General features: G+C 34.9%; 3 protein-coding genes across 3 annotated transcripts in view; 1 reads left to right on the top strand and 2 right to left on the bottom strand.

Annotated features, from left to right (window-relative positions):
* GEK1 (D-aminoacyl-tRNA deacylase) overlaps positions 1-1,642 on the bottom strand; it is a 10,350-nt gene extending 8,708 nt beyond the window's left edge. The window contains exons 1-4 of the mRNA XM_086442695.1: positions 1,425-1,642; positions 1,051-1,231; positions 807-949; positions 1-47 (exon numbers count right to left, since the gene is read on the bottom strand). The exon at positions 1-47 is cut by the window's left edge and continues 17 nt beyond it. Coding sequence (XP_086298821.1) covers positions 1-47; positions 807-949; positions 1,051-1,231; positions 1,425-1,526 — 473 coding nt within the window. The 5' untranslated portion in view covers positions 1,527-1,642. The remainder of the gene's footprint in view (positions 48-806; positions 950-1,050; positions 1,232-1,424) is intronic.
* A 735-nt stretch (positions 1,643-2,377) lies between these two features.
* LOC147401398 (large ribosomal subunit protein eL8y-like) lies at positions 2,378-6,981 on the bottom strand. Its single transcript, XM_086442696.1, has 7 exons — positions 6,856-6,981; positions 5,635-5,682; positions 4,960-5,161; positions 4,645-4,814; positions 3,098-3,226; positions 2,886-2,978; positions 2,378-2,783 (listed from the first exon to the last, which is right to left on the bottom strand). Exons 1-7 carry the CDS (start codon positions 6,856-6,858, stop codon positions 2,652-2,654), a joined length of 777 nt encoding a protein of 258 aa, XP_086298822.1. The 5' UTR covers positions 6,859-6,981; the 3' UTR covers positions 2,378-2,651.
* Positions 6,982-29,372: 22,391 nt separating this feature from the next.
* On the top strand, positions 29,373-51,468 carry LOC147401397 (isoaspartyl peptidase/L-asparaginase 1-like). The gene is made up of 4 exons (XM_086442693.1): positions 29,373-29,624; positions 48,942-49,175; positions 50,003-50,089; positions 50,775-51,468. Exons 1-4 carry the CDS (start codon positions 29,463-29,465, stop codon positions 51,258-51,260), a joined length of 969 nt encoding a protein of 322 aa, XP_086298819.1. The 5' UTR covers positions 29,373-29,462; the 3' UTR covers positions 51,261-51,468.
* Positions 51,469-51,882: the final 414 nt, after the last annotated feature.

The raw sequence follows: 51,882 nt of genomic DNA, 5'->3' as shown, positions 1-51,882 counted from the left end.
GTTGGAGCATTGATCTCAGGTCCATGATGGGTAGCCTCCAAAGTAATCTACATTCAAAGGGAACAACAAAAAATAATTCCTATATCTCTAACCATTTTAGAAAAATAAATAATAACATAAAAGAAAGAAATGTTGCATGTGACTAGAAAACACCTTCCAAGCAATCATGTTAAGGAAAGGCAAAACATATTGAATGATTATTATATAATTTTCAAATGATGATGAACTCTTAATGGATTCAATTACTCAAGACTTGACCTATTAGAAATATACTCGATAGGAAATTTAAAATTTGTTGGAAGTTATTCGATCATAATATAGTCATTCCATTATGATCCTATACCATTCAGAATTTGGCTATAACTAGCACAAATAATGTTGAAATTGCGTAATCTTGGAATTTTTTCTATTAGATTAATCTTGGTCTTGTCAAAAAACTAACAATATAATTGCATGATATTTTGTCCTTCTAAGCTTAAAATTTGTTAAAGCCTTGATTGACTTGGTCGTCAGAATGTTTCAGATGAGGCCACTAGAGAATAATTAGGGGGAAAAGCAATCTAGCAACTCCAACCAAGATACACAGAACTAAATTGATTATCAATCGAGCCAAAAAATCAGATCTAAATCCATATAATTTGGATTTCAATGGGTGGGATAACCAGGTAATTATTGACACCCCCACTTCCAATTCTTGTTAGTGTGACTGAGCGTAAATGCATGAATATACGTACCTATACATATATAACAAGTTTGAAGCATTTGTGAACATGGGAATAAAAATGTTAAAGGGAAAGTAAGTATACCTCAAATTCAGGAATTAAATTATGAGTCTGAGCAATTCTCTTCAAGAGTCTCAACCACGGCCCAATCCGAGGATTCGGAGGTGCTGCCCATCCAGGTTTTCCACCGGCTGGTGGGACCTCATCTTCGCGTAAATGTGGTATGCCTTCAAGAAACAAAATCAGGAATAAATTAACATAATGAATTATGAATCAAATAAATAAATAAATATAAACAGGAATTTGGATTTTAATCAAATTAATATACCGATGGGATGAATCGTGAGGGCCGGACGATTTGAAACAGCTGTGTGTTTGCTGAGGAAAATGACATCATTTATGATCTCGCCTGTCGCCTCCTCCCAACGCTTATCCAAGTGATCTTCCTCTACGATGCTGTTATCATGTTTTAACAGTCTTACTTCTCCATTAACGAAGCTCGGGATGCCCTACCAGATTAAAATTCAAGTTCAAGCAAATTAGGGGAGGAAATTATTGATTTGAATAGTACAATCTATATTTTATTCATGAAGGGAATGGGAAAAAAAGAAGAAGAAGGAAAATTATCAAAAATAAATAATAATCCAAACGTTGGAGGCAGGGAGGACATGTTAAGGGCGTATAATAGTGTAGAATGCTAACCTGCACTGGCGGACCAGGTTGCCAACCTGGCATGGCCAAGAGGGCAGAGGCAGGGCCGATGGAAGCTGGATCGATTGTCGTTGCAACCACCAGCGTCACCATCTCTATCTCTCTTGCTTTCTCTGTGTGTGTACGTTTGGGAGGAATGAAGGAAGAACTAAGAAGGTGAGATACGCACTCTCTGCTTTAATGAACCAAGTGGTGGCGGAAAGACGTCCTCGTTATTTGAACCTTAAAAAGAGCCAAACATTAGGCCGACAATAAATCGCGTGCGTATTTCATTCGTACGGATTGTTTGTAGAGTTCGTGGAGTCAAACCAAGACGAAAGAAGATTTATCGAATCTCTCAAAGAATCGTTGGGCGCGGCGCACACTGATTCCTTCGTTGGTCGTCTAACACACATCATTTTATTTTAGATTTCATTTTATTTTACTAATAAAAAATTATTTTGTATTTGGTTGATGTGGCAAGTGCAGTTTACCGTTGATGTCAACCTCAGTAAGATTTGAAACTGACTCATTATGAATTGCTAGCAAGTTCGTGTGTTCTACTACACAGCAAGGATCATGGAGAACATTGTCTTGAGCTTGCATTGATGACTTACATTACTATGGTTTTCTAATTATGATATTAATATTTGTTTTAATTAAATTCTTTTATTACCTAAATTAATGTACCAAACTAAATAAATATAGTATAACCATTATCAATGCCCATTTACATGTATCAAATTACCATTTACTCCAGCAACAACTTGCGTATTATTTGACGATGCGGTCACAAGGCAGAGGGCGGTATGATATCCCCTTATTGCAGAATATTTGCTCTGCCTCCTCGAGGGTGGTTCTACCACAAAAGAGCCGAAGGGGCCTTATTGCTTCATCAAGAGCTATATTATATTTATTTGAATGGAGTGGAACACAAGCACAAACAGTTGCACGCACAAATCGCATTTTATCAAAAATGTGTCATTTATACCAGAAAAACAAAGCTCTACCATACTAAGACTGGTTTTTCTAGTCTGCCTGTCTCTAGCGGACTATCAACCATGAGCAACAAATGACGGACAATGCAGTTTAAGATCAAACTTCAAAACCAAAAAACACAAAATTTTCCAAAGCAACAACCAAAATGGAAATAAGCCTTGAAAATAGTAACTAAAATTTCCTTCCTACGATGGGTTCTGTCTCTCTTCCTCTCCCCCCTCTACTACTATAAAAAAAGCTCTAAGACATCCTTTGTGCTGCTTCCTTTGCTAAGACCCTTTCCTTCGCCTTGGTCTTGGCCTGAGACTTGGAACCCATAATGCCACCTCCCCACTTCTTGCGGTGTTCATCGAACTTATCATTAAAGTTTGCCTGGAAAATAATAGGAAAAGTAAAAAAGTTTAGAGAAGTGCTTGTGATTACAAGTGAAATCCAATTTTAAGGTGTCAGAATCGGGTTATAGTTTTTTGTCACCTTAATTGCCTCCACGATTTTGCTGAATTCCAATTTATCTTCATTCTTCACTGATGTGAGGCACAAAGCTGTTGCTGTCTTCTTGTGGACTATCTGTTCAAATTGAATGGCAAATGGGTGTAATCATTAATACATCATGTACATGGAGAGAACAAAAAAAGATTTGATGAAATGGTTGTTCTATATATAGCACAAGTGTCAAGGAAACAAACCGCTCCAAGACGAGCCTTGCCCTTCACAATTGCATAAGGAATCTCCATTTTCCGGCACAAAGCAGGCAGCCAGACTACAAGCTCAATGGGGTCCACATCATGAGCAATAACCACCAACTGGGCCTTGTTCTGCGCAGATTAATAAGATAAATTTGTAACCCAACTATATTTCAGGAATGCCATTGATGAATAGTATGCAGCTATTGTTGAGGAAAGCAGTAAAAAGAAAATCATACAAAAGTAGACAAACTCCATATTTGACCAACAAAAGAGGTTTTAAAAAAATACAACAAAAAACAAACTACTGAAATTTCCATTTATCTAGTATGAAGTACCACATTCTCAAAATCTGTTGATCAAACACAGAGTCTTTCTCGCAATACCCATAAAAATATGAATACATTCCTTTGAAAGTGGCAGTAGAAATGCAGGGAGGAGGTGGACAGCATTTGGAGGTGAGAAATTTTGGGTGAGGACCTGTCCAAAAAAAAGAGGAGAGGGTTTGATAGGTGGGGGATGTATTTTTGGGAGAATATGTGGTGTGGGTACTCTGCATTGAGGACATCCATTCCAAATCAAAGTTCATTGTCAAAACGAAGAAAGAGTTGTTGAACATTTTGTAATGGTAAATGAGGACGGATCTTCCTGGGATTTGGGCCTCAGTAGGCATCTGAAATTTAGAGTTAGGTTCAGTTGCGAATCTTTTATCTTGCATTGCCCATCTTGTAGCATCCCCTGAGGTAGCATTCTTTGTGTGGACAACTTGATTGGAAAAAATGGTCAGAGTTGATCAGCTGATCTCCTGGAAGAAGATTGTGATATATTGATAACTTGCCCCTTCATTAGCCCCCTAACTCGAGTGGCATGGTTTGTATCTGTTGGGTCATGCGAAGGCATGTAGGATTTATTTGAAAGCTGGAGTGTTAGAGCCATCATCTGCTATTTTTTGGGTATTTGGAAAGGGAGGAATACATCATATTTTTTATATGGGAAAGAGGAAGATTCGGAGAAGTTGATTTTGAAGAACAAGGTTTGTCTTTTATGAGGGTCCTCAATTGCTAAGGAGTAAATATATATATATATATATATATATATTTTTTTAAATTAAGATTGCCTTTAAGTAAAATCACATTGTTTCTGTGTCCCCTTAGTTTCTTGGTCATCTTTTTGTAGAGCCATTTTGGGACTTCTTGATCCCTAGACTGAATTTTGTGGGGGTCTGTCCTTTTAATAAAATTGTACCCCTATTGCATGTAATTAAGACCAAAATCAACAAAATGGATTTACAACCATTAGAGCAAGTAGGCTTGAAAAGCATAGTTGATTAAGAAAACAGATCTAAAGCAAAAAAACACTAAGAACATACTCGCTGATATTCTTATCGCATATCAATCCTTGAAATCAACTACTCTTCACGAGGGATATCCCCTCCATACTCATCCAAACAAGCAAATCAACAACAAACATTTGAATATTGTAATTGTTGCAAGACAATTAAAAATCCCAAAATATGTATCTAATGGCATGAAGTATCAAAATGAGTATACCTGCTCGATGAGGTATGTAATGTGATTAAGACCATATTTGACAACAATAGGTTTCTTTGACTCCACAGTCTTCCCCTCTGCTTCAGCTTGCGCCCTTTTCAAAAGTCTCTCCTTCTTAGCAGCCTTGTCCTCGGGTCTATATTTTAGTAGCATCTTAAAAAGGTTTGTGGCTGCACCATAAAATGTTGGATGAATAGACAAATACTTCAAAAGGAAACATAACCATTATATAACCACGCCTGATACCTCAATATTAATTTCATTTCTGTTGGAATTTATATTTATATTGTTAAAAGACAGATACGACAGCTTTACCAAGGTTCTTGTCAAGTGTTTTTGTGAACTGGTTCAAAGCAGGTGGAACCTTCAACCGTTGCTTCAGAATCCTTCGCTGCCTTTGGATACGCACAACTTTTGGCCATTTAACAAATCTATGCAAATCCCTTTTTGGTGGTAATGCACCACCAATCCCAAACTGCTTTGGGCGCTTCTCAAACAAAGGATTCACAGTCTTTTCCTATAAGAAAATAAACATGTCCTCTGATTATAAAAAAATGTTGAGAAAAGAAATTATTCATATTGTTGAGCAAGGGAGTACAAACATGACATTTATAAACTCAATTAAACTTTCCCAAACTCCGGTTTGTCCCAAGTGAGGAACAAGTACATAATATAACTCTCTCCAGTCCTCAATGATTAACAAACTCATTTATGATTTTTATGAAGCAAACGAGGAAGAATATCTAAATACTCAAAATAGTTGTTTAATTGCTCAATTCAATTAGTCAACTAAAATCATTAGGATCCAAGACATCAAAGGTTTTTTAAATCTTCCCTACCATTAAAAACCAGAAAATGACCAGTTTTCCCAGTACAAAACTACCCCACAAGACGATATGTGCGAGAAGTAAAGAGATCAGTTGACATTGATCACAGAAATAAGATTTTGCATGGTTAATTGCTTCTGAAAGGTTACAATATACAACTTACAATCTTCTTCTTGGCTGGTACAGGGGCCTTTCCACCTCTTTTAGGAGCCTGAAAAAATAATAATAAAATAGAAAAGAGCGTGATTCAGAAATGGCTTGAAATGAATTTCTACCAAAATGGTCACGCAATTTATATAGCAATGATACCCATGGTTTTAAATCTCGTCTGAGACCGAGACAACTCGTCCAATGCGTCTCGGTATCATCCACCAACGAGACGGATAGACTAGTCAAACGCATCGGCCAAGATTTAAAACCATAATTAATTTTTCTCATTGAACAAGACGACTCAAACGTATCGGAAAATTCATCTGAGACGTCAAAACGAGTTTTAAAACCATGAGGATACCATGCTGTCCGGGCATTTGAATATTACATTAAGAGCATTTTAGATGACGCGTCAACATGCCCCAAAACTCAATTATTAACCATCCTAACATATTAATCTACAATAACCACAAAGTACATCATGTTCAAGAACTTGAATATGGTGTGAATATGACATCAAGTCTTGATTGGAAGAACAAAATGTTTTCAAATTACCTTTTTTTTAAGACGTAAATTATTCAAATAACCTAGATATCAACATACCCTCCTCTCCCGGCTAGTTAGATTCTAGATGGGATAACAAAGATGGATTTTTCCCCCAACCATGAGATCACAAGTTCAACCCTCGGTAACCTATAAAGAGAAAGTTTGATTCTCTCTCTAGATAATGATGAGGGGTCTTCGAAAATATCAATCAGACAAATTTATTTGGATTCTATTCTCAATCTGTCATCCAATCAAACATCATAAAGAAGCAAATGTACAGTTTGAGGCATATTTTTAGACTGAGAACAGTGCTTTTGTAGTAGAGGGATAGCTAGAGATCTACACGGTATGAAAATCAAATCTGCCGATTTCTTCGATTCAATGGAACTACAAAACTAAAAACTGAAACCATTTTCTCTATATATAAAAAAACGAGCTAAACCTCTATTAATTATGGATTCACTGTCTAGAGAGACAGAAAATGGGAGATCTGTGGAAAAAAAATATTGATTCGACCACCCAAATTCGTGCTATAATCTAACAGAACTTTTAACTTTCAATTTATTTTTATATTTAAAAAAAAAAAAGGTAGAAATGTAGGATTTGAGATTCAAACACCACAAATTACAGATTCTAACACGTGAGAAGCAGGAGATAAAGAGTAGAGCGAAGAACACGAGAAATTTACCATTTTTTAGTTGAAGATTGCAGATCAAACGGTAGCTTCTGCAGAGGCCGCGAGAAGAAAGGAGCGGCACTTAGGTTTTAAACCTTCAGTCTTTGAGACGCGAGAGCCCCGTAACCCTAGGTAGCAAGGGACTTATCCGTCATTTTACTTGATGGAAAACAACCAATGGTTGGTAATGGGCCTAGTTCGGACCTGGGTGAGATCCGTTAAAGCCAAGTCCAATTCATTTATTAGCCCGGCCCGGCATTAACTACGGGTGAGTTAACTACTATGATCTATGTTTTGATTGGGGTAAGTGCAGAGAAGAGAAACAAAAAAAAAAAAAAGGCAAGTGTCACTCCATTTCTGTTGCTTGGATTGTTAAGGGGGGAGAGGAGAGAATAGGAGGGACAAAATGGCAAGTTTTGTGTCTCTCCAAAAGTGGGGAGATTTGGATGGAAAAGAAGAGACGAGAGTTTAGGGTCTGTTTGGATTGACTTCTCCAAGTGCTTCTGGCTCATGTGGAGAGCCAAAAGCACTATATCAATTGTTTGGATACAAAAGCACTTGGAGAAATAATTTTACAAAAGAGTAAAAATAGTACTTCTAAGAGAAGTATCGAGATCAGTACGTCTCAAAATTGTTTTTGCATGCAGTACTTTTGTTTGTCAAATATAAGTTGTGATTCCAATTATACCTTCACGAAATTTTACATTTTACTCGATATATCCCTCGTCAACTCATCAAAACAGAAACCCTTCACCCATGGAAACCCTTGACAGAAACCTTCTCATATTTTGCATCTCCTCTAACTTTCACTGTAAAAAGTGAGAGTTGAGAACTCTTTATCTCAAATTTCGTGGATTGATAGACAGAGTCATTTCGCCTTCCACATTCCTTCATTGTCATCACCATCAGCATGAAACTCATTTCAACCTGCAAACTCCTCTCTCTCTCTCTCTCTCTCTCTCTCTCTCTCTCTCTCTCTCTCTCTCTATCTCAACTGGTTCGATATTCATAAAAAATCATAGCAATTAACTTGCATCAACTTCTCTTCTTGTCTGCCATTAATGGACACAGAATCCAGAATAGTTCACAAATACAAAATTTTGTCTGAAGTACTTATCAAAACCTGCATCAAAACACAAATTCCGTTAGAACTACTCTAGACAGTACTTCTGGGGAGTACTTATGTTCTAAGTACTTACGCCTCTTGTATCCACACGGGCCCTTACATTTCAATTTCACCCCTGGTCATTTTCAAAAATTCCAAAAAATTGGAATATTGGCACACCAACTTTTGCTACATACACCCCAAGTAAAATCCAAATATAACTTTAAAAAACCCAAAAGGCTTGGGAGGAAAGAATCGAACTCACATATCAGGAGACGTGAAGTATCTTTCTCATTTTTTTGGTTTTATTTTCAATAAACCCTTTTCAACCCACCACACACCTTTTTTTTTTTTTTTTTTCTTTCAAAAACTCTCACATACTCTATTTTTTCTACAACAATGGGAAGGTCATCTTCTTCGTCTTCAAGGTTATCATCTTTGTCTTTAAGGTCATTAAGAAGGTAATGCTTCTAAATAGATCTATGTTTTTGTGTCTAGAAACCTGTTTTTATGACACAATTGAAAGAAGAAAGCAATTGATAAAAAAACGAAATAATTTGAATTTTTTATAGGGTTTATTAAAAATATTATTGTGTAATTTCACTTATGTGAAAACTTTAAAGCAAGTGGTGGTGAGAAATAGAGGTGAGAAATAGTGAGTTTCCTTATCCCACGTCTTTAAAGAGGCCAATAAGACTGTCGACATGCTTGTTTCCTATCAGAATAGCTTAGGTTGTACTGAATTAGATTGTGAGTTGCTCTCTATCGACCTTGTCTTTATTATTTTTCAAGATGCCTGTGGTGTCTCGGTTCTTAGGTTGTAGCTGGTTTGGGTCTGCCTTAACCTTGTTGACCTTTCAAAAAAAAAAAAAAAATAGAGGAGTTTTGTTAAATATTGCCAAGTTGTGTACCATTTTGACCTAATAACCCATGAACTTTTGGTACCTTCGTAGAATGATATTGTAGGCATCCTATTTTTGCATCTACCTAATTTGACAATTCATTACCCTGTTGTTGTTGATTCCTAATGATGAACGTAGAATAATGTGAATAAGTTGAAAGTTTGTGAAATGTCATCTTTTAATTCTTTCACAATCCCCGTGATTTCAGCTCTCTCGTAATTGGCACGCTTGACATAAAAATTATGCACGCTTAGGATCACTACACTTTACACTTGATTTACAAGTACGTACGCTTAAGTTCGTCACACATTTCGGTAACTTGCAATACTAAAAAAATATGACCTCGGGACTTAGAAAGAATCATATTAAGACTAAAATAAGCCACTCACCAAAATTGGAAAAATAAAGAAAATACCTATCATGGGTACCACACTTCTGAAATGGCTCAAAAGTACATTCATTACTTTCGGAATATGATTTCGAGTCTAATGAAAATAAAATCGGTGGAAATAGAGAACTTTACAAATAATTGTAAAAATGAAAAAAAATATCACTTGACGTTCGACTTTTACTTAGAAATCTCGATTATTAGGAAAACGTGATTGAAAATAAACTTTTGACTATATTCATGTACATCAAAAAAATCTAAGAATCCCGTGCTTAGCAAAACATAAAATTTTCACGTGAAAATAACCAAAATAATCATGAAGATCAATTCATAAATAGAAACGTTGTGTCTTTAGAAAAATACCCATAAAATTTGGAACATATTTAGAAACATCCACGCTTAGGAAAATAAATAAATTCACATGAAATGACAAGATTTTTCACATAAAATGATAATTTTTGTCACGTGGAATGATACTCATGACCACATAAAATGATGATTTTCATCACATAGATCGACTCCTATCGATCATGATGAGACAATAAAATTTTAATTTTAATTTTAATCAATAAATTAGATATCAGACCCTTATCGTGATAAAAATGTAAAATGTTACTTATTACACCCCAATTTAAAAATGAAAGGCAAAATCAATATAAGGTAAGGTGATAATAGTATTGAAATTTAAAGCCGACAAATCAATTTTAAAAAATTGACACATCAAGCTAATCAATTTGTCGACCAACTAAATAATCAAATTCGTGAACCATATTAGGAATTTTAGATCAATCAACAGATTAAATTTAAATTTTCAATTAAAATCGTTGTTCAACAAATGGGATTTAAATTTTGTGTCAGGTTGATGTGTATTTTTTTTGAAAATGTACAAGGGTCTAATGTTGAATGACACGAATACTTTGTAAATGGATTTTAACATGGAATGAGAACACTGAATTTAAGGGATTTCTTTGTGTGTTGTAATGACATATATTCCTTCAGATTTTTTTTCAAGGGTCTAATGCTTCCATCACTCATAAAAAGATTTTAATAAGGATGCTCATTGTCGTCTTTATTCACATTTAAGTAATCGAGTTAGAAAAAAACTGAGTTTGAATACTTCCTAGGAAGCTTATGCAGGTTTGTAAAGTTTAGAAATGAAACTTAATATGGATTCTAGAAAATAGAAAGCCTCGAAGTCCCAAAAATGGTTGGCTCAAGCATCAACTCTTTGCTAGAGTGCAATGGTTATTTGTAGACTATGAAGGGTATAATAGTCATTTGACTAAAAATAATTCCTTGGTATGATATTTGGTTGGAAGATGATTATTTATCATTTTTTTTCATAAATGACTTTAGGGGTTTATATTTTTTATCATTGCATCAATAGAACTTTTTTCTTTAAACTATGAAGGGTATAATAGTCATTTGACTAAAGATAGTTTCTCTTCTCTTACCTTATGATTGGTAACCAAAGAGAAACTTATATTCTTCTTTTTCTTTCTCTTATCAATGCATACAGGATGGAAAGAAATTGAATTTCTCTTCTCTCAATCAAACATAGAGTAAGGGTGTCTATCGGCTAGTTTCAAAGCCTAAGTAAATATTTGATTGTAGTTCTTATGGATTTTTACTCCAAATATAGAATCTTTGATACCAAATCAACCCTATAATTACCGGTTAGCCATAAGACAAATAATCATTTTTTAATAATATATATATATATATATATATTTTACTATTATTAATTAAAATTATAAGGAGAGAAGGCCGAGTAGAAGTGGGTTGACATCAAAATTTGAGTTCCCCCACTTTTATATTTAAATTTAATATAATCAAAGCTAAAAAGGTAAAAAACCCAACAAAATTGAAATACCATATAGTTACATTACTTTGTTTTCAAAATTACAAATGTATATTTTGTACTATGTAGACTTTAAAAACCCTTTAATTAATAGTTTTAAATTACAAATAAGCCCTTTTAATATAGGTGAATTTGCACATGCCATCTTCTAGGTATTCATAATGTTATTTAATTTCTCCTTATATGAACGTGGGATCCCCAATATGGCTACCCATCATCGAAATGAAAAACAATTGAGACAATGATCGCAAACTCAAGATCAATTAATTAGTTTCGGGACATCGAATAATCAGTAGTTTGGCACCCATTGATGCCCACTCTGATCCAAATATTTTTCTATCGTATCCCGTTTGATCCCAATGATTGAGTTGAGTCCTATTTAAGATTGAGTATGTTCGAGTCAACCGGGTCACCTCGCACCTTTTATTATTTTCTACCTTAGTCGTTTTTTCTTTAGATTGTATTTATTTTGTTCTTTGGATATACGTTTTGTTTGTAGTTAAAATCTGGCTAGAAACTGATTAAATCATAAAAATGACGAATCACTTTCATGCCAATAATATGGAGGAAAATTATTCCAAAATTTCCTATTGGGATGATGATTAAAACAATAAAATTGGGGATCAACTACTTGCAGATCACAAGTAGCCCGTTGCACCCCAACGTTAATAAAAATACATATTTTTGTACCTTTAAAAAATCTTGCAAATTGCACACCACTCCAATCTCTCTGTCTCTTATCTCACTCTCATCTCGGCCTTTCCTTCTTTTAGGAGGAAGAATTCTATTTTCAAGAATGTAGGGCTATTTTTAAATGTTTTTTTTTTTTTTTTGAAGTGCAATCATCCTAATGGGGTGCAAAGGGGATTTTTTAAGTGAAACACTGCAATCAGTTCTAAGTGATCTGCAAGTAATCACTCCCTAAAATTGGTGGTCTACTAGTTGTTGATGTTAGCAACCAGACTGACTAGTTGCACAATACCTAGTACCAGTTGCACCCCATTTTAAAAAATCCGCACTCCATTGTTATGATTGTACTTCAAAAAATGGAAAGTTGCATTGTTTTTTTCTTCTTGAAAATCATAAAGGAACCACGACTCCAAAGCTTCATAAGCTCTAGATTTGGTTTTCAAAGCCTTATGATCTATGAGTAGGATTAAAATCTGCATGAACTTCACCTAATGATAGTTTGGTGTAAAATTCTGTAGGAACTATCTTCAGTATCGATGTAAAATTCTTTCGTCGGATGTAACAAGTGGGGATGGGATCAGATTTTTTTTATTTTTCAAGGCAAAACTCCTTTTAGGTTTGGGTGTAATTAGTTCTAGTTGATGTGCAACTAGTTGGTCCTAAATAAAAACCCCATTTTACCCCTCAGATAATGATTAATATCCATCAAGCTGAGGATTCCTTGCATGCAGGGTTGTCAACGGGCTGGGTTTAGACCAAGCTGTTCTCTTATGGGCCGGGTTTGAATAGTGTTTCTAGGCCCATTTGATTGTCAAGCCAAGTCGGGCTAGGTCTTATCCATGTCCAGGGTCATATTTGGCAAACTAGGTCCATCGGGCAGCCTGACTCAGCTTAACACTTGTCTCACATGTTTATTAAAAAAATATTAATGTATGATATGTGTACAAGAATTGAATTTTTGTGGGTGGGTCCAACCTGGGCTGTAAATAGGCCCACATACTCGTGGGCTTTCCTAGTATTAACATAGATATTTTTAATTGGGAATGCTGACCATTAAACGAGTCAAATTTGGGTTAGGATTTAGGCCCAATTAGCTTAACCCATTGACAACTCTACGTATCCAAAGACATAATTGAAAATTTTGACATAGTAATACTCTCACAAATCCCTTAATATACAAGAATTCTATTTTTTTTTTCTATATATAATAAATCTAAAAGATAATTAATCTCTATATATGGTAAAAAAAAAAAAAAATGCATCTAAGTAAATGTTTGAGTTCACAATTTTTACTATCGAACTCATCACTATTTACTGTTGAGTTCACCACTTTTTATTTACTGTCAAACTCAACCCTTTTTTAATTGTTGTCAAGTTCGTCGTTTTTTTAAATAAAAAGTGGTGAACTCGACACTTGTAAAATCCACTCATTTTCAATTTTTGAGTTCTTCTGACTAAAATACGTGGGAAGATCAACTAAGTGGATCTTTGGTAATGCTTAGAACAACGTTTTTAGTGCTTTTGCGATTTCAAGAGCTCGTTTGGACCTCCCAGACTCGTTTGATAACAAATTGAGGCCTGCTTTTGAGGTCGTCAACAACGATTATGCAAAGCACCTAATGAGGTGCGTTACAAATCAGAAAATGGCGAATTACTTGAACACGAAAGGTCAATAATGCCGTTCAACTTTATTTACATTTCCATAAAAAATCCCTCTTTAGCATTTCGATTCTCAATGGCATTTGGGGTCTTTTTTGTTTGTTTGTGTTTGACTGGTTACATAGGCTGTGGAACCCAGCAAATGGTGATAGGGGGCATTGGACATTTGGACTTACTGATGTTATTTTATTTTGGTGTTTAGATGTGATAATATAATTAAGATCTGTATGGAAAATTTTGTCTTTAATTTATTTTTCTTAAAAGGAAATTTATTTTCTGTTTTAGAATTTCTAAAATAAGATAAATTTTCATTAAAAAAAAACTTTTTGGAGCATGCAGGTTGTCTCAACTAATTATTATTTAATATTTTTTATTTAATTTATTTGCTTGATATGATAAAAATAAAAGTTAGTTTTATAATTTATAAGATTCAATTTATCATAATCTAATTTTTTTTTCCCGTTGACCGAGTGTTTGGGCTAGCTTGTGCGCACCAGTACACCGCGACTAATCTCGGAGAGTACTACCACAACAACCCACCGCCATGGTCCCCCAGTTAAATCATGAGAAAAATCCAAGAGGGGAATTGAACCCGTGACGTGCATCTAACCCACATTTCACGTGCTCGCCCTTACCACTTAGGCAACCCATGGGTGGGTCATAATCTAATATTTTTATTAAACACAAAATGACAATTTTGTAAACAACATAATAATTTTTAATCACAGTTTATCAAACACAATTTTGACCACAAGGTTTTTTCACAGTAATTCCTAATAACTAATAGCTAATAGCTACAACTGTTAGCAACCGTAGAAGCTGACAGTGTTCCAAAGAGGATCTAAAAATTTGAGATAATGATTAGTTTAAATGATTCAACTCAAAAGATCCATTATTGATAGATTTTTATAAAAAAAATTAAGAAAAAAAGTAAAAAAATCTTAAGTTTTTACATATACATTCAAAATATTTAACAAATAGGTTGAAATGACTTCTTATTTCTTAAATCATTTATGACAGAACAGAGTCTCTGAAGTAATTCTCCCATAAAAAATTTAGGTCTCCTATGCCTCATGAATCACTGACATGTTGGAACTCTTATCACTTTGTGTAATACAAAAAATTAAAAATGTATAATGATTTTGCAACTCAACTTGACAAAGTGACTCAAAAACTTAACTGACATGTATCCTATTTTAATTATTAGAATACAATAAAATCTAGTAGTTATTTATATTAGACAATAATTATCAAATTTTAATAAACATCACAATATATTTACAAGACTATATCAAACAAGTTTTTTAGTATTTTAATTTTTTATAACTATTTTTGATAGTTACGTCTTATAAAAGATTCTAATAACAAAAATTAACGACGTTACTAATAGGGATCTAAAGTTTTTGTATCACTATTTGTTAAAATAAATATTAATATATGTTGATTAATATTTATTTAAAATTGATTCAAATAAAATTAATTTAGTTTATTTTAAAATGATATTTTAAAAGTTACTTTATGGTTGGTGTACTTCTTTGTTAAAGAAAAGTAAGTATTTTTAAAAAGAACATTTCTATTGGTTGAAAACTTTTCACATGGATTGAAATTAGTAAAAGTTCTTTTTGACTCATTTTTTCAAATATTTTGTAAATTCCACATTGCTTTTTAAATGTCTTGGAGGGATTTTTAAACCTATAAATAAGAACCTATTCTCAACTCTTTCTTCATTCCAAAGACTCTCTCCTTAAGAGCTCCTAATGGCTTCAAGCTATATGGAAATTTAATAATTCTTTTTTATTTTTTATTTTATATATATAAAATAAGAAGGAAAGAGAGAGAGAGAGAAAAATTAAATATTTAATAGGGCCGTCCAATTTTGGATAGTCACCAAGGCCGATCCGAAAGGTGTCGAAGGGGCCTAAGCCTAAGGGTGTTTAACGGATTCCTTGATCCGAATAGGTGCCTAATAGTTCCAATGGGTTTCATACCTATTGAGATTCAAAAATCATTTACGAATGGGTGTGATTTTTATAATTGTTATCTATTTATGGAGATCAATTCTATTAAAATAAAATAATTCAAAATTTTCTACAAAAAAGAGGCATTCGTGTATCCGAGATTCTGTGTGACAGATTTTCTCAAAATAGTGCAAATTTTGAGGAAATATACAGTTGTGTTAGAATTGGGCTCTGTTGTATCCTGAAGACAAGTTCGCCAGCAACCCATCTGCATCTTCGTGTTCAATCGGAGTAGGGGCGTCTGTTGTCTATAAGACAACATAGATTATTACGTGCCTCAGAGCAATTTTTTCAAGTTCTATTTTTCTAACAATTTATAGACAACACATTATTGCTATAATGGCACAAAACATTAAGTTTATAAATCAAGACCTTGTAAAACTTGATCGTTTTGATGAGTCGAATTTCAAACGATGGCAACAGAAGGTGTTCTTTGTGCTTCGTCAATTTAAGGTCGCTTATGTGCTTACAACAGCATGTCCAACTATTTCAACGAATGCAACTTCTAAATAAATCGACGCTCAACAAAAATGGCAAGATGATGATCTGGATTGTCGAGATCATTTACTTAATGTAATGACTGATAGATTGTTCAACTCGTTTTGTAAGTACACAATTGCTAAAGAATTATGGGACTCACTAGAGAAGAAGTATTTAACCGAAGATACGGGTACAAAATTTTTTTTTGTTTCTAAATCTTTGATTTTAAAATGACAGAAAATAAACATATTCTTGAACAAGTTCAAGAGTTGCAATTTATTGTTACTGAGATAGAGGAAGAAAATATTAAATTCCCGAAAGTTTTCAAGTGGGTGCAATAATCTCCAAATTACCACCCAGTTGGAAAGACTATAGAAAAACTCTGTCTCATAATAACAATTTGCAAACTCTAGATGAGATTTTCAAAAGTTTAAAAATAGAAGAACAAAATAAGATCAAAGATAAAAAAGATGATCGCTCTAAATCAATTAAGGCTCATATAGTTGAGTCTGTAATTCAAGAAAAGAAAAAATATAACAAGCCTTTTATCAATAGAAAATCATTCAAAAAATTTATCAGAAAAATGGTCATGGTCAGTTCAAAAAGAATGAAGGCGACTGTTATGTGTGTGGGAAAAAATGACATTTTGCAAGAGATTGTAGAAAACGTCAAGGTAAAAAATCAAAAATGGAATCTAACATGGTAGGAGATGTAGTGGTTGTCGTTGTGTCTGAAGTAAATATGGTTGAAACAAAAGGACATTGGTGGATCGACTCAGGTGCAACATGACATGCGTCATTTGATAGATCTGCTTTCAAATCATACAAAGTTCAAGATGAAGGACAACTTTACATGGGAAATTCTTCTATCATCAAGATTGCGGGGTCCGGTACTGTGGAACTCAAACTCATTTCTGGAAAGATTCTCTTGTTGAAGGTGTAGACACCCCATTTTTGCATCCGCCTGATTAATCAACTCGTCAACCCGATCGCAATGATTCCCAATGATGGATGTGTATTCTATTGCTTTATTTTGTTACCAGATGTGTTTCAGAAATCCGGATGAGGTATCTCGAACTGACAAAACCTTAGAAACCATGCTACGCTAGGAAAATACGACCCCAGAAACATAGAAATCATCATCTTGTAGACCAAAAAGAAGCTTCACGATAAAAATCACTAAAAATTGATCAAATTACCAAAATACCCCTAAACTCAAGACAACCCTAGAGCCTACGTTACGCTTAAGAAAACCCATTCGAACATATAAAATGACAAATCGGAACCAAATAAATCATTTCACCAATTTTAACAGAATTTGACAAAATTACGAAAATGCCCCTCATAAAGTTCACAATCATTTCACATAAAAATTTTCATAAATGACACAAACCAACATTCTCATTGAATTCCTTACGAAAAGCCGATTCTAAAACATCCTAGAACATTAAAAACCGACTTGAAACGTGAAAAGTCCTCTCCGAGGGCAAAACGGTAATTTCACAATTTTCATAATTAAAAAATTCGAAATTAATAAATAAAATATTAAATAATTAAAGTGAAACATTGATGAAATTAATTTAAAAATTTGAACCTAAAAAATCAATCAATCGGACTTTCAGGCAAAATTGTTGAGGGTTCGTGAGATATTTCTTTAAGGACCCCTCCATTTGGGTGTCCAAAGAATTAAAGAAATAATGGAAGGGGGTTCTCCAAAATTTAAAGTCAATCAAGCAAGACTGTAGTCAAAGTATTAAAGTCAATCAAGTGAGACTAAAGTCAAAATTAAAGTCAATTAAGCAAGACTGAAGTCAAAATATTAAAAGTCAATCAATTAAGACTAAAGTCAAAACATAAAAGTCAATCAAATAAGACCAAAAGTCATAATAGAATTCTAATTAAATAATAACTCTATCTAATAGAGTTCTAACTTAAAAACAATTCTACCTAAAATAATTCTAATTAAAATACAATTCTACCTAAAACAATTTTAACTAAAACACAACTCTAATTAAAAGATCTCTAATTAAACACTAACTCTATCCAAATCAACCTTAAAAAATTCTATAAATAGAGGTGCTCACACTTTATTTTCGTATCAAATCATAACCCTAAGAGAAGTAGGTCTAGAGGCTCCCCTAGCCCCCCATAAACCCTAGTTTTGGAGCCCCAACTCCTTACCTAACATCCCTCCTTCAATTTTAGTATAGAAAACACCAAAAATCCCTCCAAAAACACCCCCAACTCCGCAACAAACTTGAAGAGTTCAGATCCAAAAATAAGGAGATACCTTGATCTAGGAGATCCGAAGTCAAATCCGGAGACAGAACGAAGCAAGGGAGTACAGTACAAGGAGTTCTTTTTGTCAGATCTGAGGGAACAAAATCCTTGCTATCGGAAAGGTATGTAATTTTTTTATTTTTATCTAGGTTTTTAGCAATGTGATATATTTGGGAAGTTAGTAGAGACCGGCTTTGGCCGGGCGAGGTTGGTGCCTAACACCTTCCAACCCCGTAACATGATCCCCGAATTTAGATTTTTTGTGGTAGATTAGTTCTTTTTATCCATGTTAGAGTCAGTTTGGTTCCTAGACCACAATAACTAGGTGGCGACTCCCAAACCTCAAAAGTCAAAAGCGGATCCGCGCACCCCGCGGATCGAGGGGGCTTTCAGAAGGATGTTTTACATGCTCCAAAAAATAGGAAGAATTTAATTTCTGTTTGTATGTTAGACAAAAATGGGTTCAAGTTAGTTATTCATTCTGGAAAACTGATCTTGACCAAAGATGATATTTTCATTGGTAAAGGGTATGTTGTAAACAATATGATTAAGTTGAATGCAATCAATGAAAGTTCTTTTGCTTATATTGTTGAATCTTTTGATTTGTGGCATGTTAGATTAGGACATTTAAATTCTCAAGCTATAAAGAATATGATAAATTTAAACTTAGTACCTAAATTTAATAAAGAAAATGATGATAAATGTCATATATGTATTTAGTCTAAAATAGTAAAGAAATCACGTCGTAGTGTAGAGAGAACTTCTACTATCTTAGAATTAATGCATTCAGATTTATGTGAATTAAATGGGATATTAACTAGAGGTGGTAAAGATATTTTATCACTTTTATTGATGACTTTAGTAGATACTGTTATATATATTTGTTAAGAAATAAAAATGATGCTTTTGAAGCTTTTAAATTATATAAAGCAGAAGTAGAAAATCAATTAGAAAAGAAAATTAAAATTTTAAGAAGTGATAGAGGAGGGGAATATTTTGATAATAATTTTACTGTTTATTGTGAAAATTTTGGAATTATACATGAAACTTCTGCCCTTAGAACATCTCAACAAAACGGTGTAGCGGAACGTAAAAATAGAACATTAATATAAATGATAAATTATATGCTAATAAATTCTAATTTACCTATGAATTTATGGGGTGAAGTTTTGTATTCTGCATCTCATATTTTAAATAGAGTACCGTATTATAAAGTTAACAAAACACCATATGAACTGTGAAAAAATAGAAAACCGAATTGAAAATATTTGCGAGTTTGGGGTTGTTTAGCTTATGTTAGAAAACCAGATAATAAGATTAAAAAATTAGGCTTTAGAACATATAAGTGTACTTTCATAGGATATGCTCAAAATAGTAAAGCTTATCGATTTTTAAACTTAGATGATAATGTTATTATCGAATCTGTAGAACCACGATTTTTTGAAAATCTTCAACATAAAGATAATGTTTCTGATTTAAAAAAATGAAATCCATTCTGAACATGTAGACACCCCATTTTTGCATCCGCCTGATTAATCAAGTCGTCAACCCGATTGCAAAGGTTCCCAATGATGGATGTCTATTCCAATGCTTTATTTTGTTACCAGATATGTTTCAGAAATCCAGATGAGGTATCTCGAACTGACAAAACTTAGAAACCACGCTACACTAGGAAAATACGACCCTAGAAACATAGAAATCATCATCTTGCAAACCAAAAAGAAGCTTCATGATAAAAATCACTAAAAATAACTAAATTACCAAAATACCCCTAACATCAAAACAACCCTAGAGCCTGCATTACGCTTAGGAAAATCCACTCAAGCACATAAAACAACAAATCGAAACTAAGTAAACTACTTCACCAATTTTTACAAAATTTGACAAAATTACGAAAATACCCCTCATAAAGTTCACGACCATTTCATACAAAAAACTTCATAAATGACAAAAACCAACATTCCCATTGAATTCCTGACGAAAAACTGATTCCAAAACATCCTGGAACATTGAAAAACGACTTAAAACGTAAAAAATCCTCTCCGAGGGCAAAATGGTAATTTTACAATTTTAATAATTAAAATTTTCGAAATTAATAAATAAATCATTAAGTAATGTAAAGTGAAACATTAATAAAATTAATTATAAAATTTAAACCAAAAAATTGATCAATCAGACTTTCAAGAAAAATTGTTGATGGTTCGCAAGATATTTCTTTAAGGACCCCTCCATTGGGGGTCCAAAGAATCAAAGATATAAAATAGAGGGGGGTTCTCCAAAAATTTAAAGTCAATCAAGCAAGACTAAAGTCAAGATATTAAAGTCAATCAAATAAGACTAAAGTCAAAATTAAAGTCAATCTCATAAGACTAAAGTCAAAACCCTAAATCAAAACCCTAATCTAAACTAATCGAGTCAATCTCATAAGACTAAGGTCAAAAGCCTAAATCAAAACCCTAATCTAAACTAATCGAGTCAATCTCATAAGACTAAGGTCAAAATCCTAAATCAAAACCCTAATCTAAACTAATCAAGTCAATCTCATAAGACTAAAGTTAAAACCCTAAAGACTAAGTCAAAACCCTAAAAGAAACCCTAATCAAACCCTAATGCTTCTAAAAACTTTATAAATAGGAGCCTCCACACCCTATTTTCGTATCAAAGAAAAAATCCTAGGAAAAGTAGGTGAAGAAGCCTCCACAACCTCTCCAAAACCCTAATTTTGGAGCCTCAACTCCTTACCTAACACCCATGCTTCGATTTTAGCCTAAAAAATACCAAAAAACCTCTCAAAAACATCTCAAAAATTCACAACAAATTCGAAGCACTCAGATCCAAGAAGGAGATACCTTACCACGGAGATCAGAAATCAGATCCAGAGATAGAACGAAGTAAGGAATACGGTATAAGGAGCCGTTTTCACCAGATCTAAGGGAATAACACTTTTGTAGATTGAAGGTAAGATTTTCATTATTTTTTAATCTAGGTTTGTCATTAGCGATGTAGATTTATTTGGGATAAGTAGAGACCGGCAATGGCCGGACGGGGTTGGTGCCTAACACCTTCCAACCCCGTAACATGATCCCCGGACTCAGATTTTCTGTAGTAGATTAGTTCATTATCCGCTTTAGAGTTTGTTTGGTTCCTAGACCATAATAACTAGGTGGCGACTCCCAAACCTCAAGGGTCAAAAGCGGATCCGCGCACCCCGCGGATCGATGGCGCTTTCAAACAAGTATTAGGAAAAAGATAGGAAAATAAATAAATAGAACTTAGGAAAAGTAAGAGACCAAGAAATGATCCACATTATAATTTTGGTCCAGATTTTTACACCTATGTTTTAGAAGCAGATCCTAAGACTTACAAAGAAGCCATAACATCTTTAGATAGTGTGTTTTGGAAAGAAGCTATGGATGATGAAATAGAATCTATTAAATCTAATAGAACTTGGGATTTAATATCTTTACCTTCAGATTGTAAGGCTATAGGACATAAGTGAGTTTTTAAAAAGAAACTAAAACCAGATGGTAGTATATAAAAATTTAAAGTAAAATTAGTAGCCAAAGGTTTTAGGCAAAAAGAAGGAATAAACTATTTTGATACATTTTCTCCTGTTGTTCGATTAACCTCTATTAGAGTTCTTTTAGCATTAGCATCTATTCATAACTTATATATACATCAAATGGATGTAAAAACTGCATTTTTAAATGGTAATTTAGATGAAAAAATTTACCTAGAACAACTAGAAGGTTATGTAGAATTAAATAAACGTAATTTGATTTGTAAATTGAATAAATCTTTATATGGTCTTAAACAATCACCAAAACAGTGGTATGATAAATTTGATAAGAAAATAAAAGAATTTGATTTTAAATCAAATGAGTATGATAGATGTATTTATAGTAAGGTTATAAATCAAAGTTATGTGATTGTGTCATTGTATGTAGATGATATGTTAATTTTTGGTACATATATTGATATAATTGTAGAAACTAAAATTATCTTAAATCATCTTTTGATATAAAAGACATTGGAGAGGTAGACTTTATTCTTGGAATAAAAATCATAAAAGAAGATAAAACCATTAGTTTATCTCAAGCATATTATGTTGAAAAAATATTGAAAACATATAATATGTTTGACTGTTCACCTTCTCCTACTCCGTGTGATCCAAGTAAGAAATTATTTAAGAATACGAAATATTCTAAAATAGTTGGTAGCCTTATGTATTTAATGCAATGTACAAGACCCGATATAGCTTTTATAGTGGGGGTATTGAGTAGATTTATAAGTAATCCAGGACCTAAACATTGGAAAGCAATTAGAAGGGTTATGAAATATTTAAAAGGTACTCAAAATTATTGTTTACAATATAATAGTAAACCTGAACTAGTAGAAGGGTTCTCAGATGCTACATGAAACTTTGATTCTCATGATTCAAAATCTACGAGTGGTTGGATTTATACTTTAGCAGGAGGGACGATATCGTGGGGGTCAAAGAAACAAACTTGTATTTTTGCATCAAGTATAGAATCAGAATACATAGCATTATCATCTGCAGTAAAAGAAGCAGAATGGCTTCGAAATTTTATTAAATTTATTCCATTAACTCCTACTCAAGATTATGCAATTACTATTTATTGTGATAATAAAGCTGTGTTAGCCATTTCAGGAAACAAAAAATATAAGGGTAAATCAAGGCATATAGGCCTTAGATATAACATTGTTCGACAGATGTTGACAGATGGGGTAATCGTGCTCGAGTACGTACCAACTTCAGAAATGCTAGCGGATCCGTTAACAAAAGCACTACCTAGAGAGGTAGTTTTGAGAACATCGAAGGGGATGGGCCTAAGACCTATATAAAAAAAGACAGAGTAGTGGAACCTCAACTTAGTAGATTTGGAGATCCCATTTTCTAAGTTCAAAGAGATAAGAAGTTACTTTACTGTCTTTGTAAGTGCACACAATATTTATATTGACTATCCCTATGATGTTATTCAGTGCACATATCTTGTAATGTGAAAAGGTTGAGTTAAACTCTTAATGAATTTGTAGGCTATTTTAAGTTTGAGTGTTAAAGAAGTTACAAGAGCACTCATGACAAATTCACCTATATGAGTATAAAAGTTTAACTACTTTAAACAGATAATTGGTTATCTCTCTGAAATACTCATAAAAATTAGGATTTAAGCGCTTGACTGTAAAACGCTATTCTTTGTCACTAATGAGTTAGATTATAATAAGTGTATATATAATTCTGGTTTATTACATAGAATTTAAGTTCAAAGCTATAAGTTACTTAAATATCTTATAAACTTTGAATTATATATATAAGCCAAATGTTCAACCCGTTAGATACCTATGGTTATACTTATTATGATCATTCTTATACACATTCAGTTTGCCTCTATTAATTAATTATTTTTGAATCAAGTGGGGGATTGTTAAAATAAATGTTAATATATGTTGATTATTATTTATTTAAAATTGATTCAAATAAAATTAATTTAGTTTATTTTAAAATGATATTTTGAAAGTTACTTTATGGTTGGTGTACTTCTTTATTAAATAAAAGTAAGTGTAACACCCCGGATTTTCAACTCATATCTCGAGGAAATTAAATGGTGAGATTTGGAGAAAAATATCGAATGAGAGACTTAGAGTAAAATACTCGAATATTGCTATGGTTAATTTTGAGGAAAATCGACTTCGCCATTAGATTCAAAAGGATCGAAATATATACATTAGCCTGTAAGCAAGTCCGAATTCGAATTCGGATAGAGAAGTTATAGAATCCTCGAATTTCGTGTTAAGTGGGATCCAAAACAGTGGAATTTCGTTAGAGCGAGAATCGAAAAGATTTGATGACACCATTAGATCCGAATCGAAAAATTATTCGAAATGGTATATTCGTTTGTCGTTTTTCGAGTCCGAATAGTTAAGTTACGATCGAAACTAGAAATAAGGGAGAAATTACAAGTATGCCCCTCAGCTTTATTATAAAAAGGGATCTGATTCCTTTTATTTCATTTTCCTCTTCTTCTCTAAGAAAACCCCAAACGACAGCCACTTCTCCACCCTAGGGTTTCGACCCATTTCCGTCAAGTTTGTGAGCGAACGAAGCCGAGTTGAACCTCGACGAAGAAGGCAAAGTTGTCGGCCACGACGAGGGCTACAACTTCACCACCTTTGATTGTTCATTCTTGTTCGTTTTCTCCATCCTCCATCAAAAACCAGCCGGGTAGCTCGAGTAAACCTCCACACCTTCCGTCCAAGAGCTTCATTGAGTTAGGAGCTAGGTCTATACTTCATTATAGAGGAGAAGGAGAGCGTCATTGTCGGATACCTTACAAACCCTCGTTCGTTTCGCATCCAAGTCAGCCCAACCTCGACTCTTGAGCCATCCAACCTTGAGTTGTAGTGCTAGCTTGTACCCTTGGCGTCCACAACCAAGTAAGGGACTTTCAATTCTTATTGGTAGCTTTAGATTTCCGAAATGTGCATTTAGGGTTTTGAAACAAAACTTATTGTTTGCATTTAAATCGTAGAAATTGGTGTTTGATTTCAAATTCATGGTAGAAGTAGGTGTTTCGTTTATGCTTTATCGAATTTTGATAACAAAATCGTGGGTGGGTCGAATGGAAGAAGAAATCGAAAAAGGGATCGAAAAACCCAAAAATCGCGAGTGAGGTTCAGGCTGTAGGTGGGAAGGGTCGGTGCCACCGGCACCTACCGAAGGCATTCTGTCGGTCCCACCGACAGAATGTTGCTTCTGCCACCGATGAAATCAAGAAGCCGTCGAAAGCTTTGTTCTGTCGGCAGGACCGTCGGTCCCACCGACACCTGCCGATGTGTATTCTGTCGGTTCCACCGACAGTATATTGATTCTGCCACCGACAGCCACCGACTGACACAGTTTTGACCAGGACAGTGTTCTGACTCTTGGCTTGACCTCCTCACACCTTATACACTATTTCCCACCCTTCATTTCATTAAAAACATTAAAGTAAATGTCCTCTTTAATTTTTACTTTCCATTTACTTTAAGTTCTTTAATGAAATTAAGGTTTTACCCCCCATTTCGGAATAATGGGAATGGTTTTAAGATCCAAATCTTAAAGGGTCAAAATCCGAATTTTGGTTTAAAGAACAAAACGTAATTTTCGACAAGTTTTCAAAATGTAATAACTTTCGCGTAACTTTGAATTATATTACAAAAACTATATGGTGTCGAATCTCATGATCGAGACTTTCATTTCGAAAAACCCATTTTTAATTTCGAGAACTTTGAAAAATTGAGTTTCTGACACTTAGCCAAAATTTTCACCAGCTTTCTCTATTTTTAACAGCTTTGATTCCGAGCATCGCTGAGACTTTGTTTTTAAATAAACTTTGATGATTTTCAAGGGAAAGGCCAAAAGAATGACTTGGAAAGATTGGAAATGGATGGTTGATTTGAAAAGATGAAAAGAGAGAATATCGAGAGAATGGGAAAAGGGAATGAACGGTAAAATGTCAGAATCACGCCCGAGGGGTGATGTCTACATTTTACATTGTATGTTGTGTGTAGGTTGGTGAAAGGATATCCAGGTTATTAATGAAAGGGTTGCATGTTTATTTCCGATTATGTTAGCGCGTGCGCTGAGTACTGTTATTTATTTTAGGCGGGGTGGTCACGGTTGCATGGTAGGAATTGGATATCCGTTCTCAACCCTGTTCTGTTAATTTCTCTTTTGTTTTAAATGAAAAATCATATATGTACGTAGCTATTTTGTGAGCTGTTAAAGGGTATGTGAATGCCTGAAGGGATAGTGTGTCACATCATCCGGAGGGGTACACTATCCTGGGATGTACGGTAGGGACCACCAAACTCATACGTGGTATGGGACGCGTATGAGAGTGGAGTCACAACTGGAATCCGGGTCCATTCCTTTCTTATCTTTACCAGTGAACGTGTATTGTAAAGGTGGTCGTATACGAGTGGAGTGTCATTTGGGAATCACATGCACGCCTGATAGGCATAGACGAAGATGATTAGTCAGTGATCACTAACAATCTAGTAGTAGTCGAACGTTCTGACACATCGAAAGGAGACCCATTGCTTACGGTCACGTCAAACAGCCAGCTTGAGCCGGATAAATGATCCCACAAGCGTGGTAGACACGACCAGCCACAAAATCAGGAACTACGATGTTATTGGGGAATATCATGTCCTGACTGGGAGCGATCCAGTCGTGAATCCAACTCTTTAATTCCAATACTCCACCATTTGTATTATGTATCTGTTGTTATATTTCGAATTATAAATGAGAAGCATGTCTATTATTTCAATGTTGACAATCTTATTTGCATAAAATGAAAAATGTATGATGAGTATGGATGATTGATGCTATGTGTAATTTTTAAACTGTTTAGTTGCTCATCCCTGGCTATATGTACCAGTTGATCGTATTTTATCTTGTAAAACCTTGCATGTATTAAAATGTTCAGTATGCTTTATTCGATCATACTTAGGAATGATTATTAGTAGGAATTGACTGTGGACTTACTGAGTAGCCATTGTTACTCACCCTTTCGTTCATATTTTTTTTAGTTTCAGCACTTGCAGCTGTCGAGGCAGGCGTAGAGGCAGAAATTGAGGAGTATCTGGTCGATCAGATCGACGATCAGATTTTATTGCCTGGTGAGCACTAGGGCCACATCCCTTAGTGTTGTCAGTTTCATCCAAGATATATGTAGTTTTTGGATTTGAGAGTTTAGGCCTCTGTTAGAGTGAGAGTGTTTTGGTAAGCCTGTATATTGATAAATCTTCCGCACTCTGATCTACTTACATGTTAGATATAATTAGTCTTCCGCTGTTATTTTCCTGTATCTACATTTTTATATACAGGTTTTGTTATAAATTGGTTTATCAAGTTTGAGTTCCGTGAAATGCTAACATAAACAGAGGAGACCATGCCGAAATTTCGAGGTGCCACCTAGTACCTTGGGATTTGGCCTTGGGATTTGTGTTAGCGTTTGGCGGGGCGCCACAGTAAGTATTTTGAAAAATAATATTTCTATTGGTTAAAAACTTTTCACATGGATTGAAATTTGTAAAAGTTTTTTTTGACTCATTTTTTCAAATATTTTGTAAATCCCACATTGCTTTTTAAATGTTTTGGAGGGATTTTTAAACCTATAAATAAGAACCTATTTTCAACTTTTTCTTCATTCCAAAGACTCTCTCCTTGAGAGTTTCTAATGGCTTCAAGTTATATGAAAATTTAATAATTCTTTTTTATTATATATATATATATATATATAAAATAAGAAATTAAGAAAGAGAGAAAGAGAGAAAAAAATTAAATATTTAATAGGACCGTCCAATTTTGGATAGTCACCATGGCCGGTCTGAAACGTGTCGAAGGGGCCTAAGGGCGCTTAACGGATTCCTTGATCCGAATAGGTGCCTAATAGTTCCAATGGGTTTCATACCTATTGAGATTCAAAAACTATTTACGAATGTGTGTGATTTTTATAATTGTTATCTATTTATGGAGATCAATTCTGTTAAAATAAAATAATTCAAAATTTTCTACAAAAGAGGCATTTGTGTATCCGAGATTCTGTGTGACAGATTTTCTCAAAATAGTACAAATTTTGAGGAAATATACAGTTGTGTTAGAATTGGGCTCTGTTGTATCTTGAAGATAAGTTCGCCAGCAACCCATCTGCATCTTCGTGTTCAATCGGAGTGGGGGCGTCTGTTGTCTATAAGACAACGTAGATTACTACGTGCCTCAGAGCAATTTTTTCAAGTTCTATTTTTCTAACACTATTTATTTACTTTATCTTTTACGTGGTGGTTATGTCGTGACTTCTCTTTCTATTATTTTAATGATACTTTCTTATCGAGGACATCATTGTCACTGAAAGAAAAATTACTATAATTTTTTTAATTGACCACAGCTATACCCAATGCAGATTTAAATAATATTATAAACTATAATATTGTCAGCAAGCATTAAATAGTAAGCAAATAAAAGTTAAAACAAAGACCACCTTCGAGTATTTGGTGTTGCTGCTATGACACCTTTTTTGGGCTGCTGCTAAGACTGACATTGGCAATACTTCGCGTACCACGACTAATCTCCGGGGGATTATCACAGTTACCCACTGTCATGGTCCCCCAATTAAATCATGAGAAAAATTTAAGAGAAAAATCGAATCCGTGACGTTTGCCTAACCACATTTCACATATTCGTCCTTACCATTTAAGCAACCCATGAGTGGATTTTCCAAGGCGCTATTGAAGGTCGTTGCTAGGGCACCATTGGGGGATTGTCTTGAATTCCAACGCCAATGGTACTGTCAAATCCTGCCACGAACTCACATTGTTGTGCTTTGAATTTCTAAGACGCTGATGTGAGCATCCACAATAATATTTAATCAGAGTTTATCAAATATAATTTTGATCACAATGTTTTTTCAAAGTAATTTTTACTAGTTAATAGTAAATAATTACAACTATTAATAAACGCAAAAATTGACAATATTATCAAAGAGGATCTAAGTTTTTTTGAGATAACGACTTGTTTAAATGATTCAACCCAAAAGATCCATTATTAATTGATTTTCACAAGAAAATTAAGAAAAAAAAACTTAATTTTTGAACATACATATTCAAAATATTTTAAAAATATCTTGAAAATGACTTCTTCTTTCTTAAATCATTTATGATAGAAGAGAGTCTATAAAATAATTCTCCCATAAAAAATATTCAAGTCTCCCATGCCTCATGAGTCATTCACATGTTGGAACTCTTATCATTTCATGTAATACGCACAATAAAAGTGTGCAATGATTTTGCATCTCAACTTGACAGGTGACTCAAAAACTCAATTGACATCCCATAAATTGACTTAATAAATCAGCACTCATAAAAAGAATCAGGGCACGTACGACTCATGAGTCACTCACATGTTGGAACTCAGCGTCACTTCACGAGTTCAGGTAATCCGCTCAAAAATTTTGAAGAGAGAAATCCTGGCCATTGGAGTACACGTGGTATTTCAACTTTTGAGGGTGAAATAAATTCAAAACGCCACGTGCCTTGAAGCGGCCTGTCTACTTCAAAGTTGAGTTCATTAGAGTCGGACTTTTCCGAAATCCCAAGGATACAAGACAAGTCAGACTCCTTAAAAAGTGATGGTTGAGGTGGACACTCTGAGCTGTTGAGACGAGAAGAGAGAGATGGGATGGGCGATCGCTCTACACGGCGGAGCTGGCGACATCCCACTCTCGCTACCCCCAGAGCGAAGACAGCCACGCGAGGCAGCACTCCGCCACTGCATCCAAATCGGCGTCGCAGCTCTCAAAGCTAAACGATCACCCTTAGATGTTGTCGAACTTGTGGTAACAAAACCTATCTACTCTCATCTCTCGTTTTTCTTGTAATTTGATTTGCTTCTACTTTGTTTTCCAAATTAGTCTTCTTTTTAGTTACTTAATTGTCTATTTAATCAACGTTATTGTTTTTTGGACTGTTTTGACATGGGTTTGGTCTCCTACTGAATCATATTTGTCTGATTCGATCGTGGAGAATATTTGTTTTTTTTTTTTTCCGAATCTTTTTGTTGACATTTCAGTGCTTCTATGGATTGATTTTTGTTGTTCCACACCTTAAGGTTTGCTCTATTTGGTCTAGAATAACATGTTTGGTTATTTTTTATAGACTAAATTGGGTTTCTTTCTTTTAATTTTTTGATGGGTATAACGGTTAAAATGTTTGTTTTTTCGTAGACTAAATTAAGGTTCTTTCTTTTTTAAAGACTAAAATGGTACTTTCTTTATTTTATTTTTGATGGGTATGTGGGTTAAAATATTTGGTCTTTTGTAGACTAAATTAGGGTTTTTTCTTTCTTTCTTATTTTTTTTTTTTGATGGGGATAAGGGTTAAAATGTTAGGTTTTCTGTAGACTAAATTGTCACGAAATGTTACGTGGCACCGAGTGCCCAGGAAGAAAACACTAGGTTCCACTATGCGAGGGTGCCATAACTCTACACTCTTGAAAACTATGCTCTGAGCATTCAAAACGCTAGCTGCTGAATAGAGAGAAATAATTGATAAGGTTTGGAGGCTGTGAGAAAGGGATTGCATGAGGTGCCATCTTCAGAGCCATTTAATGGTGTCATACCCAAGAATGGTGCTATAGCAAGTCTTGCGTGAAGTAGGCATTGTTGTATTGTCAATTCCATATGAAAATCTCTTCTTCTAACTGATGCATCGACATGATCTGTATGGAAGACTGATTATTCCTCATATATGTTTGCAAACCTGGTAGTAGCTCCACAAACATTGGTCAGATGTATTCTATATGCTTCTGCTTCCTTCCTCTCATGTCAAAGAGTAGGAAGTTGGTTTTGGATAAGAGGACTCGAAAAAACTAGGATTATTCTCAACAAGAGGTTATTGAAAAAAATTATGTTTGGTATACATGTTAGATAAATTTCAACAATCCTCAAGTTGGAGCATTAATCATTATGCTTTTTTATTTTAGATGACGGGGGTGTATGGTCCCACCGGCTAGCAGGGGCGAGGCAACTGGCCTCTTAGAGCACCATATCTCGGCCAAATCCCCTGGGTACATGCAATACCCCATAAACCACACATACCAGGTAAGTCGAGATAAATCATTGTGGGTGGCCGCGAACAGGGGGGCTTGAGCTCAAGACCTCTTCCTTTTGGAGGGAGGCCGTGACCACTACGCCCAACAATGTTGGTTTGATCATGACGTTTAATTACTAAAAATGCTCTATTCCCAAAGGTAACGATTTGATTGGCTCTTTGAATATTAGGAGTAACATCTGACTAGAGATGATTTGTTTTCAAATAGGATGACAATCGATCTCGATGTGCTATATTCTTTCACGACAAATAGGACTTGCACATTGAATGGCTGCTTCATTGTCACAATAAAGAGACATGGGTTTTGACTAATCTTTGTCTAAATCTTTCATTAGGTATATAAGCCATGTTAACTCACATGTGATACTGGTCATTGCTTGATATTTGGCTTTTGCTGATGAGAATGAATTGTATGTTTCTTGTTCTTCTGTGGTATCAATTGCTTCCTAGAAACATGCAATAACATGTAATTGAATGCATGATTTCGATGCATTCCGTCCAATTGGCATCACAATAACCAATTGTCTTTATGTTACTAGCAGATGAAAGAAGTATAACTTCATTGGGTAAGCCTTCAAGTATTGTAGTATGCGATGTATGACATCGAGATGTGTTTTTTACCAGGATTTTGAATGAGTTGGCTAACCGTCTGGTTGCAAAGGCTTATATTTGGTCTGGTAATTGTAAAATAATTCAATCTCCCGACAAGTGTATGGAACTAGGCAGGATCATCAAGTAACTCACCTCCCATGCCAGTCAACTACAAATTTTGTTCCATGGGAATTCAAGATGTCTTCCACAGATGGTGCTGCTATCCTTAAGAATATTCCAGGCATATTTTCTTTGGCATTAAAAAAGCCTTTAGTAAAATGGGTTATTTCGTTTTCGAGAAATTATTTAAGTTTACCGAAATCTTTATTGTGAAAATATAGTTGGATAAAGCGTTTGAAATTTGCTATGGAGGAATCATCATTACCAGTCACCACAATGCCATCAACATATATGAGAATAATGTTAAAACTTGTTTGAGCGTGCTTGGTAAACATGGTATGATCGTAGTAGGATTTTGGGAACTAACTAAAGTAGTCCCATTTGAGAACTTATCATATCAAGTACGTGTGGCCCTTGAGTTCATTATGGATTGCTTGAGACAAAATGCCAAATTCCCTCTTGTAGTGGTAAATCCTATGTAGTGGTAGCATTTACGCTTCTCATGTACATCTATGTGTGAAATAACATCTTTAACATTGAGTTGATGAATGAGCCACTTTTTGATGGCATCAATTGACTACACGAAATGAATAGTGATCATCTTTATAACAAGGGGAAATATTTTAGCATAATTGATGTTGTATAGTTAATTTTATATCTTTGCAATGAGTCAAGCTTTTTTAACGATTAATAATCCCATTACTATGGTGCTGATCTTTTACAATCAACAACAACAAATAGTTGTTTGTAACCCACAAGTGTTGGGTGTAGTGGCTAGGGCCTCCCTCCAGAAAGGGAGAGGTCTTGAGTTTAAGCCTCCTTGTTGGCCATTGACATGGATTTATCCTGACTTAACCTGTATGTGTGGTTTGTGGGGTATTGCATGTACTTGGGGGGATTTGGGCGAGATATGGTGCTCTAAGAGGGCAGTTGCCTCGCCTGTGCTAGTCATTCTAACGGGTCTGGACTCTTCCGTCATTAAAAAAATACAAATAGTTGTTTGTCCTTTGGGGTAAAGATACAATATTCTACATGTCATTTGTGTCCATTGTAATCTCACCATGCAAAGCCTCAATCCAATTGGGATTTGACATCATGCGATGTCCTTGCAAAATCCTTAAGCAAGAAAGGAAGCATGTGAATGTGAATCAAAATGATAGGTAACACATGCTTTTTTTAGAAGCAATGAGTGGGTGATCTGATGTAGAAGGAAAATGATTTACCTACGTAGAGAGGGGATGGTGGATGGTGTCACTATGTGCAAAATGCCCTTGTTGTAAGGATATGTTGAAAGGCAGACATGCAATGGGGTAGATTGCCAACAATGGTAGTGGATTGATCGACAAGATTGTTAGGAACAAGACAAATACTATTAGTATGTGGGTAATAGGAGTGAGCTATGAAAAATGAAATCCCTATTAATAATCATACATTTCAATGAAGGATCATAGGATGGTCAACAAAAATGCATTTGGTGGCATGATGTGACAATTTATCTCGTTGATGGATAAAAATATGAAAAAACATAGTGATTCAAAGACACACAAATGGTCAATATATAGGAACATGGAAGAGTTCATGAGGGATCTTGTTGCGTGATCATGGGGTAAGCATTCAATTTATCAAGTAATTTGTCATCATAATAGCCACCTAGTAAGTTTTGGGTATAAGCATTTGGAACAATTTGAGTAAGTGGCCATACTATCTTCATACAAACCACTTTGTTGTGGTGTAGAGACAACTAGTTTGATGTAGAATTCCTGCTAGTTGAAGAAAATACTGGTTCAACCAAGTCTACAAAATAGGCACTATGAGAAGAATGAATCGAGTGAGGCCTCAACTGGTTATGAGATCAAAAGGGCTCCACCTATGACTTTTTTTTTTTGATAAGTGAAAGTTGCAAAAAGATTTATAGATAAAGAGGACAAGATGACCTCTATAATATAGCGATGACAAACAATAGGATCATTTACATACTTGATCCCACCTATACATAAAGTCCTCGAAGAAGAAACCTCTAAACTCTTTGAACTGTTTGCACCAATCAAAAGCCAAACCTTATATGATAATGATTACATGCTGTGAAGATTGATCATTTCTTTGGAAGATGCGCTCATTCCTTTCTTTCCATAAACCCCAACAGATGGGGTAGGGGATGAGTTTACGTAGAATTCTTTCTGTACCCAAAAGGACAATGGACTTCAAATTTTGCAAAACCAAGAGGATTGAGCGGGAATAACCACTAATAAATATTGAACAATGAGAGAAATTAAGATTAGACTAAATGAGCAATATTCACATGAATGAGAAGATTATCCATGGATTCCCTACTCGATTTTCACAATCAACAATCAATACTTACAACACCCCTCACCTTAAGATGATCACTAGTGAGGAGCTATGTTACTTGGTTCGTCAGTTTGATCGGTTCGAATTCAGGTTTGGAGTTCGTGGTTTGCCAATCTAAAATGAACCCGGTTCGTCGGGGTAGGTAGAGAAAATTCGTTTTCGGGTTCGCATTGGTTTCCTAGTTTGGTTTGCTTGTGCATATATATAATTCAAGTATACAAATTATAATTACAATTATAATATTAGAAAATTCTAAGTGAAATAGAAATAAATTAGTAAAATAATCTAAATTTTAAATGTGAAAATGAAAAAAAATAAAATCAATTAAAAAAATATTTGGTTTTCCCAATTTCATTATTTGGTTCGCTAAATATCAAAATTCAATGGGTTTGTGGTTCGCTTGATTTTACACACCTATTACGTACCATTCCGTGAACTGGTTCGCTTTGTACCGGTTCGAGGTTCGGACTAGTAGACACGAATTGGGTAATATAGGTGAGGAGTTTATGATTGAAAAACTCAAATGTTGTGGATCAAAATGGGTCCGCTTACTACTTTATGTAAACAAAAAATATTTCTATGTTGGTTAACTAAGGAACAAGTGCAACAATAGGTATTTTGCGATGCATAATCTTTTGTACAACAAATCTACCACAATGAAATGAACTTGAGGGCATGGTTGATAATTACTTTATGTCTTGGAATATTTTGGCCTAAATTAGAATGAAACATTGACCTTAAAAAATAAATGTTTCGGATTGTCTTAAAATATTTATCCTAACAAAAACATTTCCTCAAGACATGATTTTAAATCTTGCCTAGGTTGTGTCTTGGTAGTACCACTATCCAAATAGTTGGGACTATCTATTTCTTTTCCTTCAAGCTTAAGCCTCAATAGGTCCTAAAAAGAAATTCAATGATCAAAAAAGGAAGTGGCATGATAGTTGTGTGATTTGGCAAGTTGGCTTCTTGTAAAAAATTCACTTGAAGATTTAGAACACAAAACATCAGAAAGATGTAAAATTAATTATGTCACAAGAGCCAATATGAATAATATGAGATGTTATACGATTTGGCTGATTTACATAAGACTTAGCTGTGTATTAGATTTGGCTGGTTGACAATCTGGTTTGTATTGCTACCAATAATCCATGAAAGTTGGAACTTAGAATTGTAAGAGTATAAAAGCACGTGTAATTATTGTGTCCAACTTGTTTAGATGGAAGGAATACTAGTGCATGGACATATGTGGTGAATCTCTAATGTGCGAATTGATTTTGATCTTTCTGTAAGGGGTTTCCAAATCCTTGAAGTCGTGGTGGTCGTCAAAGTAGTTTAGTGTTGCTCAACCACATGACAATCAAAATATATATTTTAGACGTGGACAAATGAACAACTATTAGAATGTATCCCCCAAACGTGCCTTAAAAGGTACAATCGTTATCGCACGATTTCAAAGTATTGCTTAAATAATATGATAATAATAACCTACCATATCCAACACCTATAAAAGTGGATGAAACGAACGTCAAGATATGCAATCTTTTCTGACTTCAACATATGCTTTGTTAAATTGTTAATTGACTTGGGTGTCAAAGTAGAATTGTAACATCTTACTAGAGCTCATTGAATGATTATAAAAGAGAATTTGAGAGTTTTTATTAAATACATCACATATCTTGAGGTTTTGGAGAAAGATTTCACATTTGGAAACTCGACATCTAATCTATATATATAATTAGGGCCCACATGAAAAATAAGTCAATGGTTGATTTGCATGAGGATGATCTTCATACTCAATCAAAATCAATCCATGCAAATATTTATAACATTATAAAATAATGGTTTACAAGTTGAACAAATAAGGACAATCTTGTTTTCATTATTAACTTATGCCACAATTGATCGGGGTAGATAGAGATCATCCTCTCCATGTGCGTCCTATGAGTATGATCTCCATGGCTGAACTACATGCATCATTGGAAAGAATAGTATCAAGTATCAACATTATTGTTGTAGTTAGTAGCACTATCGACAATGATGAGTGGACACCAATTCAAGGCAGCATAATACTCTTCAGTATGATCGATCTTGCCACCAGGATCACTTTGAAATATATTTTTTTATTTCCTTGTCATCTACCATGGCCTCACATGTGAGATCTTAACCAGTGGGATTAGTGGCTATTAGCATTGTATATGAAGGAACTAAACATGAATGCATTGAATGATGGTGATAAACAATGAAAATGAACATAACAGAGGGTTGGAGCTTTGGTTGAGCCATTTGACAAAGATCTCCATTTTGGATGGTGGAAAAAACTCTTTACAGTGACAATAGTGACTCCTATCCCAAATATGTGAGCGTAATGCGTCATAAGTGTGATCAAGCCACCTATTAAAAAAAAAAAAGTGGGATCAAGCGCAATAAGAAATTTATACACCTTCCATGTTTCAACATCCAATTATGCATTTTGATGGCCACAAGTATAGAGTGGTGAAGTAATTCGTACCTATATCTAAAATAAGTTGACATCTAAAGTCACTTTCTCATGAGTTCCACAAGAAAATATGCGAAGGGTTGGTTTTTTATGATGATGATTTTCATGTAAGGAACCAATCTTCTACCCCATCAAATGTTCAAATGTGGCGTAAGTGATGAAAATAGATGGTCCATATTTTTTAATTTGTAGACCATTTTTGATAGGCCTAGAAATATTGTAATGGGCTAATTTTGTGTGAGGGTAGGGAGTACACTCACCCAAATCAGCCCTTGACTCATTTTCACGTGGGCTTTATGTCTGTGTTCCTATTTTAATGACACTTTCTAGGTGTTTGTGGATCTTGACTTCCGCTTTCTTTATATATATTTAGACATTGTAAGGGCAAATATTTCACTAATACCGTGAGATGTTTATCACATTGGATGATAATCCTATATTTGCTTTCTTGATTACTTAGTGAGCTTCGATGAGATGTTTGCAATTCTACTATGATGTCCAAGACAGTTAATAGTTCAACAATTCTTATGTTTAATTCAGAGAAGATTGCATACCTTTGCCTTCGTTTTCTGCCGCTTTTAATGTTGTTGGATATGGTAAGTCATTATCATGTTTTTGATGCTTTGGTCTGGAATAGTGCAATGACTGTTGCACCTTTGTGGCTACTTTTGTGAGATGTATTTTGGTAGTTGTCTCGTTTTGGTCATTTATGATGGACATATTCTTATTGTTAAGTGATTTAGTAGTTGCAGAAGCTTTTGTGTCTGTCACGATTGTAGGGATTTTGGGGCACCTTTTCTGACATAATTGACATTAAGCCACTCATTAGAGATTCAACATGTTTACCCATGCTAGCCTATAGGGTTGTATCTTTCGTATGGACAAGTTGGATATGTAGACAATTATCTTTATTTTTAGGAGTTTCATGTAGTGGCATTCAATCCTAGTTGTTAGGCATCTTGGTTATAACACGCTTACTCTATGGATTATAAGTGATTTTAAACCCTTACACCTCTCCCTTTTGATTCCTTGGATCATTGGGATGTCTGTTAGGTCAAGGTCCTTAGACCTTGTCGTGCATGTCATATCCATATTCCCAAGCAATTGACTTTTAGGTTTCGTGAGTGATCGTTTCTTTGATTGTTACTAGGTTATCTCCAATTAGGAGTGAGAATTCCATTGCGCCCTTCCTATAAATAGGTTGAGAGGATTCATTACTGTTGGGCGACTTAGCTCCCATTGCTCTACAACTTTATCCTCCCTCTGGACTTTCAGGTGATTCTTGATTTTTTTTTTCTCGGTAGTCCTCAGTAAAGTATTCCCATGTGACAACCAATGTAAAATTTCTTTTAGAGGAATGTTTTAGTTAGTGAATAAGAAAATCAAAATATTTACCAAAATTGAATGAAACATTCAATTTTTTTTTTAAACGTTCACAAAAATATGATTTTTTTGATAAACATTGTAAGAGAACAAATTTTAGGTTGTTAAATTAATCTTACAACTATTTTTTATCAAATAAATCACATTTTTTCAAGTTGATATGCATCTATAAATCCGTCATTTTTCTTTTTGCATTTTCTATTTTATCTTCCAAAATTCTTGTTCTTAAGGTTTGAAGGTTGAAGAAGAAAAAAATCTCATGGTTAAAGTTGAAGGTAAAAAGAATTACCCTAAAGATTGGATATGACGAGTTTTAGGGAGAAAAGTCAATAGTTTTTGGCTAGAGGTTGAAGACGGGACATTTAGGTCATTTTGATTAGTCTCTAAAGAGTAGAGTGGGGATATCTCAATCAGTCAACAGAAGTGGATGAGAACTAGATACTGATTTCTCTAGAAGTAGTTTCTAACTAGTCTTTAATTTCTGAATTTTGATTTGGTTTTGTCATGTTTCCACTTTTCTTCAAAATGTTTTATTCGAAACATTTCAAGACAAATCGGAACATACCAACACATTACAAGATTAACCGGTATAGATCAAAACATTAATCGAAAATTTGACTCCAAGCATGTTTCTTATTGGAATCTTTGAATAATAAAACATATTGATTAATACATTTTGAAACAATACAATACTTCAAACTAATGCTATCAATGGGTCGGGCTTTGTCCCAGCTCGACATGGACTGGATTTGGGTAGTGTAAGGCTAGGCCCAATTCATTTTTATGGTCAGGTTTGGGCTTGGTATCTAGGCTCATTTGGTGGACTAGCCCACCCAATTACATATATATTATGTATGTTTGTAATATAATTATATATAGAATGACCAATTAAGCAATGGTCTAGTGGCATGATCCCTTGCTTTGCCTACAATAGGTCCCAAAGTTCAAATCTTTGAATCAACCCCCCCCCGGCCCCCGCGTTCAAATTTTCTGGTCCTATTTGCATGTGCGGGCTGCTTGGACTTTAGCAATTTGTTATTTGGCCTGTCAAGGATGGGTCGACCATTAGATGGGTTGGGTTTGGGCTAGTATTTTGAGGCTTGATTAGGATCAAGTTGTTTTAACCCTGCCCAACCCATTGACAACACTACATTAGTAAACCTTGGCTACAACAAGTCAACAACATCCATCTTATTAGGGAAGACATTACACTTTTTTCTTTCTAGCACATTCATGCCTGCCATTTTCTTTAGTAGTGCCCTAGTGCAAGAGCCATTATTATTTCTTGGCGATCCAACCAAATCTTCCTTACCTTATGCACGAGTTTTCGATTATGATATGATGTATAATACCAAAACCATTGTTATTTCCAGGTCATGAGTAGTCGAAGAAGGGGGGGATTTATTCCCAATGTTGGATAACTTTAACTTTGTACATAGGTAATCCTTTTTATTTCATCTCGACTCCCATCTTTAATGGAATATTCCCTTCTCCTCCTTGGGGGAGCATGTCTTGATGTTGAATCTTCTTTTGATGTACCCCTTTCTACTTTTTTGTTTTGTACAGATTGCCTGCCTTAACCAAGTCTCATTATTTTAATGAAGCATCTTGTTGCACAATTTTCCTTGTGCTTACTTTTACATTTTTCTTTTAAGCCCCTTTGTGCTGGGTGATTGCATGTGTTCTTGATAACCATGAGGCTTATATTATTTTGTTACGTGAAAGGTGCTGTTTTGTTATACTCTTCTTTATTTACAAGGTTTGTCTTATATATTCTGAATTAGCTCATTGAGGCTATATCATTTGCATCATTGGATGGTTGATGTCTTGTTTGTACTCAATCCCTTCTTGAAATCGAGAGGAGGGATGCATGTTCATACGAAATCCCTTTCCAAAATTGTGTGCAGGAACATGCAAGTTCATGTTGACTTGTTTCTCTGATTATGTGGATGGATGGAATGTTGGGATTTTATTGATAGTATTCAAGTTAATGAGTTCTAAGGATGTTATAGTACAATATAGTATTCAAGTTAATCAGTTCATAGGATGTTATAGTACAATTCTGTTAATGTCTTTTAGGTGGTAATGTTGGGTTCGATGACTCAATTACTAGGTACAATCTCTCCCAATTGATGTTAACTTTCTGTTGTTTAATTCACTGGTGTTCTGGAAAGCTTTTCGAAGGACAATATCTTTCTTTGTAGCTCAGATGTCACTTTTTGATCAAATGAGCATTTCATATGTTCTTGGTAGATTACCAGTCTTACCATGATCTATTCACTTCTTTCTTTTGAGATGTCAAGATGCTACATATCAATAATATGTTCAATTATTTCTCTACTTCCCAAGTTTGATTCGTAGGGGGGTTCTTTTTAGCCGTGATAATGTCTTCCATTCTGTGTAGCAAAGTAAGGGGAATTCTCTTGTTGTGCCACTCGTGTTGTTGTGGTAGGCCTATGGTACTCCGGAAAGGACTTTTGGCCATTCTCTTTAGACATCCAATCATTGCTTTGGTTTATCCAACATAACTCGACTGGTTACCTCCGCTTTCTAGTTCCCTTGGTGGTTAGCATGGGGATGAGAAGAGATGCCTTATTTCATGTTGTTGGTAGAACTTAAACACCTCTCCTCCTGCGAATTTTATGTCATCATCGTTTATGATTGTGCGAGGGCCTTTGAGCCAACAAACGATGTACTTCTTGATGAGTTTCTTTTTTTTTTTTTTCTTATTTGATTTGCGTTAATGGGATGATTACATTTGGTGTAATAGTTTGTTGCCACCATTATATAAGTAAAGTTGCCAGGTGTTTTGTGAATTCTCCCATTGCAAACAACCAAGGGTTGGATACAAGTTGTGAATGAATCTCATATGCCTCCGACCTTCATCTAAGTTTTAAGCCAACTTCATTCCACTTGCATGTCTGTCCAATAGTACCTTTGAGCGATGGCTTTAAAAGTGAGAGTAGGCCTTGGACACCTCAAATGTGGCCCTCTACAAGATCTTTAGTGCAACTCTGTCAAGTTGGGTATGTCGATATGTTTTCAGTTTTGTCATATTGGCCTCGTTGGGATGAAAATTTAGGCCAATTATTACTTCATAAAATTAAATTGAGTAAGAACCATGGCATTACAAGTTTTAAAACACCAATAACATCATTCTTATTCCTAAACAGATGCAACCAAGTATATTTAGTATGATCATCAACATATATGATTTAAAAATAGGCACCAAAAAGAGAATGAATTAATTGGGGCCTCAAATGGTATATAAATGAGAGCGAAAGGGGTCCAACTAATGCTTAAAGAAATCTATGTTGTTTATGTAAGGAACAAGTGTCACAAATGGTATTTTGAGATGCATAATCCTCTGTGCAATAAATCTACTAAAATGGAATGAGCCTGAGGGACATGGTTAAAAGCTTCTTTATGTTTTGGAATGTTTCGCCCAAGATTGAATGGAACATTGACCTCTAAAACATTGCATGTTTCGGATTGTCTCGGAATGTTTTGGTTGGGATCGTCTCAATTTTTTCTCCCAACTGAAACATTGCCTTGTGATAGGATTTTAAACTTTGTATGGGGATGTGTTTTAACAATACCACTATCCAACCATGTCAACAAATCCTAAAAAATGTAATGATCAAAAAAGAAAGTGGCAGAATAGTTAAGTGATTTGGCAAGTCGACTTGTGGATAAAAGATTTCTTTAAAAATTTAGAGCACAAAGCATTAGATAAATGTAAAGAAGACAAATCATCAGACCAAGTAGAGATGTTATATCATTTGTCAGGTCTACAAATTATTCTTGAATTCATAGACCAAACTAGGAGATCTGGTGAGTTGGCAATATGGTGGGCAGTACTACTGAAAACAATCGATGAAGTTTGGGACTCGTTTTTACAAGAATTGTAATGATATAAAATGCATGTAATCCCAATGTACACGTGTCATAACCATGATTTCGACAAATAAGACTTGATTGCAAGAAACTCCTAACGAGAGGGATAATAGTTTTTGTTTCCAACTCATTTAGATGAGGGGAATATCATCCTTCCAGGGTGCATTGACGTGTGTTGAATCTCTAACGAGCAACTCAATTACGATTTTTCTAAAGATGGTTATCAAATTCCTCAAATCGTAGAAGTCACCAAAGTAGTTTAGGGTCGCTCAACTATCTAACAGTCAAAACATGTCTCCTAGACGTGATTAAAACAAGAAAACTACCAGAATGTGTCTTCCCGACCTGGTCTCAAAGGTGCAACTGTCGTGATTCCAAAATGTTAGAAAGGATATGATAGTAACTTATCATGTCAAAGGCCTATAAAAACAAGAAATGAAGTTAAAGGTGCGTAATCTTTTCTGATTTAAGCATATACTTTATTAAATTGTTTACTACTTGAGTGTCAAAGTAGAATTGCAACATCGAAGTTCACTGATTAGAGAAAGGCATTTGAGAATTATTATTGAATGCACCCCATATCTTAAGGTATTGGTGAAAGATTTCACATATGGAAACTTGATATCTAATGCATGCATATAGTTGAAGAGCCCACGTGAAAGAAGCCACTGGCTGATTTGTGGGAGGATGATCTCCATACTCACCCAAAATTCAACCCATTCTTATATTTTTAGCCTTATAAAATAATTGTTTATAAGTTGAATGAAATATGAGTCATTTATTTTCATCATTACCTCATGCCACATTTGATGGGATTAGAAGTTCAATGATGATGATCTCCATGGGGAGAATACTATCCTTATGTGTAGATCGATCATCCTCACAAAAATCAGCCCTTGACTCATCTCCATGTGGGTACCATGAGGATGGGTGTCTATGGTGAAACTACGTGCATCATTGGAAGGAATAATATCAAAACTTTTGGTGGAGTTAGTTGTGCTACTGGCAATAATGAGTGGATGCCCATGCAAGGCGGCACTTCAACGATCCTTAGTATGATCAATCTTTCCACAATGATTACTTGAAATAATTTTCTATTCCTTGGTTTCCATCATGGCCCTACACGCGGTCTCGATTAGTTGGATTAGGGGTTAGTGCCACTTTGCACGAAGGCACTAAAGGCCAAATTATCAGATGACAATAGTATAGAATGGGGATGAACAATAATGGAGGGTTGGAGCTCAGATTGAACCATGTGATGTTCATTTTGGATGGTAGCAGAACTCTTTGTTTTGAGGGAAGTGAATCCTGTCCTAGAATTTGTGACAATAATGCATCATAAGTGTGATCAAGCCCAACAAGAAATTTATTTACCTTCCTGTTTTAATTTTATCTAGTTTTGCATTTTGATGGCCACAAGTACAATGTGGTGACAGTCATTCGGAGCAACTTGTACCAATATTCAAAGGAAGTTGACATCTAAAGTCATTCCCTCGTGAGGCCCACCTGAAAATGAGTTAGCGGTTATTTTTCTCACATTTTTTTTTTATAGGGATATGATTTTGACACTACTTTGGATGTTAACTTTCTAGATGTTCATACATGTTGATGCACTATCTTTTTAAATTTGGAGGGGGGGGGGGGGATTTTCTCCATCACCTTGGTATGTGTTGCATGTTATATGAGAATCCTCTAATTTTCTTTTTCGATCACTCAGTGATCTTTGATAAGTATTGCTTGTAATTCTATTCCGATGCCCATGTCAGTTTAGAGTTCTAAAATGTATATTCTTAGATCAGAGAAGATTGCGTATCTTTCTTTTTGTTTTTTATTATTTTTAAGGTTTTGGATATGGTAGGTCATTATCATGTCTTTTATGCCTTGTTTTGGAGTCATGAAACGTCGGTTTCACTTTTGTGACCTTGTTTGTGGGATACATTTTCGTAGTTACCTCTTTTTTGTCATTTCTTGTGGACATGTTCTACTGTCAGGTGGTTGAGTAGTTCTAGATGCTTTAGAGGCTGCCATGATTTCATGGATTTGGGGCACCTTTTATGAAATATTGAGATTGAGCCGCTACGTAGGAGATTCAACATGGTTGCCAATGCACGCCCATAACGAGGTATCCCCTGGTATGGATGAGTCTGACATGTAAACTGTTATCTTCACCTCTGGGAGATTCCTGAGCAGGATCTAATCTTGTCAGGCAATATGTTTATACTAAGGATTAAAAATGGTTTTATGGCCTTACAACTGACCACCTTGTGCCATTAGATCCTTGGGGTGTCTATTGCCCAAGGCCCCTAGACCTTAGTCATACATGTCATATCCAAATCCCAAGTGGTTGACCTTTAGCTTTTTGAAGGTTGTCGTTTCTTCATTTGTTACGAGGCTATCCTTTTTGAGGTAATAATGATGGTAGGTCATCTCCCATTAGTAGTGAGGATTGCATTGCCCCCTATATTTAAATGAGTTGAGGGGTTTTATTATTATTTTTTCTTTGTTGAACGTTGCTGCAGTATAGTAAGGGCTTAACACCCTATGCTATACAATTCTATCCTCTCCAGATTGTCAAGTGATATTTGGCATTTTTTTAGCAGCCCTTAGTCAAGTATTCCCTATGGACCAATCTTATTGTTAACTTTTGGTTTATGCTCTTTTTGTTGTTCCCCCCGTGGGATTACTAAGTGTGGCACCCCATTTGGGTAAAGTGAGGCTTGATTTTGCACCCTCCTTGATGTTAATTTTTTTTGGGCGGATTGTGATGGGGATTAGAGGGATGAGGACAAGACGTGCATTTTTGTTGGGCGATGCAACTTGGTCTGTGTTTTCTTTCCATCCTTCAATTCAGGAACTTCTTTATAGTTATGAATGACATTCAGGGTGTCGAGTTTAGTCCCACATCGGACACAAGTTGCCTTGTCTATCTCCTTATAAGCTCTTGGGACTCTCCACTCCAAGCTAATTGGTTTTGTGTTGGACCCCCAAATTTATCATGTTATCAGAGCGGGCCTTTCTTTCCTCCATGTCACCCGGTTCATATCTCTACGTGCTTTTGCCCAGTCCGGCCCACATGTGTAGGGGTGTGTTGAGTTTAGTCCCACATCGGACATAAAATGCCTTGTCTCTCTCCTTATAAGATCTTGGGCCTTTCCACTCATGCCAATTGTTTTGAGTTGGACCCCCAAATTTATTGCAGGGGAGATGAATTGTAATTTTTACCTCATTTGCTACATCCAAGGTCTAAAATTTCATTTTGTAGGGAATGCTTCAATCAAGGAAAGAACCTAAAACAAAATCGAAATCGAATGAAACGTTCAATTTTTTTGAAAAATTCATAAAAGTCGACATTTTTTTTTGAATTTTTGTTTTTTGTTTTTTGACGTTAATGTGCTTTTGTACATCCATCATTTTTGTCTTAAAATTTTTCATTTTTCTCCCAAAATTTTTTCTTAAGGTTTGAAGGTTCAAGGAGAGAGAATCCTGAGGTTAAGGATGAGGGTAAAATTTTACCCTAGAAGGTTGTATGTGACGAGTTTTAAGCAGAAAAACCAATATTTTTTGTTAGAGATTGTAGGTAGGGAAATTTAGGTCATTTTGATTAGTTTCTTAGAGAGAAGACCAAGTTCAAGGGATAGGTAATGTGTTTGAAAGCATAGTTGGTATATGAAATATTCATAACAAATGAATGGGATCCATTATCTAGTTTCCTTATAAATAATCATTGTTTTTAACTTGTCCCCACTTTTGGATTTTGTATTTGGTTTCATTATGTTTTTATTTTGCTTCGAAATTTTATATTCAAAACGTAACATACTAAAACATTTCGAGACATCAGTATAGATCGAAACTCGCATTGAAAAATTGACTCCACGCATGTTTTGCATTGGAATATTCTAATCTATATAATAAAACACAACGATGGACCCCATTCCTTTATCCCTTACATAAAGTGGGATTGGGATTTGATCTATTTACGAATGTCGATGAGACTTTGAACTTTATTGTTTTTCCTCTTCCAAGAATACCCTTTCAATTTTACTTTCTTCTTCTAATCCCCTTTCCAAAAATACCCCTCCAACTATATTGTTTTTCCTCTACTACCCTTTTTCCAATAATACCCCTCCAATTTTATTGCCTTCTCTCTCCTCCCCTCTTAACCCCAACGAGGATGCTTGTGTTGTAGGCACAAAGCAAACTCTAGTAAACAACACGTATCGATTGGTACTTTTTGCAATGAGACAAAATCATTCATCTATTAGGAAAGACATGCTTAAACTAAGGATGTTCAAGCCTGCTATTTTCTTGAGCAACGACTTGGTTTCATGAGCCATTATTTTTTGCTTGGTTGTCCAGCCAAATCTTCCTTACCTTATGCACGAGTTCCCAATTAGAGGAAGATGTAGAATACTAAAATCACCGTTCTTTGCGGGAATTCATTCCCAATAGAGGGAATTTAATTTGGTAGATAATTCTTTTTTTGTCCTTTCGTCCTACTTGTCTTTAATGGAAATATTACCGTCTGCTTCTTGGGAGAACCCATGTCTTGATGTTTGATTTTCTTGGAAGATAATGACGACGACAATGTAATGATGGTTATTGTGATCATCATCTTCACCACCACCACCATGTTCATCCCTATCATCGCATCATTACCATCCTCATTGATGCAAGACAAGAAGGAAGAAGATGAAATACATGTTAGGTGAACCTGGTTTGAATTTGGATAGTGATCTGGACGACGATATGGTTACTGTAAAGGCTTAGGATAATCCAAAAGGGTTTGGGTTGTGGGATTTAATTATGACGGGTCACAATTACGGTTAAGGATTTAAGATTATAGGATAAAGAAAATAAAACGAAATGAGGTTTCAAAAATTCAAGAATAAAGAATTCAAGAGTTCTTGAATTCAAGAAAATCAATAACTTGAAAATACAAGAAAACCAAATACAGAGAAATAAGATTAAAAGAGAAAGAGAAGAGCTCAAATGATAGATGCTTGGAATCACACTGATGATTTCTTTGATTCACACCAAGAATAATGGAGAACTCACCCCAAGAAACTCCATTGGAGGAGAGCATTCACATAAAAAACTCATTGAAAGAAGTCAATTCTTTATTTCATGAACTCTCTTCTCCCTATAACTCTCTATTACATTTTTAAATTGAAAAGACAAGTTGCTAAAACATAAAAGACTTCTAATTGGACTTTACTTTATGCTTCAAGGTACCTTTCCCGAAATAGTATTTTTTTGAGATAGAAACCTTGTAACTTTCCAAAAATAGGAAACATTTATAATTCATGAAAAATACTCTCCTACTAATTCAAAATACCTAATAATAAACTTGTAAAATAAATATGACTCAAAAAATTATAAAATAGGCTCATAACTAAAGCTCAATCACTAAAATAAAAGTAACGCACTAAATTTAAACTATGGCCCAAATATGATAGGCCCATGACCTTTGATGTCCCCATCACTCTTCCATGCCATTATCATCATAATTATGAATATGTTCATCGTCCTCGTCATTGTCATTGCCACCATCATCATAGTTGTCATTATCATTATCATCCAAAAGGGTTGGAGAGGATTAAATTAGGGAAGAAAAATAAAGGCTTTTTGGTTATTTAGATCATTTTTCATTAATCTACAAAAGAAGACCAAGGTCAAGGGGCATGTCATCAAGGTTAGAGCTGTAGGGGATTACTTTCCAGTGAGATAATGGCTTCCATTTTATGTGGTAAAGCAAGTGAAATTCTCCCATTGGGCCACTCATGTTGTTTTGGTAATCCCATAGTGCACTGTGGATAACTTTTGGCCGTTCTCTTCTGAAAATGTTCAATCGCTTCTTTAGGTACTCCAGCAGGACTCAATTGGTTACCTCGGCTTGTTAGTTTTCTTGGGGTTAGACTGAGGTTGAGAAAAGGTACCTTATTCCATGCTATTGGCAGAACTTGACCACCTCTATTTCCACGAATTGTCTACCATCGTTATATTTTATGGTGCGAAGGTCCTCAAACCAACAGATGATGTGCTCCTTACGGGACTTCTTTATTTTTTCTTATTTAATTTGCACTAATGGGACAGTTACATTTGGTGTAGTAGTTTGTTCCTACCTATAGACAAGTGAAGTTCAGTTGGGCTCTTGGGAATTCTCCCAGTGCAAATGAACAACTGTTGGGTGCAAGTTGAAATTCCGTAGTTGGTTGATGAATCAGTCTATTGCGCTTATGTCACTTCCACAATTCTTGACGAACTTCGTTTCCACTTGTATGTATGACCAAATGTATTCTTGAGTGATATGTTTTCAATTTTTTCCTATTATCCTTTTTGGGATTCTCAAGGAGGGTCCCATCTTATAGGTAGGTGCTAATGGGATCCATCAAACGAGGTTCAATTGTTACCTAGTCTGTCATCCAATTCTCAACCGAGGGGGCTTAATAGAACATCATGGTGAGCGTGCTCTCTGTCATGTATGCTACGTAAATCATGGCCTCAACATGTGGCGCCTGACACAACTTGGTCAAAATCTAATGCCATGCTGGAGGAGTGAGACGAGGAGCCCAGCATCGACGACGACTCCTTGAAACAAAAACTTATAAATGTATTGAAACATTTCAAAACATTGACTTTACATCGGACAAATTAGTTTTTATTCTTAAATAAATTTAAAGAATTATTTGTAAAGTGTTTAAATGAATGTTGGAATTGCAAAATCACTTTTTCTCACATAGCTACACCATAGAAATGTTTTGAAACATTCCTAAACATGGGTAACTTCTAACATTCTATTTGATGCATATAAAGTTTTTTGAAAATATACCTTTTATTTGACTGAATGTATCTTAGAAATTAAAATGTTCATTTAATGCTTGATATATATAATATTGAAACATTGCAGTTAATTTTCTTCAGTATGTTCATGAAACATTTCTAAACTTCCGAAACGTTCTGAAACATCTGAATTTCAGTAAATGATTTTTTTTCCTGTGTGTACCAATATTTTCTATATTTGCAAATCATGTCGAAAATTGTGACACATTCAAAAGTCTTAAAAACATAAAGGAATGTTCATTCTGATATGTCAAAAAATCAGAACATTTTGATCTACTGAACTTTTTAGTTTGAAAGTGGACATTCTATCAACAATCATTAAATTTGATCAATATCTTGTTTCATATGGATCTGCTTGGGACAGGTCCGTGAGCTAGAAAATAACCCACATTTCAATGCGGGTAGAGGTTCCGTTTTAACTACCAAAGGCACGGTTGAGATGGAAGCTTGCATCATGGATGGTAATACAAAGAAGTGTGGAGCTGTTTCGGGTCTGTCCACGGTTGTCAATGCCATATCGCTTGCACGACTTGTAATGGAGAAAACTCCTCATATTTATCTGGCATTTGACGGAGCAGAGGCTTTTGCAAGGGAGCAAGTGAGAGCAAATTTCCGTACAATTTTGTTTTCTAGATTTTCCAGCATTTTTTTTTTTTATACTTCTGCATCATCAGTTGCGTTCAGTTTGCCTTATCTTGCATCCCACATTGCTTCACATATTTCTGTATTTCGTAGTTCGGTATCTTTTCCAAATATACTGTAAATAAATATCTCAAATTCGGGCCAAACTTATTCATTTCTTTTCCTAATTGTTTTGTATATTTTAAAGAGCTGCTATTGGATCCCCAACTTGTACTTATTACACCCCAATTTCTTAAATTATTTATCACACCCTAATTAAAGATTACACACCATTCAACAATTACAAAATTTTTGGTTCTAGTTATTATTTCAATGTTACAAAGCATTGAAACACATTCAAATTTCAACAGTTGTTTACAATTGGGATTTAGCCCCTTTATAATCCTAAATCTAATCGATAGAATTTAAAAAAAATAGAAAAAAGAGAGAGAGTTTCTATTGGCACCCTATCTTTTACTTATTCTCAACTTTCACTTGTTTTCTTTATTTTGAATTGGAGTGCAATTAGTAAAGTTGGGGTGCCAATAGCAGCTCTCAATGGTGTCTCACATTCTCATGTATTACCATGTATTGGACAATATGGACTGGATTACCACGTTGTAAAACTATTGGTTATTGTTTTTTTGTGTATGGTTTGGTGGTATATGTTAATATCATTACATCACATCCTTTTTTCTCATTCTGTTCTACTTTTGTATTTATAATTTCTGACCAAATAGTTCATCTATTAATTTATAATTTCCAGATATTGAATTTTTGACTGCATCCTATTAATTTGTGCAGGGTGTTGAAACTATTGATCCAATTCATTTTATTACTCCCGAGAATGTTGAAAGGCTAAAACAAGCACAAGAAGCCAACAGAGTACAGGTATGTGTCTTACTGTTCCTGTGTAAGATTTAGCCCCCTTTTATTATTTATTTATTTATTTTTGGGTTATTGTCCCTTCTACTTCTAGCAATTTCATCCTTCTTTCCTTGGGAGTTCCGAGTTTTAAAAGTTAAAAATGACTTGAGTTAAGAATCAAGATTCAAGTTTCTTCGCTGCTTATGGGTAGATGTTTGGTTAATCAAAGAACAGAAGGAAATGACAGCGGAAACCGAATCACAGAATTTTCTTGGACGACTTGCTGTCCTTATTTATGTTGGATGTGTAGGATTTTCTGATTAGTTTGGTTGTTGATATTCGATCTCTAACGAATCTACTCTTGTACGAATCTACAACTCTCTTCACTTCACTAAGAGAGACTGCACAGCCTATTAGTGTGACTCATTTGTAAATGAAAAAAATCAGGCAAAACCTATACCAAGAATTGGTTCACGTAGGATTGGACGTGGAAAATCAAAAACCATATTCATGCTCAAAATGAAGATCTATTCCACTTCGTTTTGTATTTGGTACTTCACCTTGAGCTTGTATTCCTTACACAAATAAACATCTCAAGTTTTAAGATCTTAAACTTGAAGCACCCCAATACCTTGATGGAAATCATAAGCACCCTCTCACTATTCTAGTGAATCGGAAGCCCTTAAGATGTACATATAATGGTTTGCAGATCGATTATACACAACCTATTCTGAAAGACTTTCCCAAAGAAGAAACTCCCAATGCCAATGGGGATAGCCAAATCGGGACCGTTGGATGTGTGGCTGTTGATAGCGAGGGAAACTTAGCGACTGCAACTTCCACTGGTGGATTGGTGAACAAGATGGTGGGAAGGATTGGTGATACCCCCGTCCTAGGTGCCGGTACTTATGCCAATAGTCTCTGTGCTGTCTCTGCAACGGGAAAAGGTGAAGCCATTATTCGAGCTACTGTTGCCCGAGATGTAGCTGCACTTATGGAGTACAAAGGACTCTCTCTTAAAGAAGCTGCGGCTTATGTCGTAGATGAATGTGTTCCGAAAGGCAATGTAGGCCTTGTTGCTGTGTCTGCCACAGGGGAAGTCACCATGCCGTTCAACACAACAGGCATGTTTAGGGCTTGTGCTACCGAGGATGGGTACTCTGAAATTGGAATTTGGGCTCCACTTCCAAAGTAAAAGATTTGAGTTTCAGCTAGGTATGCTTAATCACCCTTGAAATTTGTACTAGTGCTTCGTGAACGATAGATGAAAATCTGATCTATTAAGAAAGCTCTGTTAAAGGTATCTAGGAACAAAATTAATGTATTATGTATTCATAAATGTAAACCCACGCAACCTCGCATTAGCAGGTTATGCTCTTTACAAATTAATTATGATTGCTATATCCTTTCCCTTCTTGGGTCCTTGTCCATTGCACGATATTCAAATTGCCACAACCAAGGTCTAAAATCTTATTTCAATCTAATGTTTGATCAGGAGAAAAACTGAAAAGAAAAGGTTGCTATTGAAACATTTAATATTTGTGGTCAAGGTCTGGACCGAATTGTTCTATCCAAACTTGCATTTAATATTGTAAGTTTTTGCCTTGCATTGCATTGTTGATGTTACTATTTAGCATAATGGAAGAGGCGCTCTAACTAGGGTTGTCAATGAATTGAGTTTGGATCGAGGTCGATACGGTATCAATCCAATAAGGATAGGATAGGAACGGATTTGGGACTGATCCGACAAGTATCACATTGGTTTTGTCCGATCTCAATATTAAGAATTAGGGGTGTAAATCCGGTTAAAATCGAGA

The sequence above is a fragment of the Akebia trifoliata genome, chromosome 5, assembly GCF_017979445.1.
Source record: "Akebia trifoliata isolate Shusen 1 chromosome 5, ASM1797944v1, whole genome shotgun sequence".
In the NCBI taxonomy this organism is placed as follows: Eukaryota; Viridiplantae; Streptophyta; class Magnoliopsida; order Ranunculales; family Lardizabalaceae; genus Akebia; species Akebia trifoliata.
Note: the sequence above shows the minus strand (reverse complement) of the source record. Positions and strands in the feature narration are given on the sequence as shown.

Excerpts from the sequence above, each read along its gene's own strand:
- LOC147401397 (XM_086442693.1), top strand. The coding sequence starts at position 29,463 with ATGGGATGGGCGATCGCTCTACACGGCGGAGCTGGCGACATCCCACTC. Across the intron at positions 29,625-48,941 it reads TAGATGTTGTCGAACTTGTG|GTCCGTGAGCTAGAAAATAA; the intron begins GTAACAAAACCT and ends TGCTTGGGACAG. Across the intron at positions 50,090-50,774 it reads AAGAAGCCAACAGAGTACAG|ATCGATTATACACAACCTAT; the intron begins GTATGTGTCTTA and ends AATGGTTTGCAG.
- LOC147401398 (XM_086442696.1), bottom strand. Across the intron at positions 4,815-4,959 it reads AACACTTGACAAGAACCTTG|CCACAAACCTTTTTAAGATG; the intron begins GTAAAGCTGTCG and ends TTTATGGTGCAG. Across the intron at positions 2,784-2,885 it reads AAATCGTGGAGGCAATTAAG|GCAAACTTTAATGATAAGTT; the intron begins GTGACAAAAAAC and ends ATTATTTTCCAG.